Source organism: Mya arenaria, chromosome 3, assembly GCF_026914265.1.
Source record: "Mya arenaria isolate MELC-2E11 chromosome 3, ASM2691426v1".
Taxonomy (NCBI): Eukaryota; Metazoa; Mollusca; class Bivalvia; order Myida; family Myidae; genus Mya; species Mya arenaria.
In genome coordinates this window covers 16,870,532-16,942,620 of record NC_069124.1, presented here as the reverse complement: position 1 = coordinate 16,942,620, position 72,089 = coordinate 16,870,532, and the positions used below count along the sequence as shown (strand labels likewise).

The window sequence follows — 72,089 nt, the reverse complement described above, 5'->3', positions numbered from 1 at the left end:
TTTCCAGTGGTTTATATAGATTTATCAGTGAAATTAAATTGATATTTCACTGTTTGTAACAGTGAAAATATCACTTTGATATTGTTCACTGTTTTGAAATCTAAGCTCGCTCTCTGTTCCAAATCAAACGCCAGCGCACACAGGGCCCACAGACCCCAACAGCTGTCCCTGGCTTACTTAAATAGTTGCCTGTGGCCTCAGCTAGGTAAAATCAGTCTTGATAATAATAGTTGGCTATTATATAACCCTAGTGAAATTTAGCTTTGATAATATGTTGTAATATCGTCGATAATTCATGATTTATAGTATTATGTCCCATGACGTGATCAGCAACCCATAAAAGTAGTATTATTTATTACTTTTTCAGTAAGCCATGGGCAGCTATTGGGACCTGCATCATACATGTACACGACTCTGTGAGCTATATATGTCATGTATGTGTGTGTGTATAGAGATTTGGCATTATACGGTGCAACACTCCACCAGAACCGATAATCTAAAACGTGTAAAAATGGATTGGGGGTCGCCCCCGACGAAATAAATAAGCTAGTTTAGTTTGGAAATGGTACATTCTGGCATTCTTGTGTATTTCTTTAAAAAAAATATATCATTTATGTTGCCAAATTTAAAGCTTACTGCAGAGGAGAGAGGGTGGAGGGGAGGGTAATAGAGCTTTGTGTACATGAAAAAATAACTTATAAGAATCTTATCATGTCAATATGGTGTTTTGTACACTTTTTTCGCGGTCATGTCAAAAACTTATTCATTTAAACCGTGATGTATGTTTATGTATAAAAATTTGTATCAGAATTGTGTGGTGGCATATTATACTAGCTATCTAGTTAATATTCGCGATACTTTTTTGGGGAAGATAAATGTCATAAGACTATTCCACCCATTACCCACTAACAGGTTAACTAGCAAGTTATGGTTTGCGAAATGCACTTAATAAGTAACATAATAACTATTTAACTAGATAAGATTCGTGTAATTTTAATAAATTGGATGTTTCTGAGTGTGGTTACGACTTCTTCAGCCACTTTTAAAAACATTTAGAGTTTTCCTGAAGGATGATGAGAGTGGAAATAGGTGACCTTCACATTGAAGGAGTAGTCGGAAAATAAATACTGTACCAGTATGTTAAATTGATCAATTGATCATATATTATATATATACACCAGTATTGTATTATTATCAATTTTTAAATATGAAACAATTTTAAATCTAAAAGGTCTAATGGTTTATGATTATTTTCAGGCCGAAAAACATTTTTGATCGATGTCTTTGGTGAAAGTGATATTAAAGCGTCAATGAACATTGCGCATACTTGTAAAGTGCAGACGCCACACTGATTAGTCACGTGACGTTGATTTTTATCACACTCCTTGATATTTTACATGTAAGCCCCATTGATTGGCAGCCATTATCAGTCCAAGAAAATAAACAAAGCGAAAATGGATTGACAGGCATAGATCAATTCCTCGAACTTAATTGGTATTTTTTTGTTGGAATCCTTGTAATATTTAAACTTATGCATTTGTATAACAACACTATTTTGCCGTCAACACTAAGATTTCTAAAAAGATTTGGAGTTGTGTCACTGAAATTCGATATTTTTTTGGGTAAAAAAATGAAATTCCAAAAGTTAATTTAATGTAATCCACTTCATTGTTTTATCCAGATAATATTACATGTGTTTGTGAACAAATAAATCTAACAATTGAAGTTAATTAAGAGTATTCGTGTTTAATATAGCTTTCATTAATGTTTGTTATTGCTTTTTTGCCGGTCATTTCGTACTCAGTAAGGTTCGTACCAGTCCTCTTACGAAAACCAATAATATCTGCTTTCACTTTAGCGATAGTTAGCTTGAGAGGTTTTTCTTCCTGGTGCTGGGTAGGATGTTACCTATTCAACACAGACAAATATAATAATGACTGAGTAAAACTAAAAAGCTGGTGAGATTGGTATATCATTGGGTCTTGATTTTCCATTAAACATTTAATTTCATTAGCATCTTCCTCAAGCTGGTAATTTAGTCAGCTTATGGTGAGGCCATGTTGAACCAAATAACATAAATATGGTTACAGTGGTTACCTTACCAAGGATAGTACAGTTTGCTTGTGGGGTAACAAGAGGTCGTACCAGCACGAGCTTGTACCAATACAGAGTCATGCCATATACGTAGTCCTTTTAAACAGCCGCTTCAGAGTCTTTGACGATTTTTTTCATAGTGACTCTACGCATCCATATCCCACTTGTTGTTTTCTTAGCCAAGAATGACAGATCCCAGCGGTTTTGTGTTTTTATTTAACAGTAAAGTGTTTAGTGTTGTGGAGTAACAGTTGATTTTACATTGATATGGATCAGTCGACTTGTGGGGTTTAGGGAACAAAATGAATATCCAAATGTTAAAAAAAGTTCCCTATAGGCGTATTATTGTGGCTAGCCATATATGCTGGAAGTCTTCCCAAATTTAGCTTATATAGTTGATAGATAAGATAAGGTGTGAACAACTGAGATTGTTATCGGGGGTAACACACAAAAAATCTTTTTGCATATGGTATTTAAGGAACATATTGGTTACGGACCAACTTATTTAAAATCAAAGACTGTAACAGAAGATATGTAATTCAGATACTATATACTCCATATTTGGTATGACTTATCCGTATATGGCACGACTTCATTTAAAATTGGTACAAGTTTGTGTTGATACGACTTCACTCGCAATCCATAATCCATTTAAGTACTTGATACTGAAACATTTAGGAAGTATTGTCTCCTGTGTATTGATGTTCATCATATGTCACAATTCATCCTTAATTATCTTTATCGGTAAATATATGAAACTTGCAGGATTAGAACTTGATATGCCCTACAGTACTTATGTGCTGAACATTGTCATGGATGATTTTATAGATAATTGAATGAACTTATAATCATCCATAGATACCAAGTATTTTTTCTTCTTTCAGGCTGTAAAAATGGATGTTGAGGCAGATACTCATAAAGAATGTAGTGAGGGAAGTTTGGAGGTGGCTGAAAGTAAAGATGAAAAAGTTTCTGACAATGCAGAAAATCAGATAAGGTAGAAATTTCTGATTATTATATTATGAAATTCACTATTTGGTTAACATTACAAAAAATGGCTATCTTGGTCAAAGCATAATTAAATGTGGTACATTCAAGTATAAAGTTGTTCTTAACACTAAGGATTAGTAAGTAATTCAGTCGTTTGGTTCAAGTAAAATGATTTTAAGTATTGCTGAATGAAGAAACAGATCAATATAGCCTTTACTTCAACCATTGACATATATTTAAAAAAAAAAAAAAATCTATATTCCATTCTTAAGGCAAGTGAGTTCGTAATTGGCGTAATAAGCTTTTATTTTAAATGTTGATCATGGCTTCTTTAAACACTCAAGTAAGACTTCTGATTCTGTACATTACTTATTGATGTGTCAGTGTTTTCCAGTTGAGTCAAGAAAATGATAAAATAGTGATTATTAATAGCAATATCACTGATTGTTTTTCAGTGATGTTGGTGTGAAACGACCACATGATGATGCTGATGAAGCAGAACAAGAGGAAGATGGTCCACCGGAGAAAAGGTGGGGTATATGTTTCAAATGAGTTTAAAGTTAGAGCAAGCCTGAATCAAGCCAGGTTATATTAAAATTCTAAATTTCAATGACAGATATGCCATGACAATTGTTAAAAAATAAAAATATTAATTATTTAGCAGTTGAAGGTATTTTCTGTCCAATTGATTATGGCTTGTTTTTATCTGTGAGCCTTCTTCAATTGTATTTTTAACTAGTAATCTGTTATTTTTTGCCTACCCAACAGTTCATGTACGTGTACGTCTTTATTGCCTACCCAACAGTTCATGTACGTGTACGTCTTTATTGCCTACCCAACAGTTCATGTACGTGTACGTCTTTATTGCCTACTCAACAGTTCATGTACGTGTACGTCTTTATTGCCTACCCAACAGTTCATGTACGTGTACGTCTTTATTGCCTGCCCAACAGTTCATGTACGTGTACGTCTTTATTGCCTACCCAACAGTTCATGTACGTGTACGTCTTTATTGCCTACTCAACAGTTCATGTACGTGTACGTCTTTATTGCCTGCTCAACAGTTCACGCTACCCAACAGTTCACGTACGTGTACGTCTTTATTGCCTGCCCAACAGTTCATGTACGTGTACGTCTTTATTGCCTACCCAACAGTTCATGTACGTGTACGTCTTTATTGCCTACTCAACAGTTCATGTACGTGTACGTCTTTATTGCCTACTCAACAGTTCATGCACGTGTACGTCTTTATTGCCTGCCCAACAGTTCACGTACGTGTACGTCTTTATTGCCTGCTCAACAGTTCATGTACGTGTACGTCTTTATTGCCTGCTCAACAGTTCATGAACGTGTACGTTTTTATTGCCTGCTCAACAGTTCACGTACGTGTACGTCTTTATTGCCTGCTCAACAGTTCACGTACGTGTACGTCTTTATTGCCTGCTCAACAGTTCATGTACGTGTACGTTTTTATCGCCTGCGCACCAGTTAATGCACGTATTTGTTCTTGATCACCTGCACAACGACACATGTATGATTGCGTCTATATCGCATGTGCAACGGCAACGTTGACGTTTAGTTTCAGTTTTGTTTAAGGGTCTTCCACAGTACAAAAGTGGGTGGGCAAGGCTTAACGTAGAAATGTTTCAATCTTTTTCATGTGTAGAACCTACATCTTTCAAACATGTTTTGTGTTATTAAGGAGTTGAGAATATTTTACGAAAACATATTTCGGATAAAAAAAAGAACATTTGCATTTTTTCGGTAAAGTTTGTCGACAATATAAATATGTTTTTGTGTGATAATACTCCAGACTACAAAATGATCGTGTCGTCTTGAATGATTTGACACAAAAACGTGTTTATTTTGTTTAAAGAAATTTTCGGAAAAAAATGTACCTCTTTTTATTGAAAATCTGATAAAGCCTTATTTAATATATGTAGCTTAATTCCTCATTACAGCTACACATGTTGCAACGGATGTATGTATTCAATGGTGGTGTACTTGTCAGTTTGGCTTTGTACACTAAAAAATGAATTTCACTAATATCAACTGAAATAGCAACACATTAACTTTAAAAAAAAACCCATAAATAACAGAAAGATCAAATAAAGATTCCTCAATCAGCGTTTTCTAATGGCAAAATTAGATGTAACAACAAACAGTTTAGCATTTCAGACACACGGTTTTCTGACATAAAAAAATGAAAAGACAATTTTCTTGCAATGAAATGTCCGACAACAATATTAACGCAAAAATGTTTTTGTAGAAAAATATGTAAGAAAAACATGCATGTAAATCACCCCAAACAGTTATTATTTACTTCAATGATAACATGTTAATTTAGTATACATATGATCGAATTACATTATTGTTGATAATACTGTAACAATTGTATTTGTTTTCGTGAACACACTTTAAATTACTGTTATTGAGTCAATTGAACGGGGATAAAAGGGACTATTTCTTGTTTCCATTTCTCACTTCCAATTGGGGTGATTGTGGTTTGGATTTTCGCGTACCCCAACTAATTTCATGTAGATTGCAAATAAAAAAAACACAGTGAGAAAAATAAATGTAGAAGACATAGAATCGTAATACAGCAAGCCAGAAAACAAACATTTGAACATTTGATGGTGAAGCAAAGCGTATATCAGGAACACTAGACCATCCAGTATCATGAAAGAACATTCTCGCGTACAATTCGCTTAAAAGCATGCCTAGTTACGTTGCAATAACCATTCTTCATGACGTTTTCGTCAAATATGGCAGATGCCCGAAATATCGAAAAAGCACTCGGAGAAACAGTGCACAGAACCAAAGATGTGTTTATAAGGCTAGTGTCCGGCAGTACACTCATTTTTGCAATACCAGAACAATGGACTTGAAGTCAATATTTGTTTAATGTATTGTGCATAGAAATGAAATATTGTAACTAAATGCATACGGGTATATTGTTGAACATTATTATTTTATGGTAGGAAATATAAAGACGCTAAAAAAGCAAACTCGGTCTTCTTTTCTGTCTTCCCCACTTACTCTCAGAGTAATGCGTTTGTTGTCGCCCAGGATACGATAAACAAACTGTCAAATCGACTTTTAGTCTTACCAGCCATGATTTCTCTTCATTTCTATTACATCTCTCACACCTTCCCTCCAATTATCTTCCTCTTTCGCTCTTACCATATTATCTTTACCCCTGTTCTAATCCCTTTCCACCACTTTCTATCTCGCCCCACCCTCCCTCGCCACTCCCTCACTCATTCCATCCTTATTTTCCCTTCTTCTCTGACCTCTTTCCATCATCCAGTTTCTATTCCTCTCCTCTACTCCTTCTCTGACTTCTATCATCTTCCTCCCGTTTCTGCTCGCTTCTTTTCTACTTCCCTGACCTCTTTCCAATTCCTCCCGTTTCCCCTCTTCTTTTTCCTTCATCTCTGACCTCTTTCCCAATTTTCCCTTTTCCACTCTCTACTTTCCATCTTCTCTGACCACTCTCCACATCCTCCCGTTTCTGCTCTCTATTTTCCTTCTTCTCTGACCTCTCTCTCCGTTCTCAAGTTTCCGCTCTCTCTGTTCCTTCTTCTCTGACCTCTCTCCATCCTCTCTTTGCCAGTCCTCTATCTCCTCTCCTTCTCCTCTGACCTCTCTACCCATCCTTCCGTTGCCAGTCCTGTATCTCTTTTCCTTCTCCTCTGACCTCTCTACCCATCCTTCCGTTGCCAGTCCTCTCTCTCATTTCCTTCTCCTCTGACTTATCTCCCAGTCCTTCCGTTGCCAGTCCTCTCTTTCATTTCCTTCTCCTCTGACCTCTCCCCCCATACTTCCGTTGCCAGTCCTCTCTCTCATTTCCTTCTCCTCTGACTTATCTCTCCATCTGTTGCCAGTCCTCTCTCTCATTTCCTTCTCCTCTGACCTCACTCCCCATACTTCCGTTGCCAGTCCCCTCTGTCATTTCCTTCTCCTCTGACCTCCCTCCCATCCTTCCGTTGCCAGTCCTCTTTGTCATTTCCTTCTCCTTTGACCTCTCTACCATCCTTCCGTTGCCAGTCCTCTCTGTCATTTCCTTCTTCTCTGACCTCTCTACCATCCTTCCGTTGCCAGTCCTCTCTGTCATTTCCTTCTTCTCGGACCTCTCTCCCCATCCTTCCGTTGCCAGTCCTCCCTCTCATTTCCTTCTTCTCGGACGTATCTCCCCATCCGTTGCCAGTCCTCTTTGTCATTTCCTTATCCTCTGACCTCTCTCCCCGTCCTTCCGGTTCCAGTCCTCCCTCTCATTTCCTTCTTCTCGGACTTATCTCCCCATTCTCCCTGTCCGCTCCTCCCTTTTCACACGAAAGCTCTCATATAGTATAATATAAGAAAACCGCGTCAATCAACACATTTTATATCCTACACATGCGTTAGGAAAATGATGATTCTTTCTCACTTTTACAAACAAACAATATTAAAATAAGTGTGACATGAAATTGAAGAAAATGATTGGAACTTGAAACAAAGAAAGAAAAATACACTACGCCTTCTAAACCTTCGCTCCACAACCAAAAAGAGAACATAGCAAAACGAGCGAAAGCCACTTCCGGGCTAGAGCGGACGCGAAGTTTGATCATCCTTACACGGCACTTCTTTCTCCGATGTTTTAAAAGATCCCTAATTATTTTTATAAAGAGAAATATGAGTTGTTCATACTCACATTTGCCAACAGACCAGCGCGTCCGCTCTAGCCCAGAAGTGACTTTCGCTCGTTTTGCTATGTTCTCTTTTTGGTTGTGGAGCGAATGTTTAGTGGGCGTGGTATATACTAATGTGAATTGAATGAGGAAAAGAAAAAGTCTGATCGTTCTTTGGGTTTTAGCAAATCCCTCGCAAATTGTTCTCTTTTATTGACAAACAGTTGCCGTGTTTCAATTTAAGCAGTTTATTTGCTATACTCTGTACACTAGGCTGAGTTTGTGAAAGTTGTGGTGCCAATGAATAGGTCAGTTGTGGTGCCAATCATCGAAACCGCTGTGGTGCTCATGCCAGCCGTAATGTATGAACAGTTTTACGGTGTTGTTTAAACGATTTCATCGTCTTGTTTTGTTTTTTCCAGAAACACTACCCACAACGGCACCAAGATGAAGTTTAAGTCACACTTCTGACAAATCTCCTGATGGCGTTTGGCGACCAACAAGAAGTCTTATAGCTGCACTCTCACAGATTGAACGTTTTGACATCTTTTTTTTTATTTTTTGTCTTGGAACGAGCCATTTTTGGCGAAAATCCATGGAAACCGGTGATATAAGACTGCTGACAAAAAATAGATCGCAGATTTATATATTTAAGTAAAAAAAAAAAAGTTTTATGCATTTTTCTTAAACCGTTAGTAGCCATAAAACATTAATTTTCTAACAGAAATACGCAAATCTGCGCTCTGATTTTTTGTCAGCAATCTTTTATCATTGGTTTGTAGAGATTTACGCAAAAATTTGCTCTTTCCAGGACTAAAAATAAAAAAAAAGTTGTCAAAACGGTAAATCTGTGAGAGTGCAGCTTTAAACAAGAGTTTATTTACTTGGTTTCAAGAGATGTATGAACAACAACAAAGCATACAAGATGATCAAGACAGATATTTGAAAGGAAAAGAGCATGGTGTTAATGAAATGACTGGCAAATGTGTCGTAAAGATTTGGAGTATCCATGAGTACTAAATAGAAAAATAACTGAAAATCCTTCCAAAGTGATTTCTTTTTTAAATGCACGGATTATGTTGTAATACATGTACACAATATGAGCACTATCCATTTGTTTTGTCTTTGTGCCTCTGATCCTAACCCGTACCGTGACCAGTCGTTACATGGTGATGAGGTGAAAGTAACGTTTGTCAGTGGTGGAATATCGCTGCATGATATGAACGGCAATTTCAGACGACAAATATAGCAAACAATATCAAAATACATCATATGCTTTCCAGTGGTTTATATAGATTTATCAGTGAAATTAAATTGATATTTCACTGTTTGTAACAGTGAAAATATCACTTTGATATTGTTCACTGTTTTGAAATCTAAGCTCGCTCTCTGTTCCAAATCAAACGCCAGCGCACACAGGGCCCACAGACCCCAACAGCTGTCCCTGGCTTACTTAAATAGTTGCCTGTGGCCTCAGCTAGGTAAAATCAGTCTTGATAATAATAGTTGGCTATTATATAACCCTAGTGAAATTTAGCTTTGATAATATGTTGTAATATCGTCGATAATTCATGATTTATAGTATTATGTCCCATGACGTGATCAGCAACCCATAAAAGTAGTATTATTTATTACTTTTTCAGTAAGCCATGGGCAGCTATTGGGACCTGCATCATACATGTACACGACTCTGTGAGCTATATATGTCATGTATGTGTGTGTGTATAGAGATTTGGCATTATACGGTGCAACACTCCACCAGAACCGATAATCTAAAACGTGTAAAAATGGATTGGGGGTCGCCCCCGACGAAATAAATAAGCTAGTTTAGTTTGGAAATGGTACATTCTGGCATTCTTGTGTATTTCTTTAAAAAAAATATATCATTTATGTTGCCAAATTTAAAGCTTACTGCAGAGGAGAGAGGGTGGAGGGGAGGGTAATAGAGCTTTGTGTACATGAAAAAATAACTTATAAGAATCTTATCATGTCAATATGGTGTTTTGTACACTTTTTCGCGGTCATGTCAAAAACTTATTCATTTAAACCGTGATGTATGTTTATGTATAAAAATTTGTATCAGAATTGTGTGGTGGCATATTATACTAGCTATCTAGTTAATATTCGCGATACTTTTTTGGGGAAGATAAATGTCATAAGACTATTCCACCCATTACCCACTAACAGGTTAACTAGCAAGTTATGGTTTGCGAAATGCACTTAATAAGTAACATAATAACTATTTAACTAGATAAGATTCGTGTAATTTTAATAAATTGGATGTTTCTGAGTGTGGTTACGACTTCTTCAGCCACTTTTAAAAACATTTAGAGTTTTCCTGAAGGATGATGAGAGTGGAAATAGGTGACCTTCACATTGAAGGAGTAGTCGGAAAATAAATACTGTACCAGTATGTTAAATTGATCAATTGATCATATATTATATATATACACCAGTATTGTATTATTATCAATTTTTAAATATGAAACAATTTTAAATCTAAAAGGTCTAATGGTTTATGATTATTTTCAGGCCGAAAAACATTTTTGATCGATGTCTTTGGTGAAAGTGATATTAAAGCGTCAATGAACATTGCGCATACTTGTAAAGTGCAGACGCCACACTGATTAGTCACGTGACGTTGATTTTTATCACACTCCTTGATATTTTACATGTAAGCCCCATTGATTGGCAGCCATTATCAGTCCAAGAAAATAAACAAAGCGAAAATGGATTGACAGGCATAGATCAATTCCTCGAACTTAATTGGTATTTTTTTGTTGGAATCCTTGTAATATTTAAACTTATGCATTTGTATAACAACACTATTTTGCCGTCAACACTAAGATTTCTAAAAAGATTTGGAGTTGTGTCACTGAAATTCGATATTTTTTTGGGTAAAAAAATGAAATTCCAAAAGTTAATTTAATGTAATCCACTTCATTGTTTTATCCAGATAATATTACATGTGTTTGTGAACAAATAAATCTAACAATTGAAGTTAATTAAGAGTATTCGTGTTTAATATAGCTTTCATTAATGTTTGTTATTGCTTTTTTGCCGGTCATTTCGTACTCAGTAAGGTTCGTACCAGTCCTCTTACGAAAACCAATAATATCTGCTTTCACTTTAGCGATAGTTAGCTTGAGAGGTTTTTCTTCCTGGTGCTGGGTAGGATGTTACCTATTCAACACAGACAAATATAATAATGACTGAGTAAAACTAAAAAGCTGGTGAGATTGGTATATCATTGGGTCTTGATTTTCCATTAAACATTTAATTTCATTAGCATCTTCCTCAAGCTGGTAATTTAGTCAGCTTATGGTGAGGCCATGTTGAACCAAATAACATAAATATGGTTACAGTGGTTACCTTACCAAGGATAGTACAGTTTGCTTGTGGGGTAACAAGAGGTCGTACCAGCACGAGCTTGTACCAATACAGAGTCATGCCATATACGTAGTCCTTTTAAACAGCCGCTTCAGAGTCTTTGACGATTTTTTTCATAGTGACTCTACGCATCCATATCCCACTTGTTGTTTTCTTAGCCAAGAATGACAGATCCCAGCGGTTTTGTGTTTTTATTTAACAGTAAAGTGTTTAGTGTTGTGGAGTAACAGTTGATTTTACATTGATATGGATCAGTCGACTTGTGGGGTTTAGGGAACAAAATGAATATCCAAATGTTAAAAAAAGTTCCCTATAGGCGTATTATTGTGGCTAGCCATATATGCTGGAAGTCTTCCCAAATTTAGCTTATATAGTTGATAGATAAGATAAGGTGTGAACAACTGAGATTGTTATCGGGGGTAACACACAAAAAATCTTTTTGCATATGGTATTTAAGGAACATATTGGTTACGGACCAACTTATTTAAAATCAAAGACTGTAACAGAAGATATGTAATTCAGATACTATATACTCCATATTTGGTATGACTTATCCGTATATGGCACGACTTCATTTAAAATTGGTACAAGTTTGTGTTGATACGACTTCACTCGCAATCCATAATCCATTTAAGTACTTGATACTGAAACATTTAGGAAGTATTGTCTCCTGTGTATTGATGTTCATCATATGTCACAATTCATCCTTAATTATCTTTATCGGTAAATATATGAAACTTGCAGGATTAGAACTTGATATGCCCTACAGTACTTATGTGCTGAACATTGTCATGGATGATTTTATAGATAATTGAATGAACTTATAATCATCCATAGATACCAAGTATTTTTTCTTCTTTCAGGCTGTAAAAATGGATGTTGAGGCAGATACTCATAAAGAATGTAGTGAGGGAAGTTTGGAGGTGGCTGAAAGTAAAGATGAAAAAGTTTCTGACAATGCAGAAAATCAGATAAGGTAGAAATTTCTGATTATTATATTATGAAATTCACTATTTGGTTAACATTACAAAAAATGGCTATCTTGGTCAAAGCATAATTAAATGTGGTACATTCAAGTATAAAGTTGTTCTTAACACTAAGGATTAGTAAGTAATTCAGTCGTTTGGTTCAAGTAAAATGATTTTAAGTATTGCTGAATGAAGAAACAGATCAATATAGCCTTTACTTCAACCATTGACATATATTTAAAAAAAAAAAAAAAATCTATATTCCATTCTTAAGGCAAGTGAGTTCGTAATTGGCGTAATAAGCTTTTATTTTAAATGTTGATCATGGCTTCTTTAAACACTCAAGTAAGACTTCTGATTCTGTACATTACTTATTGATGTGTCAGTGTTTTCCAGTTGAGTCAAGAAAATGATAAAATAGTGATTATTAATAGCAATATCACTGATTGTTTTTCAGTGATGTTGGTGTGAAACGACCACATGATGATGCTGATGAAGCAGAACAAGAGGAAGATGGTCCACCGGAGAAAAGGTGGGGTATATGTTTCAAATGAGTTTAAAGTTAGAGCAAGCCTGAATCAAGCCAGGTTATATTAAAATTCTAAATTTCAATGACAGATATGCCATGACAATTGTTAAAAAATAAAAATATTAATTATTTAGCAGTTGAAGGTATTTTCTGTCCAATTGATTATGGCTTGTTTTTATCTGTGAGCCTTCTTCAATTGTATTTTTAACTAGTAATCTGTTATTTTTTGCCTACCCAACAGTTCATGTACGTGTACGTCTTTATTGCCTACCCAACAGTTCATGTACGTGTACGTCTTTATTGCCTACCCAACAGTTCATGTACGTGTACGTCTTTATTGCCTACTCAACAGTTCATGTACGTGTACGTCTTTATTGCCTACCCAACAGTTCATGTACGTGTACGTCTTTATTGCCTGCCCAACAGTTCATGTACGTGTACGTCTTTATTGCCTACCCAACAGTTCATGTACGTGTACGTCTTTATTGCCTACTCAACAGTTCATGTACGTGTACGTCTTTATTGCCTGCTCAACAGTTCACGCTACCCAACAGTTCACGTACGTGTACGTCTTTATTGCCTGCCCAACAGTTCATGTACGTGTACGTCTTTATTGCCTACCCAACAGTTCATGTACGTGTACGTCTTTATTGCCTACTCAACAGTTCATGTACGTGTACGTCTTTATTGCCTACTCAACAGTTCATGCACGTGTACGTCTTTATTGCCTGCCCAACAGTTCACGTACGTGTACGTCTTTATTGCCTGCTCAACAGTTCATGTACGTGTACGTCTTTATTGCCTGCTCAACAGTTCATGAACGTGTACGTTTTTATTGCCTGCTCAACAGTTCACGTACGTGTACGTCTTTATTGCCTGCTCAACAGTTCACGTACGTGTACGTCTTTATTGCCTGCTCAACAGTTCATGTACGTGTACGTTTTTATCGCCTGCGCACCAGTTAATGCACGTATTTGTTCTTGATCACCTGCACAACGACACATGTATGATTGCGTCTATATCGCATGTGCAACGGCAACGTTGACGTTTAGTTTCAGTTTTGTTTAAGGGTCTTCCACAGTACAAAAGTGGGTGGGCAAGGCTTAACGTAGAAATGTTTCAATCTTTTTCATGTGTAGAACCTACATCTTTCAAACATGTTTTGTGTTATTAAGGAGTTGAGAATATTTTACGAAAACATATTTCGGATAAAAAAAAGAACATTTGCATTTTTTCGGTAAAGTTTGTCGACAATATAAATATGTTTTTGTGTGATAATACTCCAGACTACAAAATGATCGTGTCGTCTTGAATGATTTGACACAAAAACGTGTTTATTTTGTTTAAAGAAATTTTCGGAAAAAAATGTACCTCTTTTTATTGAAAATCTGATAAAGCCTTATTTAATATATGTAGCTTAATTCCTCATTACAGCTACACATGTTGCAACGGATGTATGTATTCAATGGTGGTGTACTTGTCAGTTTGGCTTTGTACACTAAAAAATGAATTTCACTAATATCAACTGAAATAGCAACACATTAACTTTAAAAAAAAACCCATAAATAACAGAAAGATCAAATAAAGATTCCTCAATCAGCGTTTTCTAATGGCAAAATTAGATGTAACAACAAACAGTTTAGCATTTCAGACACACGGTTTTCTGACATAAAAAAATGAAAAGACAATTTTCTTGCAATGAAATGTCCGACAACAATATTAACGCAAAAATGTTTTTGTAGAAAAATATGTAAGAAAAACATGCATGTAAATCACCCCAAACAGTTATTATTTACTTCAATGATAACATGTTAATTTAGTATACATATGATCGAATTACATTATTGTTGATAATACTGTAACAATTGTATTTGTTTTCGTGAACACACTTTAAATTACTGTTATTGAGTCAATTGAACGGGGATAAAAGGGACTATTTCTTGTTTCCATTTCTCACTTCCAATTGGGGTGATTGTGGTTTGGATTTTCGCGTACCCCAACTAATTTCATGTAGATTGCAAATAAAAAAAACACAGTGAGAAAAATAAATGTAGAAGACATAGAATCGTAATACAGCAAGCCAGAAAACAAACATTTGAACATTTGATGGTGAAGCAAAGCGTATATCAGGAACACTAGACCATCCAGTATCATGAAAGAACATTCTCGCGTACAATTCGCTTAAAAGCATGCCTAGTTACGTTGCAATAACCATTCTTCATGACGTTTTCGTCAAATATGGCAGATGCCCGAAATATCGAAAAAGCACTCGGAGAAACAGTGCACAGAACCAAAGATGTGTTTATAAGGCTAGTGTCCGGCAGTACACTCATTTTTGCAATACCAGAACAATGGACTTGAAGTCAATATTTGTTTAATGTATTGTGCATAGAAATGAAATATTGTAACTAAATGCATACGGGTATATTGTTGAACATTATTATTTTATGGTAGGAAATATAAAGACGCTAAAAAAGCAAACTCGGTCTTCTTTTCTGTCTTCCCCACTTACTCTCAGAGTAATGCGTTTGTTGTCGCCCAGGATACGATAAACAAACTGTCAAATCGACTTTTAGTCTTACCAGCCATGATTTCTCTTCATTTCTATTACATCTCTCACACCTTCCCTCCAATTATCTTCCTCTTTCGCTCTTACCATATTATCTTTACCCCTGTTCTAATCCCTTTCCACCACTTTCTATCTCGCCCCACCCTCCCTCGCCACTCCCTCACTCATTCCATCCTTATTTTCCCTTCTTCTCTGACCTCTTTCCATCATCCAGTTTCTATTCCTCTCCTCTACTCCTTCTCTGACTTCTATCATCTTCCTCCCGTTTCTGCTCGCTTCTTTTCTACTTCCCTGACCTCTTTCCAATTCCTCCCGTTTCCCCTCTTCTTTTTCCTTCATCTCTGACCTCTTTCCCAATTTTCCCTTTTCCACTCTCTACTTTCCATCTTCTCTGACCACTCTCCACATCCTCCCGTTTCTGCTCTCTATTTTCCTTCTTCTCTGACCTCTCTCTCCGTTCTCAAGTTTCCGCTCTCTCTGTTCCTTCTTCTCTGACCTCTCTCCATCCTCTCTTTGCCAGTCCTCTATCTCCTCTCCTTCTCCTCTGACCTCTCTACCCATCCTTCCGTTGCCAGTCCTGTATCTCTTTTCCTTCTCCTCTGACCTCTCTACCCATCCTTCCGTTGCCAGTCCTCTCTCTCATTTCCTTCTCCTCTGACTTATCTCCCAGTCCTTCCGTTGCCAGTCCTCTCTTTCATTTCCTTCTCCTCTGACCTCTCCCCCCATACTTCCGTTGCCAGTCCTCTCTCTCATTTCCTTCTCCTCTGACTTATCTCTCCATCTGTTGCCAGTCCTCTCTCTCATTTCCTTCTCCTCTGACCTCACTCCCCATACTTCCGTTGCCAGTCCCCTCTGTCATTTCCTTCTCCTCTGACCTCCCTCCCATCCTTCCGTTGCCAGTCCTCTTTGTCATTTCCTTCTCCTTTGACCTCTCTACCATCCTTCCGTTGCCAGTCCTCTCTGTCATTTCCTTCTTCTCTGACCTCTCTACCATCCTTCCGTTGCCAGTCCTCTCTGTCATTTCCTTCTTCTCGGACCTCTCTCCCCATCCTTCCGTTGCCAGTCCTCCCTCTCATTTCCTTCTTCTCGGACGTATCTCCCCATCCGTTGCCAGTCCTCTTTGTCATTTCCTTATCCTCTGACCTCTCTCCCCGTCCTTCCGGTTCCAGTCCTCCCTCTCATTTCCTTCTTCTCGGACTTATCTCCCCATTCTCCCTGTCCGCTCCTCCCTTTTCACACGAAAGCTCTCATATAGTATAATATAAGAAAACCGCGTCAATCAACACATTTTATATCCTACACATGCGTTAGGAAAATGATGATTCTTTCTCACTTTTACAAACAAACAATATTAAAATAAGTGTGACATGAAATTGAAGAAAATGATTGGAACTTGAAACAAAGAAAGAAAAATACACTACGCCTTCTAAACCTTCGCTCCACAACCAAAAAGAGAACATAGCAAAACGAGCGAAAGCCACTTCCGGGCTAGAGCGGACGCGAAGTTTGATCATCCTTACACGGCACTTCTTTCTCCGATGTTTTAAAAGATCCCTAATTATTTTTATAAAGAGAAATATGAGTTGTTCATACTCACATTTGCCAACAGACCAGCGCGTCCGCTCTAGCCCAGAAGTGACTTTCGCTCGTTTTGCTATGTTCTCTTTTTGGTTGTGGAGCGAATGTTTAGTGGGCGTGGTATATACTAATGTGAATTGAATGAGGAAAAGAAAAAGTCTGATCGTTCTTTGGGTTTTAGCAAATCCCTCGCAAATTGTTCTCTTTTATTGACAAACAGTTGCCGTGTTTCAATTTAAGCAGTTTATTTGCTATACTCTGTACACTAGGCTGAGTTTGTGAAAGTTGTGGTGCCAATGAATAGGTCAGTTGTGGTGCCAATCATCGAAACCGCTGTGGTGCTCATGCCAGCCGTAATGTATGAACAGTTTTACGGTGTTGTTTAAACGATTTCATCGTCTTGTTTTGTTTTTTCCAGAAACACTACCCACAACGGCACCAAGATGAAGTTTAAGTCACACTTCTGACAAATCTCCTGATGGCGTTTGGCGACCAACAAGAAGTCTTATAGCTGCACTCTCACAGATTGAACGTTTTGACATCTTTTTTTTTATTTTTTGTCTTGGAACGAGCCATTTTTGGCGAAAATCCATGGAAACCGGTGATATAAGACTGCTGACAAAAAATAGATCGCAGATTTATATATTTAAGTAAAAAAAAAATGTTTTATGCATTTTTCTTAAACCGTTAGTAGCCATAAAACATTAATTTTCTAACAGAAATACGCAAATCTGCGCTCTGATTTTTTGTCAGCAATCTTTTATCATTGGTTTGTAGAGATTTACGCAAAAATTTGCTCTTTCCAGGACTAAAAATAAAAAAAAAGTTGTCAAAACGGTAAATCTGTGAGAGTGCAGCTTTAAACAAGAGTTTATTTACTTGGTTTCAAGAGATGTATGAACAACAACAAAGCATACAAGATGATCAAGACAGATATTTGAAAGGAAAAGAGCATGGTGTTAATGAAATGACTGGCAAATGTGTCGTAAAGATTTGGAGTATCCATGAGTACTAAATAGAAAAATAACTGAAAATCCTTCCAAAGTGATTTCTTTTTTAAATGCACGGATTATGTTGTAATACATGTACACAATATGAGCACTATCCATTTGTTTTGTCTTTGTGCCTCTGATCCTAACCCGTACCGTGACCAGTCGTTACATGGTGATGAGGTGAAAGTAACGTTTGTCAGTGGTGGAATATCGCTGCATGATATGAACGGCAATTTCAGACGACAAATATAGCAAACAATATCAAAATACATCATATGCTTTCCAGTGGTTTATATAGATTTATCAGTGAAATTAAATTGATATTTCACTGTTTGTAACAGTGAAAATATCACTTTGATATTGTTCACTGTTTTGAAATCTAAGCTCGCTCTCTGTTCCAAATCAAACGCCAGCGCACACAGGGCCCACAGACCCCAACAGCTGTCCCTGGCTTACTTAAATAGTTGCCTGTGGCCTCAGCTAGGTAAAATCAGTCTTGATAATAATAGTTGGCTATTATATAACCCTAGTGAAATTTAGCTTTGATAATATGTTGTAATATCGTCGATAATTCATGATTTATAGTATTATGTCCCATGACGTGATCAGCAACCCATAAAAGTAGTATTATTTATTACTTTTTCAGTAAGCCATGGGCAGCTATTGGGACCTGCATCATACATGTACACGACTCTGTGAGCTATATATGTCATGTATGTGTGTGTGTATAGAGATTTGGCATTATACGGTGCAACACTCCACCAGAACCGATAATCTAAAACGTGTAAAAATGGATTGGGGGTCGCCCCCGACGAAATAAATAAGCTAGTTTAGTTTGGAAATGGTACATTCTGGCATTCTTGTGTATTTCTTTAAAAAAAATATATCATTTATGTTGCCAAATTTAAAGCTTACTGCAGAGGAGAGAGGGTGGAGGGGAGGGTAATAGAGCTTTGTGTACATGAAAAAATAACTTATAAGAATCTTATCATGTCAATATGGTGTTTTGTACACTTTTTTCGCGGTCATGTCAAAAACTTATTCATTTAAACCGTGATGTATGTTTATGTATAAAAATTTGTATCAGAATTGTGTGGTGGCATATTATACTAGCTATCTAGTTAATATTCGCGATACTTTTTTGGGGAAGATAAATGTCATAAGACTATTCCACCCATTACCCACTAACAGGTTAACTAGCAAGTTATGGTTTGCGAAATGCACTTAATAAGTAACATAATAACTATTTAACTAGATAAGATTCGTGTAATTTTAATAAATTGGATGTTTCTGAGTGTGGTTACGACTTCTTCAGCCACTTTTAAAAACATTTAGAGTTTTCCTGAAGGATGATGAGAGTGGAAATAGGTGACCTTCACATTGAAGGAGTAGTCGGAAAATAAATACTGTACCAGTATGTTAAATTGATCAATTGATCATATATTATATATATACACCAGTATTGTATTATTATCAATTTTTAAATATGAAACAATTTTAAATCTAAAAGGTCTAATGGTTTATGATTATTTTCAGGCCGAAAAACATTTTTGATCGATGTCTTTGGTGAAAGTGATATTAAAGCGTCAATGAACATTGCGCATACTTGTAAAGTGCAGACGCCACACTGATTAGTCACGTGACGTTGATTTTTATCACACTCCTTGATATTTTACATGTAAGCCCCATTGATTGGCAGCCATTATCAGTCCAAGAAAATAAACAAAGCGAAAATGGATTGACAGGCATAGATCAATTCCTCGAACTTAATTGGTATTTTTTTGTTGGAATCCTTGTAATATTTAAACTTATGCATTTGTATAACAACACTATTTTGCCGTCAACACTAAGATTTCTAAAAAGATTTGGAGTTGTGTCACTGAAATTCGATATTTTTTTGGGTAAAAAAATGAAATTCCAAAAGTTAATTTAATGTAATCCACTTCATTGTTTTATCCAGATAATATTACATGTGTTTGTGAACAAATAAATCTAACAATTGAAGTTAATTAAGAGTATTCGTGTTTAATATAGCTTTCATTAATGTTTGTTATTGCTTTTTTGCCGGTCATTTCGTACTCAGTAAGGTTCGTACCAGTCCTCTTACGAAAACCAATAATATCTGCTTTCACTTTAGCGATAGTTAGCTTGAGAGGTTTTTCTTCCTGGTGCTGGGTAGGATGTTACCTATTCAACACAGACAAATATAATAATGACTGAGTAAAACTAAAAAGCTGGTGAGATTGGTATATCATTGGGTCTTGATTTTCCATTAAACATTTAATTTCATTAGCATCTTCCTCAAGCTGGTAATTTAGTCAGCTTATGGTGAGGCCATGTTGAACCAAATAACATAAATATGGTTACAGTGGTTACCTTACCAAGGATAGTACAGTTTGCTTGTGGGGTAACAAGAGGTCGTACCAGCACGAGCTTGTACCAATACAGAGTCATGCCATATACGTAGTCCTTTTAAACAGCCGCTTCAGAGTCTTTGACGATTTTTTTCATAGTGACTCTACGCATCCATATCCCACTTGTTGTTTTCTTAGCCAAGAATGACAGATCCCAGCGGTTTTGTGTTTTTATTTAACAGTAAAGTGTTTAGTGTTGTGGAGTAACAGTTGATTTTACATTGATATGGATCAGTCGACTTGTGGGGTTTAGGGAACAAAATGAATATCCAAATGTTAAAAAAAGTTCCCTATAGGCGTATTATTGTGGCTAGCCATATATGCTGGAAGTCTTCCCAAATTTAGCTTATATAGTTGATAGATAAGATAAGGTGTGAACAACTGAGATTGTTATCGGGGGTAACACACAAAAAATCTTTTTGCATATGGTATTTAAGGAACATATTGGTTACGGACCAACTTATTTAAAATCAAAGACTGTAACAGAAGATATGTAATTCAGATACTATATACTCCATATTTGGTATGACTTATCCGTATATGGCACGACTTCATTTAAAATTGGTACAAGTTTGTGTTGATACGACTTCACTCGCAATCCATAATCCATTTAAGTACTTGATACTGAAACATTTAGGAAGTATTGTCTCCTGTGTATTGATGTTCATCATATGTCACAATTCATCCTTAATTATCTTTATCGGTAAATATATGAAACTTGCAGGATTAGAACTTGATATGCCCTACAGTACTTATGTGCTGAACATTGTCATGGATGATTTTATAGATAATTGAATGAACTTATAATCATCCATAGATACCAAGTATTTTTTCTTCTTTCAGGCTGTAAAAATGGATGTTGAGGCAGATACTCATAAAGAATGTAGTGAGGGAAGTTTGGAGGTGGCTGAAAGTAAAGATGAAAAAGTTTCTGACAATGCAGAAAATCAGATAAGGTAGAAATTTCTGATTATTATATTATGAAATTCACTATTTGGTTAACATTACAAAAAATGGCTATCTTGGTCAAAGCATAATTAAATGTGGTACATTCAAGTATAAAGTTGTTCTTAACACTAAGGATTAGTAAGTAATTCAGTCGTTTGGTTCAAGTAAAATGATTTTAAGTATTGCTGAATGAAGAAACAGATCAATATAGCCTTTACTTCAACCATTGACATATATTTAAAAAAAAAAAAAATCTATATTCCATTCTTAAGGCAAGTGAGTTCGTAATTGGCGTAATAAGCTTTTATTTTAAATGTTGATCATGGCTTCTTTAAACACTCAAGTAAGACTTCTGATTCTGTACATTACTTATTGATGTGTCAGTGTTTTCCAGTTGAGTCAAGAAAATGATAAAATAGTGATTATTAATAGCAATATCACTGATTGTTTTTCAGTGATGTTGGTGTGAAACGACCACATGATGATGCTGATGAAGCAGAACAAGAGGAAGATGGTCCACCGGAGAAAAGGTGGGGTATATGTTTCAAATGAGTTTAAAGTTAGAGCAAGCCTGAATCAAGCCAGGTTATATTAAAATTCTAAATTTCAATGACAGATATGCCATGACAATTGTTAAAAAATAAAAATATTAATTATTTAGCAGTTGAAGGTATTTTCTGTCCAATTGATTATGGCTTGTTTTTATCTGTGAGCCTTCTTCAATTGTATTTTTAACTAGTAATCTGTTATTTTTTGCCTACCCAACAGTTCATGTACGTGTACGTCTTTATTGCCTACCCAACAGTTCATGTACGTGTACGTCTTTATTGCCTACCCAACAGTTCATGTACGTGTACGTCTTTATTGCCTACTCAACAGTTCATGTACGTGTACGTCTTTATTGCCTACCCAACAGTTCATGTACGTGTACGTCTTTATTGCCTGCCCAACAGTTCATGTACGTGTACGTCTTTATTGCCTACCCAACAGTTCATGTACGTGTACGTCTTTATTGCCTACTCAACAGTTCATGTACGTGTACGTCTTTATTGCCTGCTCAACAGTTCACGCTACCCAACAGTTCACGTACGTGTACGTCTTTATTGCCTGCCCAACAGTTCATGTACGTGTACGTCTTTATTGCCTACCCAACAGTTCATGTACGTGTACGTCTTTATTGCCTACTCAACAGTTCATGTACGTGTACGTCTTTATTGCCTACTCAACAGTTCATGCACGTGTACGTCTTTATTGCCTGCCCAACAGTTCACGTACGTGTACGTCTTTATTGCCTGCTCAACAGTTCATGTACGTGTACGTCTTTATTGCCTGCTCAACAGTTCATGAACGTGTACGTTTTTATTGCCTGCTCAACAGTTCACGTACGTGTACGTCTTTATTGCCTGCTCAACAGTTCACGTACGTGTACGTCTTTATTGCCTGCTCAACAGTTCATGTACGTGTACGTTTTTATCGCCTGCGCACCAGTTAATGCACGTATTTGTTCTTGATCACCTGCACAACGACACATGTATGATTGCGTCTATATCGCATGTGCAACGGCAACGTTGACGTTTAGTTTCAGTTTTGTTTAAGGGTCTTCCACAGTACAAAAGTGGGTGGGCAAGGCTTAACGTAGAAATGTTTCAATCTTTTTCATGTGTAGAACCTACATCTTTCAAACATGTTTTGTGTTATTAAGGAGTTGAGAATATTTTACGAAAACATATTTCGGATAAAAAAAAGAACATTTGCATTTTTTCGGTAAAGTTTGTCGACAATATAAATATGTTTTTGTGTGATAATACTCCAGACTACAAAATGATCGTGTCGTCTTGAATGATTTGACACAAAAACGTGTTTATTTTGTTTTAAAGAAATTTTCGGAAAAAAATGTACCTCTTTTTATTGAAAATCTGATAAAGCCTTATTTAATATATGTAGCTTAATTCCTCATTACAGCTACACATGTTGCAACGGATGTATGTATTCAATGGTGGTGTACTTGTCAGTTTGGCTTTGTACACTAAAAAATGAATTTCACTAATATCAACTGAAATAGCAACACATTAATTTTAAAAAAAAACCCATAAATAACAGAAAGATCAAATAAAGATTCCTCAATCAGCGTTTTCTAATGGCAAAATTAGATGTAACAACAAACAGTTTAGCATTTCAGACACACGGTTTTCTGACATAAAAAAATGAAAAGACAATTTTCTTGCAATGAAATGTCCGACAACAATATTAACGCAAAAATGTTTTTGTAGAAAAATATGTAAGAAAAACATGCATGTAAATCACCCCAAACAGTTATTATTTACTTCAATGATAACATGTTAATTTAGTATACATATGATCGAATTACATTATTGTTGATAATACTGTAACAATTGTATTTGTTTTCGTGAACACACTTTAAATTACTGTTATTGAGTCAATTGAACGGGGATAAAAGGGACTATTTCTTGTTTCCATTTCTCACTTCCAATTGGGGTGATTGTGGTTTGGATTTTCGCGTACCCCAACTAATTTCATGTAGATTGCAAATAAAAAAAACACAGTGAGAAAAATAAATGTAGAAGACATAGAATCGTAATACAGCAAGCCAGAAAACAAACATTTGAACATTTGATGGTGAAGCAAAGCGTATATCAGGAACACTAGACCATCCAGTATCATGAAAGAACATTCTCGCGTACAATTCGCTTAAAAGCATGCCTAGTTACGTTGCAATAACCATTCTTCATGACGTTTTCGTCAAATATGGCAGATGCCCGAAATATCGAAAAAGCACTCGGAGAAACAGTGCACAGAACCAAAGATGTGTTTATAAGGCTAGTGTCCGGCAGTACACTCATTTTTGCAATACCAGAACAATGGACTTGAAGTCAATATTTGTTTAATGTATTGTGCATAGAAATGAAATATTGTAACTAAATGCATACGGGTATATTGTTGAACATTATTATTTTATGGTAGGAAATATAAAGACGCTAAAAAAGCAAACTCGGTCTTCTTTTCTGTCTTCCCCACTTACTCTCAGAGTAATGCGTTTGTTGTCGCCCAGGATACGATAAACAAACTGTCAAATCGACTTTTAGTCTTACCAGCCATGATTTCTCTTCATTTCTATTACATCTCTCACACCTTCCCTCCAATTATCTTCCTCTTTCGCTCTTACCATATTATCTTTACCCCTGTTCTAATCCCTTTCCACCACTTTCTATCTCGCCCCACCCTCCCTCGCCACTCCCTCACTCATTCCATCCTTATTTTCCCTTCTTCTCTGACCTCTTTCCATCATCCAGTTTCTATTCCTCTCCTCTACTCCTTCTCTGACTTCTATCATCTTCCTCCCGTTTCTGCTCGCTTCTTTTCTACTTCCCTGACCTCTTTCCAATTCCTCCCGTTTCCCCTCTTCTTTTTCCTTCATCTCTGACCTCTTTCCCAATTTTCCCTTTTCCACTCTCTACTTTCCATCTTCTCTGACCACTCTCCACATCCTCCCGTTTCTGCTCTCTATTTTCCTTCTTCTCTGACCTCTCTCTCCGTTCTCAAGTTTCCGCTCTCTCTGTTCCTTCTTCTCTGACCTCTCTCCATCCTCTCTTTGCCAGTCCTCTATCTCCTCTCCTTCTCCTCTGACCTCTCTACCCATCCTTCCGTTGCCAGTCCTGTATCTCTTTTCCTTCTCCTCTGACCTCTCTACCCATCCTTCCGTTGCCAGTCCTCTCTCTCATTTCCTTCTCCTCTGACTTATCTCCCAGTCCTTCCGTTGCCAGTCCTCTCTTTCATTTCCTTCTCCTCTGACCTCTCCCCCCATACTTCCGTTGCCAGTCCTCTCTCTCATTTCCTTCTCCTCTGACTTATCTCTCCATCTGTTGCCAGTCCTCTCTCTCATTTCCTTCTCCTCTGACCTCACTCCCCATACTTCCGTTGCCAGTCCCCTCTGTCATTTCCTTCTCCTCTGACCTCCCTCCCATCCTTCCGTTGCCAGTCCTCTTTGTCATTTCCTTCTCCTTTGACCTCTCTACCATCCTTCCGTTGCCAGTCCTCTCTGTCATTTCCTTCTTCTCTGACCTCTCTACCATCCTTCCGTTGCCAGTCCTCTCTGTCATTTCCTTCTTCTCGGACCTCTCTCCCCATCCTTCCGTTGCCAGTCCTCCCTCTCATTTCCTTCTTCTCGGACGTATCTCCCCATCCGTTGCCAGTCCTCTTTGTCATTTCCTTATCCTCTGACCTCTCTCCCCGTCCTTCCGGTTCCAGTCCTCCCTCTCATTTCCTTCTTCTCGGACTTATCTCCCCATTCTCCCTGTCCGCTCCTCCCTTTTCACACGAAAGCTCTCATATAGTATAATATAAGAAAACCGCGTCAATCAACACATTTTATATCCTACACATGCGTTAGGAAAATGATGATTCTTTCTCACTTTTACAAACAAACAATATTAAAATAAGTGTGACATGAAATTGAAGAAAATGATTGGAACTTGAAACAAAGAAAGAAAAATACACTACGCCTTCTAAACCTTCGCTCCACAACCAAAAAGAGAACATAGCAAAACGAGCGAAAGCCACTTCCGGGCTAGAGCGGACGCGAAGTTTGATCATCCTTACACGGCACTTCTTTCTCCGATGTTTTAAAAGATCCCTAATTATTTTTATAAAGAGAAATATGAGTTGTTCATACTCACATTTGCCAACAGACCAGCGCGTCCGCTCTAGCCCAGAAGTGACTTTCGCTCGTTTTGCTATGTTCTCTTTTTGGTTGTGGAGCGAATGTTTAGTGGGCGTGGTATATACTAATGTGAATTGAATGAGGAAAAGAAAAAGTCTGATCGTTCTTTGGGTTTTAGCAAATCCCTCGCAAATTGTTCTCTTTTATTGACAAACAGTTGCCGTGTTTCAATTTAAGCAGTTTATTTGCTATACTCTGTACACTAGGCTGAGTTTGTGAAAGTTGTGGTGCCAATGAATAGGTCAGTTGTGGTGCCAATCATCGAAACCGCTGTGGTGCTCATGCCAGCCGTAATGTATGAACAGTTTTACGGTGTTGTTTAAACGATTTCATCGTCTTGTTTTGTTTTTTCCAGAAACACTACCCACAACGGCACCAAGATGAAGTTTAAGTCACACTTCTGACAAATCTCCTGATGGCGTTTTGGCGACCAACAAGAAGTCTTATAGCTGCACTCTCACAGATTGAACGTTTTGACATCTTTTTTTTTATTTTTTGTCTTGGAACGAGCCATTTTTGGCGAAAATCCATGGAAACCGGTGATATAAGACTGCTGACAAAAAATAGATCGCAGATTTATATATTTAAGTAAAAAAAAAATGTTTTATGCATTTTTCTTAAACCGTTAGTAGCCATAAAACATTAATTTTCTAACAGAAATACGCAAATCTGCGCTCTGATTTTTTGTCAGCAATCTTTTATCATTGGTTTGTAGAGATTTACGCAAAAATTTGCTCTTTCCAGGACTAAAAATAAAAAAAAAGTTGTCAAAACGGTAAATCTGTGAGAGTGCAGCTTTAAACAAGAGTTTATTTACTTGGTTTCAAGAGATGTATGAACAACAACAAAGCATACAAGATGATCAAGACAGATATTTGAAAGGAAAAGAGCATGGTGTTAATGAAATGACTGGCAAATGTGTCGTAAAGATTTGGAGTATCCATGAGTACTAAATAGAAAAATAACTGAAAATCCTTCCAAAGTGATTTCTTTTTTAAATGCACGGATTATGTTGTAATACATGTACACAATATGAGCACTATCCATTTGTTTTGTCTTTGTGCCTCTGATCCTAACCCGTACCGTGACCAGTCGTTACATGGTGATGAGGTGAAAGTAACGTTTGTCAGTGGTGGAATATCGCTGCATGATATGAACGGCAATTTCAGACGACAAATATAGCAAACAATATCAAAATACATCATATGCTTTCCAGTGGTTTATATAGATTTATCAGTGAAATTAAATTGATATTTCACTGTTTGTAACAGTGAAAATATCACTTTGATATTGTTCACTGTTTTGAAATCTAAGCTCGCTCTCTGTTCCAAATCAAACGCCAGCGCACACAGGGCCCACAGACCCCAACAGCTGTCCCTGGCTTACTTAAATAGTTGCCTGTGGCCTCAGCTAGGTAAAATCAGTCTTGATAATAATAGTTGGCTATTATATAACCCTAGTGAAATTTAGCTTTGATAATATGTTGTAATATCGTCGATAATTCATGATTTATAGTATTATGTCCCATGACGTGATCAGCAACCCATAAAAGTAGTATTATTTATTACTTTTTCAGTAAGCCATGGGCAGCTATTGGGACCTGCATCATACATGTACACGACTCTGTGAGCTATATATGTCATGTATGTGTGTGTGTATAGAGATTTGGCATTATACGGTGCAACACTCCACCAGAACCGATAATCTAAAACGTGTAAAAATGGATTGGGGGTCGCCCCCGACGAAATAAATAAGCTAGTTTAGTTTGGAAATGGTACATTCTGGCATTCTTGTGTATTTCTTTAAAAAAAATATATCATTTATGTTGCCAAATTTAAAGCTTACTGCAGAGGAGAGAGGGTGGAGGGGAGGGTAATAGAGCTTTGTGTACATGAAAAAATAACTTATAAGAATCTTATCATGTCAATATGGTGTTTTGTACACTTTTTTCGCGGTCATGTCAAAAACTTATTCATTTAAACCGTGATGTATGTTTATGTATAAAAATTTGTATCAGAATTGTGTGGTGGCATATTATACTAGCTATCTAGTTAATATTCGCGATACTTTTTTGGGGAAGATAAATGTCATAAGACTATTCCACCCATTACCCACTAACAGGTTAACTAGCAAGTTATGGTTTGCGAAATGCACTTAATAAGTAACATAATAACTATTTAACTAGATAAGATTCGTGTAATTTTAATAAATTGGATGTTTCTGAGTGTGGTTACGACTTCTTCAGCCACTTTTAAAAACATTTAGAGTTTTCCTGAAGGATGATGAGAGTGGAAATAGGTGACCTTCACATTGAAGGAGTAGTCGGAAAATAAATACTGTACCAGTATGTTAAATTGATCAATTGATCATATATTATATATATACACCAGTATTGTATTATTATCAATTTTTAAATATGAAACAATTTTAAATCTAAAAGGTCTAATGGTTTATGATTATTTTCAGGCCGAAAAACATTTTTGATCGATGTCTTTGGTGAAAGTGATATTAAAGCGTCAATGAACATTGCGCATACTTGTAAAGTGCAGACGCCACACTGATTAGTCACGTGACGTTGATTTTTATCACACTCCTTGATATTTTACATGTAAGCCCCATTGATTGGCAGCCATTATCAGTCCAAGAAAATAAACAAAGCGAAAATGGATTGACAGGCATAGATCAATTCCTCGAACTTAATTGGTATTTTTTTGTTGGAATCCTTGTAATATTTAAACTTATGCATTTGTATAACAACACTATTTTGCCGTCAACACTAAGATTTCTAAAAAGATTTGGAGTTGTGTCACTGAAATTCGATATTTTTTTGGGTAAAAAAATGAAATTCCAAAAGTTAATTTAATGTAATCCACTTCATTGTTTTATCCAGATAATATTACATGTGTTTGTGAACAAATAAATCTAACAATTGAAGTTAATTAAGAGTATTCGTGTTTAATATAGCTTTCATTAATGTTTGTTATTGCTTTTTTGCCGGTCATTTCGTACTCAGTAAGGTTCGTACCAGTCCTCTTACGAAAACCAATAATATCTGCTTTCACTTTAGCGATAGTTAGCTTGAGAGGTTTTTCTTCCTGGTGCTGGGTAGGATGTTACCTATTCAACACAGACAAATATAATAATGACTGAGTAAAACTAAAAAGCTGGTGAGATTGGTATATCATTGGGTCTTGATTTTCCATTAAACATTTAATTTCATTAGCATCTTCCTCAAGCTGGTAATTTAGTCAGCTTATGGTGAGGCCATGTTGAACCAAATAACATAAATATGGTTACAGTGGTTACCTTACCAAGGATAGTACAGTTTGCTTGTGGGGTAACAAGAGGTCGTACCAGCACGAGCTTGTACCAATACAGAGTCATGCCATATACGTAGTCCTTTTAAACAGCCGCTTCAGAGTCTTTGACGATTTTTTTCATAGTGACTCTACGCATCCATATCCCACTTGTTGTTTTCTTAGCCAAGAATGACAGATCCCAGCGGTTTTGTGTTTTTATTTAACAGTAAAGTGTTTAGTGTTGTGGAGTAACAGTTGATTTTACATTGATATGGATCAGTCGACTTGTGGGGTTTAGGGAACAAAATGAATATCCAAATGTTAAAAAAAGTTCCCTATAGGCGTATTATTGTGGCTAGCCATATATGCTGGAAGTCTTCCCAAATTTAGCTTATATAGTTGATAGATAAGATAAGGTGTGAACAACTGAGATTGTTATCGGGGGTAACACACAAAAAATCTTTTTGCATATGGTATTTAAGGAACATATTGGTTACGGACCAACTTATTTAAAATCAAAGACTGTAACAGAAGATATGTAATTCAGATACTATATACTCCATATTTGGTATGACTTATCCGTATATGGCACGACTTCATTTAAAATTGGTACAAGTTTGTGTTGATACGACTTCACTCGCAATCCATAATCCATTTAAGTACTTGATACTGAAACATTTAGGAAGTATTGTCTCCTGTGTATTGATGTTCATCATATGTCACAATTCATCCTTAATTATCTTTATCGGTAAATATATGAAACTTGCAGGATTAGAACTTGATATGCCCTACAGTACTTATGTGCTGAACATTGTCATGGATGATTTTATAGATAATTGAATGAACTTATAATCATCCATAGATACCAAGTATTTTTTCTTCTTTCAGGCTGTAAAAATGGATGTTGAGGCAGATACTCATAAAGAATGTAGTGAGGGAAGTTTGGAGGTGGCTGAAAGTAAAGATGAAAAAGTTTCTGACAATGCAGAAAATCAGATAAGGTAGAAATTTCTGATTATTATATTATGAAATTCACTATTTGGTTAACATTACAAAAAATGGCTATCTTGGTCAAAGCATAATTAAATGTGGTACATTCAAGTATAAAGTTGTTCTTAACACTAAGGATTAGTAAGTAATTCAGTCGTTTGGTTCAAGTAAAATGATTTTAAGTATTGCTGAATGAAGAAACAGATCAATATAGCCTTTACTTCAACCATTGACATATATTTAAAAAAAAAAAAAAATCTATATTCCATTCTTAAGGCAAGTGAGTTCGTAATTGGCGTAATAAGCTTTTATTTTAAATGTTGATCATGGCTTCTTTAAACACTCAAGTAAGACTTCTGATTCTGTACATTACTTATTGATGTGTCAGTGTTTTCCAGTTGAGTCAAGAAAATGATAAAATAGTGATTATTAATAGCAATATCACTGATTGTTTTTCAGTGATGTTGGTGTGAAACGACCACATGATGATGCTGATGAAGCAGAACAAGAGGAAGATGGTCCACCGGAGAAAAGGTGGGGTATATGTTTCAAATGAGTTTAAAGTTAGAGCAAGCCTGAATCAAGCCAGGTTATATTAAAATTCTAAATTTCAATGACAGATATGCCATGACAATTGTTAAAAAATAAAAATATTAATTATTTAGCAGTTGAAGGTATTTTCTGTCCAATTGATTATGGCTTGTTTTTATCTGTGAGCCTTCTTCAATTGTATTTTTAACTAGTAATCTGTTATTTTTTGCCTACCCAACAGTTCATGTACGTGTACGTCTTTATTGCCTACCCAACAGTTCATGTACGTGTACGTCTTTATTGCCTACCCAACAGTTCATGTACGTGTACGTCTTTATTGCCTACTCAACAGTTCATGTACGTGTACGTCTTTATTGCCTACCCAACAGTTCATGTACGTGTACGTCTTTATTGCCTGCCCAACAGTTCATGTACGTGTACGTCTTTATTGCCTACCCAACAGTTCATGTACGTGTACGTCTTTATTGCCTACTCAACAGTTCATGTACGTGTACGTCTTTATTGCCTGCTCAACAGTTCACGCTACCCAACAGTTCACGTACGTGTACGTCTTTATTGCCTGCCCAACAGTTCATGTACGTGTACGTCTTTATTGCCTACCCAACAGTTCATGTACGTGTACGTCTTTATTGCCTACTCAACAGTTCATGTACGTGTACGTCTTTATTGCCTACTCAACAGTTCATGCACGTGTACGTCTTTATTGCCTGCCCAACAGTTCACGTACGTGTACGTCTTTATTGCCTGCTCAACAGTTCATGTACGTGTACGTCTTTATTGCCTGCTCAACAGTTCATGAACGTGTACGTTTTTATTGCCTGCTCAACAGTTCACGTACGTGTACGTCTTTATTGCCTGCTCAACAGTTCACGTACGTGTACGTCTTTATTGCCTGCTCAACAGTTCATGTACGTGTACGTTTTTATCGCCTGCGCACCAGTTAATGCACGTATTTGTTCTTGATCACCTGCACAACGACACATGTATGATTGCGTCTATATCGCATGTGCAACGGCAACGTTGACGTTTAGTTTCAGTTTTGTTTAAGGGTCTTCCACAGTACAAAAGTGGGTGGGCAAGGCTTAACGTAGAAATGTTTCAATCTTTTTCATGTGTAGAACCTACATCTTTCAAACATGTTTTGTGTTATTAAGGAGTTGAGAATATTTTACGAAAACATATTTCGGATAAAAAAAAGAACATTTGCATTTTTTCGGTAAAGTTTGTCGACAATATAAATATGTTTTTGTGTGATAATACTCCAGACTACAAAATGATCGTGTCGTCTTGAATGATTTGACACAAAAACGTGTTTATTTTGTTTAAAGAAATTTTCGGAAAAAAATGTACCTCTTTTTATTGAAAATCTGATAAAGCCTTATTTAATATATGTAGCTTAATTCCTCATTACAGCTACACATGTTGCAACGGATGTATGTATTCAATGGTGGTGTACTTGTCAGTTTGGCTTTGTACACTAAAAAATGAATTTCACTAATATCAACTGAAATAGCAACACATTAACTTTAAAAAAAAACCCATAAATAACAGAAAGATCAAATAAAGATTCCTCAATCAGCGTTTTCTAATGGCAAAATTAGATGTAACAACAAACAGTTTAGCATTTCAGACACACGGTTTTCTGACATAAAAAAATGAAAAGACAATTTTCTTGCAATGAAATGTCCGACAACAATATTAACGCAAAAATGTTTTTGTAGAAAAATATGTAAGAAAAACATGCATGTAAATCACCCCAAACAGTTATTATTTACTTCAATGATAACATGTTAATTTAGTATACATATGATCGAATTACATTATTGTTGATAATACTGTAACAATTGTATTTGTTTTCGTGAACACACTTTAAATTACTGTTATTGAGTCAATTGAACGGGGATAAAAGGGACTATTTCTTGTTTCCATTTCTCACTTCCAATTGGGGTGATTGTGGTTTGGATTTTCGCGTACCCCAACTAATTTCATGTAGATTGCAAATAAAAAAAACACAGTGAGAAAAATAAATGTAGAAGACATAGAATCGTAATACAGCAAGCCAGAAAACAAACATTTGAACATTTGATGGTGAAGCAAAGCGTATATCAGGAACACTAGACCATCCAGTATCATGAAAGAACATTCTCGCGTACAATTCGCTTAAAAGCATGCCTAGTTACGTTGCAATAACCATTCTTCATGACGTTTTCGTCAAATATGGCAGATGCCCGAAATATCGAAAAAGCACTCGGAGAAACAGTGCACAGAACCAAAGATGTGTTTATAAGGCTAGTGTCCGGCAGTACACTCATTTTTGCAATACCAGAACAATGGACTTGAAGTCAATATTTGTTTAATGTATTGTGCATAGAAATGAAATATTGTAACTAAATGCATACGGGTATATTGTTGAACATTATTATTTTATGGTAGGAAATATAAAGACGCTAAAAAAGCAAACTCGGTCTTCTTTTCTGTCTTCCCCACTTACTCTCAGAGTAATGCGTTTGTTGTCGCCCAGGATACGATAAACAAACTGTCAAATCGACTTTTAGTCTTACCAGCCATGATTTCTCTTCATTTCTATTACATCTCTCACACCTTCCCTCCAATTATCTTCCTCTTTCGCTCTTACCATATTATCTTTACCCCTGTTCTAATCCCTTTCCACCACTTTCTATCTCGCCCCACCCTCCCTCGCCACTCCCTCACTCATTCCATCCTTATTTTCCCTTCTTCTCTGACCTCTTTCCATCATCCAGTTTCTATTCCTCTCCTCTACTCCTTCTCTGACTTCTATCATCTTCCTCCCGTTTCTGCTCGCTTCTTTTCTACTTCCCTGACCTCTTTCCAATTCCTCCCGTTTCCCCTCTTCTTTTTCCTTCATCTCTGACCTCTTTCCCAATTTTCCCTTTTCCACTCTCTACTTTCCATCTTCTCTGACCACTCTCCACATCCTCCCGTTTCTGCTCTCTATTTTCCTTCTTCTCTGACCTCTCTCTCCGTTCTCAAGTTTCCGCTCTCTCTGTTCCTTCTTCTCTGACCTCTCTCCATCCTCTCTTTGCCAGTCCTCTATCTCCTCTCCTTCTCCTCTGACCTCTCTACCCATCCTTCCGTTGCCAGTCCTGTATCTCTTTTCCTTCTCCTCTGACCTCTCTACCCATCCTTCCGTTGCCAGTCCTCTCTCTCATTTCCTTCTCCTCTGACTTATCTCCCAGTCCTTCCGTTGCCAGTCCTCTCTTTCATTTCCTTCTCCTCTGACCTCTCCCCCCATACTTCCGTTGCCAGTCCTCTCTCTCATTTCCTTCTCCTCTGACTTATCTCTCCATCTGTTGCCAGTCCTCTCTCTCATTTCCTTCTCCTCTGACCTCACTCCCCATACTTCCGTTGCCAGTCCCCTCTGTCATTTCCTTCTCCTCTGACCTCCCTCCCATCCTTCCGTTGCCAGTCCTCTTTGTCATTTCCTTCTCCTTTGACCTCTCTACCATCCTTCCGTTGCCAGTCCTCTCTGTCATTTCCTTCTTCTCTGACCTCTCTACCATCCTTCCGTTGCCAGTCCTCTCTGTCATTTCCTTCTTCTCGGACCTCTCTCCCCATCCTTCCGTTGCCAGTCCTCCCTCTCATTTCCTTCTTCTCGGACGTATCTCCCCATCCGTTGCCAGTCCTCTTTGTCATTTCCTTATCCTCTGACCTCTCTCCCCGTCCTTCCGGTTCCAGTCCTCCCTCTCATTTCCTTCTTCTCGGACTTATCTCCCCATTCTCCCTGTCCGCTCCTCCCTTTTCACACGAAAGCTCTCATATAGTATAATATAAGAAAACCGCGTCAATCAACACATTTTATATCCTACACATGCGTTAGGAAAATGATGATTCTTTCTCACTTTTACAAACAAACAATATTAAAATAAGTGTGACATGAAATTGAAGAAAATGATTGGAACTTGAAACAAAGAAAGAAAAATACACTACGCCTTCTAAACCTTCGCTCCACAACCAAAAAGAGAACATAGCAAAACGAGCGAAAGCCACTTCCGGGCTAGAGCGGACGCGAAGTTTGATCATCCTTACACGGCACTTCTTTCTCCGATGTTTTAAAAGATCCCTAATTATTTTTATAAAGAGAAATATGAGTTGTTCATACTCACATTTGCCAACAGACCAGCGCGTCCGCTCTAGCCCAGAAGTGACTTTCGCTCGTTTTGCTATGTTCTCTTTTTGGTTGTGGAGCGAATGTTTAGTGGGCGTGGTATATACTAATGTGAATTGAATGAGGAAAAGAAAAAGTCTGATCGTTCTTTGGGTTTTAGCAAATCCCTCGCAAATTGTTCTCTTTTATTGACAAACAGTTGCCGTGTTTCAATTTAAGCAGTTTATTTGCTATACTCTGTACACTAGGCTGAGTTTGTGAAAGTTGTGGTGCCAATGAATAGGTCAGTTGTGGTGCCAATCATCGAAACCGCTGTGGTGCTCATGCCAGCCGTAATGTATGAACAGTTTTACGGTGTTGTTTAAACGATTTCATCGTCTTGTTTTGTTTTTTCCAGAAACACTACCCACAACGGCACCAAGATGAAGTTTAAGTCACACTTCTGACAAATCTCCTGATGGCGTTTGGCGACCAACAAGAAGTCTTATAGCTGCACTCTCACAGATTGAACGTTTTGACATCTTTTTTTTTATTTTTTGTCTTGGAACGAGCCATTTTTGGCGAAAATCCATGGAAACCGGTGATATAAGACTGCTGACAAAAAATAGATCGCAGATTTATATATTTAAGTAAAAAAAAAATGTTTTATGCATTTTTCTTAAACCGTTAGTAGCCATAAAACATTAATTTTCTAACAGAAATACGCAAATCTGCGCTCTGATTTTTTGTCAGCAATCTTTTATCATTGGTTTGTAGAGATTTACGCAAAAATTTGCTCTTTCCAGGACTAAAAATAAAAAAAAAGTTGTCAAAACGGTAAATCTGTGAGAGTGCAGCTTTAAACAAGAGTTTATTTACTTGGTTTCAAGAGATGTATGAACAACAACAAAGCATACAAGATGATCAAGACAGATATTTGAAAGGAAAAGAGCATGGTGTTAATGAAATGACTGGCAAATGTGTCGTAAAGATTTGGAGTATCCATGAGTACTAAATAGAAAAATAACTGAAAATCCTTCCAAAGTGATTTCTTTTTTAAATGCACGGATTATGTTGTAATACATGTACACAATATGAGCACTATCCATTTGTTTTGTCTTTGTGCCTCTGATCCTAACCCGTACCGTGACCAGTCGTTACATGGTGATGAGGTGAAAGTAACGTTTGTCAGTGGTGGAATATCGCTGCATGATATGAACGGCAATTTCAGACGACAAATATAGCAAACAATATCAAAATACATCATATGCTTTCCAGTGGTTTATATAGATTTATCAGTGAAATTAAATTGATATTTCACTGTTTGTAACAGTGAAAATATCACTTTGATATTGTTCACTGTTTTGAAATCTAAGCTCGCTCTCTGTTCCAAATCAAACGCCAGCGCACACAGGGCCCACAGACCCCAACAGCTGTCCCTGGCTTACTTAAATAGTTGCCTGTGGCCTCAGCTAGGTAAAATCAGTCTTGATAATAATAGTTGGCTATTATATAACCCTAGTGAAATTTAGCTTTGATAATATGTTGTAATATCGTCGATAATTCATGATTTATAGTATTATGTCCCATGACGTGATCAGCAACCCATAAAAGTAGTATTATTTATTACTTTTTCAGTAAGCCATGGGCAGCTATTGGGACCTGCATCATACATGTACACGACTCTGTGAGCTATATATGTCATGTATGTGTGTGTGTATAGAGATTTGGCATTATACGGTGCAACACTCCACCAGAACCGATAATCTAAAACGTGTAAAAATGGATTGGGGGTCGCCCCCGACGAAATAAATAAGCTAGTTTAGTTTGGAAATGGTACATTCTGGCATTCTTGTGTATTTCTTTAAAAAAAATATATCATTTATGTTGCCAAATTTAAAGCTTACTGCAGAGGAGAGAGGGTGGAGGGGAGGGTAATAGAGCTTTGTGTACATGAAAAAATAACTTATAAGAATCTTATCATGTCAATATGGTGTTTTGTACACTTTTTTCGCGGTCATGTCAAAAACTTATTCATTTAAACCGTGATGTATGTTTATGTATAAAAATTTGTATCAGAATTGTGTGGTGGCATATTATACTAGCTATCTAGTTAATATTCGCGATACTTTTTTGGGGAAGATAAATGTCATAAGACTATTCCACCCATTACCCACTAACAGGTTAACTAGCAAGTTATGGTTTGCGAAATGCACTTAATAAGTAACATAATAACTATTTAACTAGATAAGATTCGTGTAATTTTAATAAATTGGATGTTTCTGAGTGTGGTTACGACTTCTTCAGCCACTTTTAAAAACATTTAGAGTTTTCCTGAAGGATGATGAGAGTGGAAATAGGTGACCTTCACATTGAAGGAGTAGTCGGAAAATAAATACTGTACCAGTATGTTAAATTGATCAATTGATCATATATTATATATATACACCAGTATTGTATTATTATCAATTTTTAAATATGAAACAATTTTAAATCTAAAAGGTCTAATGGTTTATGATTATTTTCAGGCCGAAAAACATTTTTGATCGATGTCTTTGGTGAAAGTGATATTAAAGCGTCAATGAACATTGCGCATACTTGTAAAGTGCAGACGCCACACTGATTAGTCACGTGACGTTGATTTTTATCACACTCCGTGATATTTTACATGTAAGCCCCATTGATTGGCAGCCATTATCAGTCCAAGAAAATAAACAAAGCGAAAATGGATTGACAGGCATAGATCAATTCCTCGAACTTAATTGGTATTTTTTTGTTGGAATCCTTGTAATATTTAAACTTATGCATTTGTATAACAACACTATTTTGCCGTCAACACTAAGATTTCTAAAAAGATTTGGAGTTGTGTCACTGAAATTCGATATTTTTTTGGGTAAAAAAATGAAATTCCAAAAGTTAATTTAATGTAATCCACTTCATTGTTTTATCCAGATAATATTACATGTGTTTGTGAACAAATAAATCTAACAATTGAAGTTAATTAAGAGTATTCGTGTTTAATATAGCTTTCATTAATGTTTGTTATTGCTTTTTTGCCGGTCATTTCGTACTCAGTAAGGTTCGTACCAGTCCTCTTACGAAAACCAATAATATCTGCTTTCACTTTAGCGATAGTTAGCTTGAGAGGTTTTTCTTCCTGGTGCTGGGTAGGATGTTACCTATTCAACACAGACAAATATAATAATGACTGAGTAAAACTAAAAAGCTGGTGAGATTGGTATATCATTGGGTCTTGATTTTCCATTAAACATTTAATTTCATTAGCATCTTCCTCAAGCTGGTAATTTAGTCAGCTTATGGTGAGGCCATGTTGAACCAAATAACATAAATATGGTTACAGTGGTTACCTTACCAAGGATAGTACAGTTTGCTTGTGGGGTAACAAGAGGTCGTACCAGCACGAGCTTGTACCAATACAGAGTCATGCCATATACGTAGTCCTTTTAAACAGCCGCTTCAGAGTCTTTGACGATTTTTTTCATAGTGACTCTACGCATCCATATCCCACTTGTTGTTTTCTTAGCCAAGAATGACAGATCCCAGCGGTTTTGTGTTTTTATTTAACAGTAAAGTGTTTAGTGTTGTGGAGTAACAGTTGATTTTACATTGATATGGATCAGTCGACTTGTGGGGTTTAGGGAACAAAATGAATATCCAAATGTTAAAAAAAGTTCCCTATAGGCGTATTATTGTGGCTAGCCATATATGCTGGAAGTCTTCCCAAATTTAGCTTATATAGTTGATAGATAAGATAAGGTGTGAACAACTGAGATTGTTATCGGGGGTAACACACAAAAAATCTTTTTGCATATGGTATTTAAGGAACATATTGGTTACGGACCAACTTATTTAAAATCAAAGACTGTAACAGAAGATATGTAATTCAGATACTATATACTCCATATTTGGTATGACTTATCCGTATATGGCACGACTTCATTTAAAATTGGTACAAGTTTGTGTTGATACGACTTCACTCGCAATCCATAATCCATTTAAGTACTTGATACTGAAACATTTAGGAAGTATTGTCTCCTGTGTATTGATGTTCATCATATGTCACAATTCATCCTTAATTATCTTTATCGGTAAATATATGAAACTTGCAGGATTAGAACTTGATATGCCCTACAGTACTTATGTGCTGAACATTGTCATGGATGATTTTATAGATAATTGAATGAACTTATAATCATCCATAGATACCAAGTATTTTTTCTTCTTTCAGGCTGTAAAAATGGATGTTGAGGCAGATACTCATAAAGAATGTAGTGAGGGAAGTTTGGAGGTGGCTGAAAGTAAAGATGAAAAAGTTTCTGACAATGCAGAAAATCAGATAAGGTAGAAATTTCTGATTATTATATTATGAAATTCACTATTTGGTTAACATTACAAAAAATGGCTATCTTGGTCAAAGCATAATTAAATGTGGTACATTCAAGTATAAAGTTGTTCTTAACACTAAGGATTAGTAAGTAATTCAGTCGTTTGGTTCAAGTAAAATGATTTTAAGTATTGCTGAATGAAGAAACAGATCAATATAGCCTTTACTTCAACCATTGACATATATTTAAAAAAAAAAAAAAATCTATATTCCATTCTTAAGGCAAGTGAGTTCGTAATTGGCGTAATAAGCTTTTATTTTAAATGTTGATCATGGCTTCTTTAAACACTCAAGTAAGACTTCTGATTCTGTACATTACTTATTGATGTGTCAGTGTTTTCCAGTTGAGTCAAGAAAATGATAAAATAGTGATTATTAATAGCAATATCACTGATTGTTTTTCAGTGATGTTGGTGTGAAACGACCACATGATGATGCTGATGAAGCAGAACAAGAGGAAGATGGTCCACCGGAGAAAAGGTGGGGTATATGTTTCAAATGAGTTTAAAGTTAGAGCAAGCCTGAATCAAGCCAGGTTATATTAAAATTCTAAATTTCAATGACAGATATGCCATGACAATTGTTAAAAAATAAAAATATTAATTATTTAGCAGTTGAAGGTATTTTCTGTCCAATTGATTATGGCTTGTTTTTATCTGTGAGCCTTCTTCAATTGTATTTTTAACTAGTAATCTGTTATTTGGTATACAATTTTTTTTCTTCACTAACAATTGTCTTGCCAGCCATGTTGTTTTCAACAAAAAAGAAAGTCAATATTAATAGTTATTGCATCCTCCATCGGCATAGTTGTAAGTATACACAAGTGTGAGTTATTTTAATTTCAGTCATGAAGATTGGGTACAGTAACTGTTTTTCGCTTGACTATTTTTCAAAGAAAATAAATGAAAGGTCTTATCATTGCCTTGGTTGTCATCAGTGGCATCATTGTCAGCATGCAAAAACTTCACCTAGGCCATGACTTAAACTTTATACACATGTTGCCAGAGACAATTATGTACATGCACAATTAGGCCCATTACTTTTGCTGTAAAAACACAGGAAATATTTTTTAGTTATGCCCCTTTTCGACAAGTAACATACAGGCGTAGGTGTTCACTCCATGGCACTCGAGTTTATCGATCTTACTGTGCAATTAGTAGTGAGCTTCTATTGAAATTCTCCTATCATTGTATTTTATTCGTACACGTTTTTTCATCCAGACTCTTATTCCACCCACAGCATAATATTAAGCTCTGCCTGCTGGAACTGTTTTGATACTTGAGAATTGATGCATAAGTGCAAACACTCCTATATGGTACAAGCTTCTCTGCTATTAATCTTAAAAAAAAAATCACACAAGTTTTTGTGAAATTTAGATAAACTTGTTCAACATCATTTCAACTTTTCAAACTTCGTTTTTTGAAGGAGCAAGTCTGAGAGTGGCGTTGATGAGGAGGAAAAGCCAGTAGCTGACAGTCCTGGGGAGACAATGGAAGTTGATGAAACAGAAGAAAAGACTGAAGATGTCAAGGAGGTGGAGAACTCGAAACCTCTGGAAAATATAGAAGAAAGTGAAACAAAAACTGAAAATGAACCAGAAAATCTTATTAAAGCAGAAGAAAAAGAAGAAAGCGCTGAAACTGCTCCTACTGAGTCAGTAAAGGATATTGCTTGTGCTGAGGAAACAGCCATTGGTGAAGATAGGGATGAAGAACCTAGTATGGAGGAAAAAACTTCAGATGATGATAAACCTAAAGTAAATGGTGTTAGTTCAGACAAAGACTCAGTTCATTCTGAGGACAGTGAGAAAGAAAACATGAATGTTGATGCTCCTATGGATTTGTCTGTGGTTACAAAACCGCCAAATGAGAATGGACAGGATTGTATAATGTTATCGGATGAAGAGGAAGACCCTAAAAGATTCACTGGCAACCAGGAATTGTCATTAGAAGATCTGAAACTTAAGCGTAAAATGATCAAAAAGCTCCAAGCGGAGTTGCGAAATGAAGAGGCTAAACTAGTCTTACTGAAGAAGTTACGGTTCAGTCAGATTTCCCATCAAATGAATGACAACATAGCCAGGAAAACTCCCAACAATCAAACCAGCACAGCCCAGCCACCACCATTGGTACGAGGGAACCAAGTACCAGGCCAGCAGCAGCCAATGAAGCAAGCGCACAGTCAGGCTCCACAGGTGCAGAGGAGCAGCAACAACAACATGGCCCAGAACAAGGGACAGGGCCCACCACCTCTTGTGATGGCTCCAAAACAGATGGACCAACGACAGTTAATTGAGAAACAAATGAAGCTCCTCCAGGAACAACAGCTGCTGCAACAGCAGCGAGGGAGCAACACATCATCCCAACAGGCAAGCCTGGCAGGTTTCAGGGGCACACAAGCTCAGGCTGATGCCATAAGACAGCTTCAGCAGGCTCAGCAAATGGTTGTAGAAGAAACTCCAGCTCAGAGGCAAGCCAAGGCAAAACTGGCTTTGAGGAAGCAATTGGAGAAGACATTGCTACAGATTCCGCCACCCAAGCCCCCTCCGCCAGAGATGAACTTCATTCCAAACCTGGCTAGTCCAGACTTCATCTATCTGCTAGGTCTAGAGGAAGCTGTAAACTACATTATAGATAATAATCTAATCTCAAAGGGCAAGAAGAGCCCTGATGAGAAGATGGTCTGTAACCCATTTACTTGTGTTCAGTGTGGAACGGACTTTACGCCAGTTTGGAAAAGAGAGAAGCCAGGGTCAAAGAATGTCATATGCGAGCAGTGTGTCACGTCGAACCAAAAAAAGGCGCTTAAACAGGAGCATACAAACAGGCTGAAGAGTGCATTTGTGAAAGCCTTACAACAGGAGCAGGAGATTGAGAGGATGCAGTCTCAGGAACTGAAGAGTGGAACATTGTCCACATCTTCCTCCTCCTCCTCACTGAAAGAGAAAGGCGACAGAGAGCGGGACTCCAGAGAGAACTCAGCGGCCAGGAATGCTGCTGCTGCCCAGGCTTACAAGGAGTCGATGGCAGAGACCCTGAGGCAGCAGCACCAGAATCTGGTACAGGCTCACCAGGCTGCTGCGCTACGCATGGGCCAACCCCTTGGACTCCAATTTAATCCACAAGCACCCTTCCCATATCAGCTGCCATTTGCAGCCCGGGCATCAGGCCTACAAAGACAGTATCTATTGGACATGATCCCTAAAGGGGGCTTGCCTTGGAACTCTTAATGAACTGATTGGGGACAATGGAAGGTCATTTGGATCTTAATAAACAATGTCGTGTGTTTTGTACAGTGAACTATTTTGAAAAGCATTCAAGGTTAAAAGTCATTTAAGTGTTTCTTCTCACTAAATAGTGTGATCATGGCTAAAAATATTTTCAACATAAGCGTATCAATTCATTATTTGTTGTGGTGCTGTCATTAAATTTGATTTATCATCCTTATTTATTGATTATTATGTTGCCTGCAAGACAGGGCTCTCATGAGGATTACTTTGTCAAGGGGCGTCACCTCAGTTTTGTTTATGAAAATTAACTTTTAAATGACTGGTTGTAGAGTGTTGACCTAATTGGCATGAACAGTCATTGGTTATGGTCAGTAGATGACCCATATTGATTTTGGGATCAATAGATCGAAGGTCATGGTGACCTTGACTAAAAAAATGGCCATTTCCGACAGTTGACACATCCATTCTTAAACACCATTGCAGTGACATACCAGTAGACCATAAGTTAAGTGGTACATATTTGTTATAACATGCAGTAGTTAAACTTGCTAACTATAGTAAATAGAAAATAAATGGAGTCTTAATGTGTCGGTGATTTGTTCTTGTACATGTCCAGACTAAATTTTGTATTAACAAACGTGTAGGTTCTGGTATTGTTGCCATTCCAACTGTCAGTAAGACTGGCCTACAATATGGCTTTGGACACTCAAGAGTTATGTTTTAACACAGCTGGTCAAATAATATTAAAAATATTCTCAACAATTGAGAGACCATTTACTAACAATTATTTATTGATCAGAATGTACATTGTTAATACTGGATTACTCCATTAGCTATGTTTTTTGTCAAACATGGTCAGAATGTTGAGTAAAGTTCAAATATGAATAATGCCTGGTAAAAAAATGGGATACGAGGGCATATGATCGAAAAAACACTGATATTTTAAACCAGAAATACTCTCTTTTTTCTCAAAATGTTTGTTGTTGGAAGATCCAAAGATTTTATGTGGTTCATGAACTTTTATAATAAGTATGACATAGAACAGCAAAGGTATTGTTGCAGTAGATAACCCCTATTAATTTTGGGGCCAGTAGTTCAAGGTTGTGACCTTTGATAATAAATCGGTGTCCGATCAGTAACTAGTGCATGTCTGGTTTTTGGGGTGGTCAAACTGTGCGCACATTGGTTTTGGGCAGGTCAATTGGTTCAATAGCTGTAGAGTCCTTAACATAGTGTGCAAAAAGGTCATGGTCAGCAGACGACCCCTATTGTTTTTTGGGTGTCAAAGGTCAAGTTCTAATCCATGATGACCTTTAGATGAAAAGCGATTGCTGATCAATAACTTGTGAATGAAGTCATGTAGTGTTCTCAAACTGGATACACATTGATGTGGTCAGTAGATGACCCCTAAATATTTTGGGTCAAAGGTAAAGGTCGTGGTGTGTTAGACTAAGATTAACGATTGCCTGTTTCTATAAACAAGACTCGTGATCCTGAGGTCCTCATAGAAAGATTAATTATCATGATCTGTATATGGCAATGGTTTTGAGCTCAAAGGCCAAGGCGGTAGTATAAAAAACGATCATAACCAGCAGATGACACTTATTAATTTAAAAGGTTAGGGTAACAAAATTGGTGTTACATTAGTTTCGACAGCATTGAGTACAACACATCAAATTTGCGTAATTCTAGTTCCATGAAAAGCAATGCATGACTGGACGCTGGTAATGTTTATGAAAAAAATGGATGATGTTTACTGGCATATTAAGACATCTGTTCATATTTCAAAACCCAATCATTAATTTGAATGTTACTTCACACAGGTTAAGGGCCATCAAACACTTAGGTTATATGACTCATTATGATCCAAAATACAAATCATGATCACTGATTGACCTAGAGTGTTGAGTAAAAGTTTTGCGGCACGTTGCGACTTTTGATCATAGTTCAAAATTCTTTCAAGCAAACGGCATTCTACTTCACCTAAGTGTTCAAATCACAAGACAATATATCAGTAAACTCCATGTTTACTGGGAGTAGGATTTTTGTTATTGATCCCATATATTTATATTCAACAACACAAGTTAAAGTCCTGTTTTTAACATGCTCAAATTACACCAACAAAGCATGCTTTTCAGACTTACATCTCATTTGCCAAGGTGCCTAATTATATAACCGATTGAGCTGGTTTACAACATCCTTCGTTATATATTGTTTTTTTATTCTTTATGTTTGCTTATGGAGTCCGAGTTGCTACTAGCTCTATAAATGGAATCCTGGGTACTTAACCGCACAATCCAGAATATGGGCATGGCGCCGGTGTACCAGAGGGGTTGATACAGCCTAATGATTATACACATGGCATGTAACATTCGCGTGTATACAATGCGTTCGTGTGCTAGTTGTCTTTGAGTGTGTGGGGGTTTGGGTGAGGGTGTAAAAAGTAGTTGCCTGTTTAGCTTATTTCGGGTAGAGCGTCGCCAGTGCTAGTGTTTTGGCAGTCGTGGCTTCACTGAGACCCACACTGGGTGCCTTTTTCCTACCATGTATATATTTCTATGATATAAAGGACAGGGGAGCCTTGATTAGTCTTAGAAATGTTAATGGCGGAGGGGTGTTAGCTCAGTCGGTTAGAGTGCCGTACTAGTGTTCCGGTGGTCGTAGGTTCAAGCCTCACACTGGGTGCACTTTCCCTCACAGGTTTATACTTTAATGGTATTAAGGGCGTGGTGCGCGGCGACTTTGACTTTCGGTCCAGCCAAGCCCGGGTAAAATTCACGTCCTGCGGGAACGAACTGCTCGTAAAATCCCCTATAAATGCCCCCAGCACCCCAGGGACACTAGGTAAGGCCAATTCCCCGCTATTTTGGGCGCGAAGACAAAACTACTGCATTCGCCCGGCACTGCGGGGCCACCTGGAAGATAAAAACACGGCCCATTTCTCCGGCTATCTCCGGTATACCCCGGACTTTGAGGGCCGTGGTTACATTTGACTGGTACATAAGAGCGCCGTGCTAGTGTTCCGGCGGTCTTTGGTTTGAGACCTACACCGGGCGCACGTTTCCTTCGAGGTGTGGATAATATGTTATCCATGTCTTCAATGCAACCAAACGTGAACCTTTGGCTTATGTTTACCATCAAGATTAAAATACAGCATCTTTTAATGACAATTATTAAACTTAGTTATTTTTCTGTTCAGGGAACCGATACATGTGAATTTTCGTGCAAAGGGAAGATACCACTGCATTGGTTTGTTTGTAAGAGTGTAGTGTAGCCTTTGTTTGTACTTTTTATGATAAAGTAATTCAGCAACAACACCGGTCTCAAATTTAACATCCTTTCGCGAATCGGAGTAAAAATGTTTTCAAGGATAAATCGTTTATATTCTGTTTCAAACAAGGTAATTGACATAATATAAACAAATTATAATACGCAACTCTTTCCCTGTCATTTGCTATGAAAATCTATGTGAGTTTAATCGAAAGACAGAAAAAAAACTTTGTTGTGTAACGCAACCCCTTGCCTAAGGGCTTAGGTCTTACATAAACCTGTCAAAAGAAAAACAAAAAAATGTGGGTGTGTGAATTTTGCTGGAAATGCGACACTTGCCATTCCAGCCTAGGAATAAACCTCATTGTCACCATCCGTTTTTATGCTTTGAGCAACAATAATGAGTTTGATAATATTCCATTCCGAACATCCCAGATGCATTGTATTCACAATTACATAACATTCTTAATTTCTAGATATTCACAACATTGATACATTTCATTCACAGCATTCTGGAAATTCACACATTGGGGTCATTAGAGACACTGGCAACATTCGCTAAAATCACAACATTTAACATTTTACAACCTTTACAACAAATGCTTCGTAAGCAACCTTCAAGACATTCAAAACATTTGCGATATTCACAAAATGCATGGCATTCATCATTCAAATATATGTTCAATAAACCGTTATCATGATTTTGATTTTTAGCAACATCTGCAGCATTCACTACACTTGCAACATTCATACCATTCACAGCATTTGCGACATTAACAACATTGTGAATAGCAACAGTAGTACCAATACAAAGCTTTTCTAGAAAAGAAATACAATAAATTAAGTAGCAAAACTTTATTCATTTCCAGTGCGTATTTGTTATCGGTATAACTTATTTAATGGCTTTGCTTGTCAAGAAGATAATAATAAGAGATTTACCATGTAAACAATTGTTAATTTTTTTTAATGGAATTGACCTCTCATTTTTCAGACCTTGCTTCAGAGGTTTAAAAGCACACTGGTGATTGCCGAACACAACAATGAGGCTTTGACCCCAGTAACATTAAACACGGTGACTGCTGCAAGTCAGATAGGAGATGTCACATGTTTGGTAGCAGGGGAGAACTGCGGAAAGGTATTTCTTACTGAGATAATACAATTATGTAACTGCAGTGACTAAACTTGTTTGTTTAAAGTTTGTTCTTAGTTTTGTAAAGTTTCAGTGAGGATATTCTTGCTAAATAGGAGTACTTATATTGATTATATACTGTATAAAAAATGTTCATTATTTATGATTGAATTGTACCTGGGAGTATATTATTGGTCCCAGATTGTACATGATGTTTGAAAAAGATCAGTCAAATTTGTCACATAACATAACATAATAACATGTTTAGTCAACAATGTTAGTTTTTTTTATACTGATTTTTATATAATTATAGGTTGCTGAAGAGCTGAGTAAAGTCGCTGGTGTTACGAAAGTCTTGGTGGCTGACAGTGCTGCATATAAAGGTTTCCTTGCAGGTACATGTAGTTCAGTTTGTACATCTAAAAGGGTTGATACAGTCATAAAGCAGTTGGAATAAGCTGTATGAACTGCCTTCCATCAATTGTGGAAGTCATCTGCCAAACATGGAAGTTCCCTTTAACACAAATTATTTTTTAAGAATTTGCTACTATTTAAAACATGCCAAGTCCACCAAAGTGTATTCAAACAATTTTCTTTATTTCAAGACTTAACATGTGGCCTTCAATGTAACATTGACTGCATTTTTTGATATTTCAAGCACCAGCCTTTAACCTTTGGAAGTTTAATCCAAAATGTTCGAATTTCTGTACTTCTAAGGACTTCATTTTGAAAGTTATACATTGTAGTCCATTATAGTGAGTAATAGGCTGTACTTTCAAACATTCTATATTGAAAGCCCTATACATATAATATAGTGTAATCTATGAGAATGAACATTGTTTATAGCAATAGCTAACACTTGGTAGTTGGTACCCATTTTGAAAGGTGCTCATGTCTCTGCCTGGCTAATGCTGATTGAAATCAGTGATCAATATTGCTTGAATATTTGAACTAATTGTGCATTGACATCTATTTCAAGGTGACTACTTTTTAATTCATTTATTACTATTTATTTTAAAACTGTTTTAACCAGTATTCAGCAATATTACACATTTTGTATTATTTGAAAAGGCTAGATCCATGATTTTTGACGAAAGAACAACATTTTTACATTAGAATTCTTGAACTTTCCCACCTGTTGAAAGAGAACCTATGTTTAATTGACTGTTTTTATCTCCTGCAGAGTCGCTGACACCACTTGTTCTGGCCGTACAGAAACAGTTTAACTTTGAGTACCTTTTTGCACCAGCCAGTGCAGTAGGAAAGGTGAGACCTAGTTTAACTTTGAGTACCTTTTTGCACCAGCCAGTGCAGTAGGAATGGTGAGACCTAGTTTAACTTTGAGTACCTGTTTGGCCCTGCCAGTGCAGTAGGAAAGGAGAAACTTAGTTTAATATTGAGTACCTGTTTGGCTCCGCCAGTGCAGTAGGAAAGAAGAGACTTAGTTTAACATTGAGTACCTGTTTGGCCCCGCCAGTGCAGTAGGAAAGGAGAGACTTAGTTTAACATTGAGTACCTGTTTGGCCCCGCCAGTGCAGTAGGAAAGGAGAGACTTAGTTTAACATTGAGTACCTGTTTGGCCCCACCACTGCAGTAGGAAAGGTGAGACTAAATTAAACTTTTAGTTGGAAAGGTGAGACTTGAAGTGTAGTTTGTACAAACTACATTATAGGTATCAGATCATCCAAATTATAACAAAGTACATGTACACGATCCCGACTTCAGTTCCCTAATAAAGTGGGAAAGAAGGCATGTACAGTGAAGTGTTTCATTAATAAATGTTTAGGTTTTTTACATTAAAAAGAAAAAACTAGTGGCTGTAATATTTTTGTTTATGACATGATTTCACTAAAACTATTTATTACAATTTTTTTAATTCTAGAGTTTGATGCCAAGAGTGGCTGCCAAGCTTGATGTTTCCCCTATATCAGAAATCACCGGAGTTAAGGGGGAGGACACTTTTGTCAGGACCATATATGCCGGTACATTGGGTCACTATCAATATCATGATCATGGTTTCTGGGACCAAATTTGGTTATGCTTAAACATCATTGGACAAACTTTGTATATTTTTGTGGACAAGAAGATCAATATTCTTTAGAAAATTACCAGTCCTTGGGAATTTGCATTGGATTTGTCTTAGGTTCTATGGGATTTTCACTGAGACGGTCATGTTTGGGCAAGTATTAATTTCTACAACAGCCTTATTAAGTTTGTCTGTGGAGAGGAATAAACCATTGCAAGGGAGATTTTCTGATGTTTTTTTTACCTTTGTTTAAAAATCTTGTTGGTCATGTCTTGGAAACTTCAAAAAAATTACATGCAATTTCGATCTCAATGATTTTATAACAATACACATGAAGGTATGTACCAAATTACATCATGTGTAACATGTGTTTCTGCTACTGTACTGAAAAAAAATACCTTTGGCAATAGAATACATCATTAGCCTCCCAAATTTGTTTAAGTTGCAATTACGGTAGTGTTTTTTCCAAACGTGTACAATATGTGCATTTTCTAATAATTATTTGTACACATTTCAGGAAATGCTATTCAGACTTTGAAGACGAGTGATGCAATAAAGGTATTGACTGTAAGAGGCACAGCATTTGAGGCTGCTCAGACATCAGGTGGATCAGGGACCATAGAGCAGGGTATGCTTCATGGTGGGGTTGGGAGGGTGTAACATGCCTGTTTAGTGTAGAACTGTAATATAAAAAAGTATGATTGGGCCAATGGGGCAAAGATGGAAGAAGTTAATCCAGTGAGGGCTAAAATTGTGTTTATATGGACATGGTCTAAAATGCCAAACATTTATTACCTATATAACCATTCTTTGCATATTTTTAGAAGATTTTCAAATGGAGGGTTGCGATTGGTATATTATTGATATCCATCCAGTGCATTATCCAATAAATACCTTGAAATATCAACACATGGACTTATTTGTGGTTAAATGTGTGAGCAAGAGACCTTGACATGGAAAGAAATTAATCCCTTGATTATAAGCATAGACATGGAATCATATTTGCCCCGCATAATCAGATTCGCACATGACACTATAAATGAAACTATGCAACTTAACTTTATACTTTGACTGATTTTAAAAATATGCTTCACAGTGAATTGTTTCTGTGGTAAACTTGCAGCCCCATCAGTAGAGGAAAAGAATAACAAGACAAAGTTCATCAATCAGGAGATCCACAAAAGTGACCGGCCAGACCTCGCCAGCGCCAGGATTGTCATCTCCGGGGGTAAGCACATTGTCACCAGTACTGTATTTATACATCAGACAATTCTCATAACAGCCTGCACAAAATGTAAAAAAATATTAAAAATCAGTGGAACAGGCCAAGGAGCCTGTATATTTTTGGGCCTTGTACAAACCAAACTTTTGTGACATTAAGATTTTCTTTTGGGCATATGATTTATGAATCTTTTACATAGGGCAGAAAATTCTTGTGTTTCAAAAATAATTTTGTGCAAACTCTCATTACTGGGGTCTGTTTAGAGTCTTCTGGTATAAGTTGTTAATAAGTGCTACCTCAGGAGTTAAAAACATTATCTGGTGTGTTTTTTACTTTAAATGTAATTTAGCTGAGTTTGTCTCTTCACTTTTGTCATCAGAAGTTTATACTGCTGCTTAAATTTTCTCTTTGAAAGTTTTGTGATGCGAAATAAGAGGCATAATCACCTGTTCTTTTTAAGAACAATACTGGGACTCGTGTCTTAAACAATATTTAGCTTATTTATTTTAGCAGTTCTTAACTACAAGATCAAGTTAATTCAACCATTTTATTGTTTTGACTTCTTATTTCCTTCATAGGATTATTTTCATATTGTAAGTCAAGTCAAATCAGAGATATTGTTTAATTTAAAAAAAAGGCCATAGACACAAAATACATGACATAAACAATGTAAAAATAAGTTGTGTCAAGGGAATGTATCTTAATATAAAGTATTAAACATGTTATATCTTAAACATGATTACTTCCCTGAAACTATTAATGTTCAATAAAAGAAGATATACAGAATAAGTTAATATCTGTAATTTTTTACCTTTTTTAAATTTGTCGAAACTCGCTATGTAAAACTCTGCTATCTCGAAGTTTTGGTTACCGTGTGTTGAGCAATTTTGAAATATTTTCGGTTAAGTTAGACATGTTCTGTATTTTGGTTACATAGAAAGTAGTTATCTTCAAGTATTTCCCGCAGTCAGAACGATATATTACGCACAATGGTGTGTTTTGACTTTATATGTAAATGGCCCAAGGAAAATTTGCTGATATGCCAATAAAATCTGGACTGATAATCAGTGTTTGTGCTCATGTCTCTGCCTGGCTAGTGCTGAAACAATAGTTAAGTAAGGCAAAAATAAACAATAACTTTACCATTATTGTCTCTTTAAACATGCATTGTAAGTAAAGGGCAGTTAAAATTTCTCATTCTACCCCAGGTCGTGGGATGAAGAACGGTGAGAACTTCGGTATGTTGTATGAGCTAGCTGACAAGATGCACGCAGCTGTTGGAGCCTCGAGGGCTGCGGTGGATGCAGGGTTTGTACCCAATGACATGCAGATCGGACAGACCGGCAAAATTGTGGCTCCAGTAAGTATAATGCAGCTTTTTGAAGTAAAACCAGTATAATGTAATTTGTGGATGTTACTTTTAAATATTTGAAAGAAAATGTTAAGAACAAAAGTAATGCATTGTTACCAATATTCTCAAAATCCACACTGAATAAATAGTTAATACTAGAATTATGGTTTAGTTAAAATTTGATGGATTCATGGAAGTACTACATGTGTTTTGTTCTACAACATTTTTCTTTTGTAAAGCACCCATTTTAACTTTAAGATCTGAATGTTATTTACTGAAATATATAGATCATAATAAATTAATTCTGCCCCAGGATTTGTTGTTCACAAATGTTCTTTGCCATCCTCTGCAGATTACTTGCTACAATTTGTTTTATGAACAATGTTCACTCTATAAGGGTTTCATCCAGGTTTTCAAAAGTACAGTGTGCTGCAGAAAAAGGACAGGGTGCTAAGGGAGAAAAGAGCACACTGTGTCTGGAAGCGAAGAATTAATTGCACACAAAAAAATAATTAGAATTATGCTTTTATGAAGTAATAGTAGGTTTCAACTACCAAATATGTCAAGTTTGTATGACTAATTAATGATATTTTCATCTTAAATAAAAAAAGAAAGTTTTGATTATCTTGATTCTTGAGCATTTACTTCTATTATGGCTGGAGGGAACACATGCTGGTCTCCATTAGGCCGAAGGGTGCTTCCAAAAAAGGACAGGGTGCAGCACCCTTTCATAACTATTTAGCTACTCTATCATAAGAATGAACTGATACCCTATGTTTCTCCTGCAGGACCTGTACATTGCTGTAGGCATCTCCGGAGCCATCCAGCATCTGGCAGGCATGAAGGACAGCAAGGTGATTGTCGCCATCAACAAAGACCCAGAGGCCCCTATCTTCCAGGTTTCTGACTACGGTCTTGTTCAAGATCTCTTTAAGGTACAGTGGGTTTATATTTGGGATTGTGATAATTGCTTCCACATGGATAACATACTAATAGCATATAAATGGAGCACTCTGCGAAGTTTTGTCTAGCCGTGTCTGCCATAGGCAATTTGGCACTGACACCCAAGTACAGTTAACAAATGAGCGACGCACATGACATTGGTTCCTATTTTAAAGGGAAAAGTCACATTGAGACATCAACATTATATGATTTCCTGTATACTGGATAACATGTCATGCCCTGCTGAAGGGAGATATGCAATGCTTTTCTTGGGAAGTGTGAAATGATACCAATCCTCAGGGCTTCCATTAAAGAAAGTTTGGAAGTATATCACTCCCTAGAAATGGGTTTAAACTTCCAAAGTTGATTCCTTGGAAGTACAAAAACTTCAATTTGTTTTGAAGAAAACATCCAAAGTTATAATATAAACGTGTGAATTTGGCAAGTTACAGTTGCAAATTATTTTATTTTTAACATACTAGTTGAAAAAAGGTGGAACCAATTATTGTATTCGGGAGACCTAAACTTCCAAATTTCAGTGAAACACTTACAATAGTGATGGACATTAAGGTCATACTACCAGTTTCAAATACTTAATGGTAGCCCAGTTTCAAATCATTGTTACAGACTCCAGAGGTCAGGTCACACTGCTTATGATTTTATCTACATTAGATTTTGCTTTCATGATATAATTTACATATCACCAGTTGTAAAGCACTCATTTAGCGGAACGTTTTATGTGGATCATATTTTGTGAGTAGATGATATTAAATAATAAGATACTACAAATCCATTAACTTTAAAACCCCTGGGGATTGTTTCATTAAGGATCATGGTTGATTTTAGCTGTACATTGGAATTATGATAGTGCCTTAGTTTCATTATTTTGCTAGTTTGTGTGAATTAAACTTAAGCCAGCATTGAATTTGAACACAAAGTCTGGGAAAATTTTATGGATTTCCATTTGTGACGCTTATAGTATATACACTAACAGTCTAACAGATTTAAGATAATTGAAGAAATGATTAAATCCTTTATTGAACTGGCCCCAAGACGTGGTATTAGAGAAGGTGTCTGCCCTTTCCCACCAGAGGACTCGGGTTTCACAGCTTACGGGTGGATCTGTTGTTATCATTGCCGCAAGAACATTAAATAGATCTATAATTGGTTTCTACCCTGTAAAAGACTCATGAGTGATTCATATCAGACTATAGCTGTCTTTACAATCTGACGTAAATTAATGAGTATAAACTCAACAGAAAAAAGGGTTGTAGCCAGTTTTCTAAAAGGACAGGTTGCTGCAGAAAAGGGACTGGGTGCTATGGGTAAAGGGGGCACATTGTATTGGGCCGGGAAGAACTTGGACAGAAAAGGGACCGGGTGCTATGGGTAAAGGGGGCACATTGTATTGGGCTGGGAAGAACTTGGACAGAAAAGGGACCGGGTGCTATGGGTAAAAGGGGGCACATTGTATTGGGCTGGGAAGAACTTGGACATTATGAATTGGACAGTAATAGTTAGGAATAGTATTTATTTGAAGTAATATAAGGTTTTTAGTTTTCACTGCCAAATTTGTATATATTGTTTATTTCCACTTTTCAGTGACATATTGAACAAAAACAGACATACATATTAACAAATATTGGATAATATATACAATTTAAAGAAATGGTATGAAATAAAGAGAAATTCAATCATGTGTAATAACAACATATTGGCAACTATAAACGAGACCATTGTTTGAATACATTTATAATCTTATTATAATTTTCAGTCAGAACAAAAGAAGTATTTGACAGCCTTAAGCCTTTTATTCTTTGAAAGTAAAAGGGTGCATATGCAGGACTCGCTGAGGGCAGAAGGGTGCTACTAAAAAGTACCGAGTGCAGCACCCTTCCATTACTCTTGAGCTAGAACCCTATGAGATTTAAAATGTTTTATACATGTAAATTAGTATGATGCTTATATTGGTTCATCTTATATGTTTCAGGCCATACCCGAGATGTCAGAACAAGTGTAACTTCCATTGAAATATGAACAAAAGTGATATTTGGCAATGAGGCGCTAGTTTGAACTTCATTTTATAACTACTGGCCAGTTTTCGGGTACTTAGAGGATTGTGTCATGCAGTGTGTTATGGACTTATAATTAAATAGCACTGAAGAAATTTTAATAAGTCAGGTTTTTAGTTAATTTTAATATGTGATATATAATTCTGCATGTAATCTGTTCAAAACATTGAAATAAATATATGAAATTAAATACAAGTGTTCTTGATTGGATTCTTATACAGAGGGCAATTCCAATATTATCAGTAAACTCAAAGTGTGCATTTGAGTGCACAAAGTGAGGTGACCAGTGGATGCCATCTCCATGAATTATTGCACTGAATGTAATAATTGCTTTGTTATGACTTAAGCTTGTCTGATTCTTAAAGAACAAAAAACGTCATAGCATTGCATTTCCGTCGGCGGGGTTGTGTAAAACTTTTATCTTAGTTTTATTTTAAAAACAGTTTTAGATATTCTCATCAAACTTGGAAGTTCAGGCTAACCAGGGGCGGATTCAGGATTGAATGTTAGTGGGTGTGTAACTTAAGGTCGTAACCTTTTTAATTGCACCACTTCCCCGGAACCGTAATGCATTTGGTTTAAAGAGTCGTTAGGGGTGGGGGTCGGGGGTACTCCCCCTAGAAAAAAATACGTCCGAAATGGTCCACTTTGGGTGTATTCATTACTTTTTTCTCCTTTATTGAAAAAAAGCAAACTTGGACGATTGTTTGGGCCCTCCCCCCACCCCCTTAGATCCGCTAGTGGTAATACATACATGTGTGGCAAGGTCTATAATACTGACGTCAATAATTGTTGAGTCATGCCTCTTAATCCACTAAAAAAACGAACAAGAGTTGGCATACCATTACTATAATAATATTTAGATCCTTGTTATTTTCTAATCTGGACTGCAAGGGAAAATACCCTTGTATGTATGAATGTTTAAAATCAATTTTCATTTCCGAATCTCCGATTCATGGAAGACCAAGTTCCATTGTCTACAGACGCCATTCTGGATTGTTTTCAGTGTAATTGGGTCACAATTATAGTCACTTAACGTGATCAAAAGCTATATCAGCAATCTTCATTATATTTCAGTATTTGGTTTTTGTAGGGACTTTTTTCTCAAAAGACGCTATTGATTTAAACTTCTGATAACCCCGATGTAGCACCCTCAAATGTCTCTCATGTCCTATATTTCATAACTTACACCAGATTATATATACGGCCGATATGTGGTGACATTTGGAGGGGCGGATCCAGGATTTGACATAAGAGGGGGCGCAACTTAAGGGTGTAACTTTTTGACTAGAGCATTTTCTTCAGAATCGAAATTTAATTGGTTTAAAGTGTTGACAAGGAGGGTTGGGGTTATTCCCTCTAAGACTTTTGTCATCTTCTATATTGAATTAAAAAGAAAACTTGGACGATATAGTGTGGGGGTGCGCTTACTTCACGCCGCTAGGCCGCTGAAGTGCTCGATCGACTTTTTTGGAAAAAAAGTTGAAAAACGCTTCAGAGTGATAATGTAAGCATAAAAACAGTAAAAATATCATTGTTTTAGAAGAACAGGCATGTTTAATGCTTTGAAATAGCTGACTGCATATCGGTGTTTTTGAAAAAAAATGTTGCTAATCGCTTCAAAGTGTTAATTTGTGCATAAAAACAGTTAATATGTCATTGTTTTAGAAGAAAATGCATGTATACATGCTTTGAAAAGGATACCATTTTAGGCCGCTAGGCCGCTAGGCCGCCAGGCCGCTTACTTCACGCCGCTAGGCCGCTGTAGTGCTCGATCGACTTTTTTGAAAAAAAAGCTAAAAAACGCTTCAGAGTGATAATTTGTGCATAAAAACAGTAAATATATCATTGTTTTAGAAGAACAGGCATGTTTAATGCTTCGAATTAGCTGACTGTGTTGATAATCGCTTCAATGTGTTAATGTGCGCATAAAAACAGTTAATATGTCATCGTTTTAGGAGGCTAGGCCGCTAATTTCACGCCGCTAGGCCGCTGAAGTGCTTGATCGACTTTTTTTGAAAAAAAAGTTAAAAACGCTTCAGAGTGATAACATGTGCATAAAACAGTTAATTATAATTGTTTTCAATTAAAACGTATAGAAAAATGTTCTGAATAGAAAACAATTTAAGGTTGCTATGTAACTGTATGAATAAAAACTTTGATTTATCATTGTTTTAAAAAAAACGCATCAACAATTGCTTGGAAATAGAGAAACAAATTAGGCCGCCAGGCCGCTATGCCGCCAGCTTCACGCCGCTAGACCGCCAGGCCGCTAACTTCACGCCGCTAGGCCGCTAACTTCACGGCGCTAGGCCGCTAGGCCGCTAACTTCACGTACATTATTTATGATCGTTTAACACTATGGAAAAATTTGCATTTACCTTATCTAGTAATCATTCAAGGACTATCAGGAACCTAGCGAAATTTGTTTTTTTTGCCATGTCCAAACGAAACGATGTACTTGCTGCCGGTGTCTCTTGATTTGTTTAGATGTTACATACAGAAGCATTTTTGATTGTATTAATATATGTATGTATCTTATATGTGTGATTGTGAGCATGTGTGAGTAACCATGTGTAGCCTAAAATTATAGTTAGCAAATACTTATATGTTTGTATGTTGATAATTTTCTCATTTTTTTTTTGTGGCCATCTATGTGATATTTGATGTTAATTTTGGCCAAAAGCATGTATTTGCTGATATTGCCAATAAACTGAAACAAACTGAAACAAACATTTATGTCCACTGGGACTGGAAAAACAATTACCTTTCTATTTTTTTTCTTTTATAACGCTCAACACATTATACATGTGAACAGAGGAAGACATGACACTTACGTAAGATACACTTACCCATTACTAATTATAGCAGAACCATTCATCAATTTAAAAGGTTATATAGCCAGGCGGGTTTCGCAATGTTTTAAATACAAATTATATGAATTTGCTTGTGTCAGTTAGCTTTTTTGCGACCATTCTCACACGTTATCCTTTGGAAGTATATAATATTGACATCATTCTATGTATAGCTGGTAAATAGTACCGACCCCGACCGGTACTGCCACCTATGATATGGGTATTGGACAGTGTTGATGGCGATGATATGTTCTTTAACATTCAAACGTCTCGTGCTAAAATGGTGATTCATTTAGTTTACAATCTACCCCAAACGAGTTATGACATAATGCCAGACACGCCGTATCCAAACAATCATAGATGTCATTGTCAACGAACTGTTTTCACGGTTGAAATTTTGAAATCATTTTGATGTTTAAATGTTACTGTATTGTTTTACAAACAACTTTTTCAATACGATACTCTCTATTAACGATTATGCCTCACATCGAGACATTTGTTTGGTGTGTGTGTGGGGGGGGGGGGGGGGCGGGGTAGTCGGGTTAGGTGATCACGGGGTATAGAGACGGGGTCGGGCTAAGAGAGAGTGAGTGGTGAGGAATACGAGGTCGACGGTTCTCCGACTTTATCAAGCTTTGCGCCTTCGATTGACTTTTACAACACCGTGACTACAGTGTAGTTTTTTATTAACTTTAATTATCGCTGTATCTTAAAAGTGACACTCTTATTCAAAACCAATGCATATACATGTATAACAAACATAAATTTTAAGTGATAAACCATTAATTATTTACTAAATAATTCATTTATGGAAAATATGAATAACTGATAACAAAATTGTAACCGTGTATTTTATAGCTGAAAAAAAATAAAATAAATGATTGGTGATTGCTAAAAGATGTTCTTTGATCTTGTATACCGTAGTCTCATAAGGTAGAAATACCATGTTTTCTGCACCTAATTTCTTTCAAATTAAACTCGGTACCCTTCACAAGAAACAGTGTTTTTGACATTTATGTATACGCTTTGGTATATCAAAATAATAGTATTGATTGTGGTAAATCTTAAGAGTGCATGTGGTTAAAAACATAATAACAAATGTCATATCTATAAATTAAGTATATCTATCCAATCCTTTTACTACATGCTTTATCGGAAAGCGGAAGTTTATGATATTCATGAATGCTCTAGATATTAATAAATCTTGCACTAAATGCAAGTTTGAATTGACAAATGTATTTAGTTCGCACCCACCACGACGACCCGGGGTTTTTGATATCTCGGCATGATCATGATATGCACCAGTTTCAGACTAGTTCTTTTATAGCATTGTCACTTCCTTGTGAATACGAATCGTATGACTAATTAATGAATTTTCGGTGTTCTGATAATGACATGTACCTTTCGTAGAATTTATGACGGTCTATTTGCACCTATTGGCTGGATAATGTTTGTTTGACTGTTTATGAGAGTTTATCAAGATCTGCCCGCGCCCATTGGCTGTATATGGTTTTACTCCGCCGTGACGCTATCGCGAGTTAAATTATGTTTAAATGCCATATTAAAGCTGCAGTCTCACAGATATACCATTTTTACAACTTTTTTATTTCTTTGTCTTGGAAAGAGCAAATGTTTGCGTGAATATCTGCAAACCAATGATAAAAGATCAGATCGCAGATTTTCATATTTCCGTTCGAAAATTAATGTTTTATGGCTTAAACCGTTACTAACGGCTTAAACCGTTACTAACGGCTTAAAACGTTACTAACGGTTTAAGAAAAATGCATGTAACATCAATTTTTGAACTAGGCCTAAAAAATTGTTTGGTTAGGGTTACAACCTTTTCAAAAATAGGTAGGGTAGGTAGGCTTTTTTTTGTTTATTTTTTATTAGGCTTTATATAAGAATGTCATTTTCATCATTGGCGAATGGTGTTAAAGTTATCTCCTGTATAAGCATTTAAGGTTTTAAACTCCATATTCAAAAACTATATTATTATTTTTTTAAGTTTTTCATTTTTTTTTTCAAACTGACTAAAAAACGGTAGGGTCGGGTAACCGAACCAAACGTATTTTTTTAGGCCCTATAAAAATCTGCGATCTTTTTTGTCAGCAGTCTAATATAACTGGTTTCTTTGGATTTTCGCAAAAAATGGCTCGTTCTTAGACAAATAATAAAAAAAGTTGTCAAAGTGATATATCTGTGAGAGTGCAGCTTTAAAGTAACATGAGATAGAAGTGACAGCAATTCGCAGTCAAATCCAGACAATGGAAGACTAGAAGCAACAGAGTAAGATACGAGTGATCCGGATGCGAGATACCCTAGCTCTTTGTGAATGGCTTGATAATGCTGGTGGTGTTAGTAGTTTATACTCCGGGTCCCGGCGTGAGCACATTGAAGGGTCCCAGAGTGACAGTTCAACCACCGCACACCTATCCTGGGCAGAACCGGTAATAGGAACCTTCACCTCTGCAAGGAACTGACAACTTCTGTACATGCCAGGGGCAGTGGTACAGTGCGAATGGTCGTAGAAAGGATTCCAAAACCAATCACAACAGAAATGACCTGGTCCGCCCGGGAGTCGAACCCGTGTTGTCCGATTCAGAGTTTAACGCTTTACCGACTGAGCAAATCGGGCGGACCACGGCTGGATAATGGTGGTGTGTAAGCTTTTTATACCAACACTCGAATCTTGCCCATTCGACGAGTGCTCCGTTAAGATTTTTAGTCATTTTAGATCTTTTAGGAGCAAAGTGCACAAACAGACTGTAACCCTAGTTAGAGATACCCTGGTTCTTTAACGTGCACCAGTGTATAGCACTGTCACACGGGACCCCCATTTAACGACCCTCCCGGAAGACGATTAGTACTTTTAGTGATGCGACGGTGAATCGAACCTGCGACCCCTGGATTGATAGTCAAGTGTGTTACCAATAGACCACGGATCCGCCGCTGGAAATTGACCAAACAAGTCCATTTATATCCGCTGTTCAAGTCAGTTGTTTTCATTGCGACACATTGACCATTTCAATCCATTAAAGTGACACTCTTATTCAAAATCAATACATACACATGTATAACAAACGTACATTTTGAGTGATAAACCTTTCACAACTTACTAAGTAATGCATTTATGGAAAATACTAATTACTGATAACAAGATTGTAACCGCGTATTTTAAAAGCTGAAAACGCAAAAATAATAAAGATTGGTGAGTGCTAAAAGATTTACTGTGATCCAATATCGTTTCATAAGTTAGAAATACCGTGTTTTTCTGCACCTTTCTTCCAAATGAAACCATTGTTTTTGAAATTTATTCACGCCTTTTCGGTAAATTATATATAACAACTGTATTTATTGTGGTACAACTTATTTGAGAGTAAGAGTGCATCTTTGAAAATAAGTTTAAAATCATCAGTTTGAAAAGATCATCCTATTAAGACCTTTAAATGTTTCTGTCTATGTTTTTCATTCGAAAAAGGGTAATAACTCGACTATTATTAAAATCAGAGTAATGGGCCTTGTAACACAAGTGCGCACGACCTCCAAAGTAAAAAACAACAACACACATATGCTTGTAACGACACCACGAGAGCAAGTGAGTTGTGGAATGGGTACATTTGAGCTTTAATATGATGGATCTATAGTTCTCAAAGATATCACAACTCAAACAACAATGGTTGGGTGAAAATAAAACATAATCTGCTTTGGCTTTTTATAAATCAATAATGTTTGGCAAAAAAAAACAAGTCAGTAGTATGCAAACAATGAACACAATAAGCGATATGTGCACGAAAACATAAACAACGTGATATATTATATATTACATTATATAACAGCTATTACATTATTATAAACCAACTTTTGCTTTTACTAGTGTTGACGCTCCTGTCTCCACCTATTTAGATCACCGGAAGTAATTGTTCTGTAAATTGGATTTTTTGTTTCAAAATCAGCAAAAAATCTTTTGGTGGGTCAGAGTGAGAAAATAAGCAACACACAAGGCGTTCTTTTAAACATCTGATAAATAACTTCTTCTTGATGGTATATTTCCAGGACCATTGTTGTGCATATGATTACTAAACTGCTTTATTTTATTCATGAGATCTCCTTCTAAACTATTATTTACTGTTCCACCAATGAAAGTTAGTCTGGTCTGGACATCAGACGCCGCGCTGTCAGCAGAATCGGGCCTGATTAGTTTGTGAACATTTATTGTATGAGGTATGTCAGACAAGTTTGGACTTCTATTTTGTTTGAATACTTTCGGGCGAGCACCCTGGGTGCTGTGTGCACCAGTATTTGAGCCCCCGGGCTGATTGCTGTTAACAGCTATGTCTGTGAAATTGTTGCGTGGATTTGGGATTTGATGGGTCCCGTTAGTTTTCTGTTGTGGTCGTTTTTGTTCCTGCTTTTTGGATTTTTAGGAGAAGGCACTGGGCTTCGTTTTATAGGTAACGGTCTTTCCGGTTTTGGAATGTCAAACGGCATGAATGGTTTGCCGTTCCCGTTGCCTTTCTGTGGCATCTCATATCGGACCTTGGACCAGAAGAGGCGGTCGTCAGGGTCAGGCCGCAGCACCGTTTTACCATCAAGCCGGCTCTTCCATGGCTCCTCTTCAAGCTGTTTTGTTAACGTTTCATCGGTGTTGTAAATGATGTATATAAGTTTAGGCGCTTTCTTTAAACTAGCTTCCTCCCGTTCTTGAAACTCAAGCTCGTCAGCGTTGTCGTTATTACCAGCAGCTAGGTCATCAATACAAATTTCCGTTAAATCGTTCATTTTATCCTCTTCCCTATCATCTTTATCTTTGCCTGTATTTGCATTTTTGTTTAAGCGTTTGGTTTGCTTTGCCTTTTTCGAAATTTCGTTATTTTTTATCGTTACAGCTTCAATTTGACGGTGTTCCGCTTCTTCGATTTCATTCATTCGCCATTCGTCGTTGAATATACCTTTCGACAGAAAGATGATCACCCTTCGTGATTTTCCGATATATTTGGAGATATTTCTCGACTCCGGACCCGCCTCCATGAACTGTGCTGGGTTAAGAATCGAGAATAGGGGTTTCTGTTTCCCTAGTCGATGCAAAAAGTATCTGACGTAACCAATGACGTCACCATCTTCGTGGTCAAACACAAGGTAAGCGTCAATCTCTTTTTCTTTGTCATTGTCGACGTCGTATTTCTTGCCGGGGTGAAATTTGAAGAACCGGAATATAATAACTTTAGTTTCGTACGGGCAGCGTTTGGCAAAGATGGCGCCGACAATGATCAGACCCAGAAACACGCCCAAACATACTAGGGCGATTATGAGAGCCTCGTTTGTACAGCCGAGGTCACGTAGGGTCATCTCAATGATGTGTAAAATATCGCCATTATTCGCCGTGCACGTGAGGTCGGGGTCCGCGTTCCTCGTGTCTATATCCATCCACTGCTTCATCCACATGGAATTACAATCGCACTCCAGCGGATTTCCGGTCAACTGCACTGATTCGAACTTCTTGATTTCCTTCGGTAGTGTTGTTATCTGATTATTTCGGAGGTCAAGTTTCTTTGCCGTCATGTCTTTCAGAATTTCCGCGTTTAATGATTTGAGCTCATTATTTCTTAGAGTCAGGTTGAATATGCGCGACAGGTAAGGCACGTTTGATATTTCCGTGATGAAATTATCGTCCATGAACATTTCAATCTTGGATCGGTTGTTTTCCGGTAGAGTGGATGGCAACTCCGAAAGCCCCGCCCCCGTACAGTCAATGTAATAGGTGTCGTTATGGGGACGGTCCTGACAGTGGCAGCCACTCGGACAGCCATCACTCTCTGTGTGGTTGCAGACGAGATTATGTAGCGGCAGATCATGTATAAAATCCCAGCCCTCCAGGTGGGCGGGGCCACCGCAGCGGTAGCGCCACTCCTCAACACGCGTGTACTGGAAAATGCCCCTCTCACTTCCGCCGCAATATCGTACACTTTACAATCGCAGAAGAACGGGTTGTTCGTGATGTTCATATAAAAGGTCAGGAACAGTGCAAACAGGGATTGATCGGAGGGATTAACCGTCTGGTCGTATTGCTGAATAATGTCTAAGCTGATTTCGGGAATTGCATTGTACTGAGCTAAAACATTTACTTGAAAAGCATACTCCAAATCATATTTCCATCCCATTTTGTTTGTTAGTTTCGCGAATTGCGTTATGCTGGACGTCAAATAATCTGTCAACATACCGTTCCCCGGAGTCGTACGTCAAATACATCCACGGATCGAGATTCGGCAAATTATTATAGCTCAAGTTGAAACACGCTTAGATGTATGTTTATCTGTCCCACTATTCCTGGTTCGACGTAGCTGATATTATTATTGTTAAAACGTATTTCACGTAACGTAAGAACGCTTACGAGACCGGCTCGCAGTTCCGTAAGTCCGTTGTGAGAACGTCCAATTCTTCCAATTTACGTAACGACGTAAATGTCTCGTTGTTAAGGTGTTCGATGCTGTTGTTTGCAAGAATTAACACTTTCAAATTGAACAAAGCATTGAAGCTTTCAACGTCAACATCAGTGATACGGTTTCCGGACAAATCAAGCTTTGTGACGTTGTCAACGTTTGTATTTGCTAACGTAAACGTATCATTTTTGATTGAAGTATTCTTGAACGCGCCGTTGGAAAGGTCGAGAACCTCCGTCTACGGGTTGGTAATAAAACGTCGAGTAAGCCCGGACGAGGCAATGGACCAGCAGTATATGCAGAGCATGGAAAAACCACGCCATGACGTCACACTGAAAATACAATCATTCTCCCATATTTACAAATCAGTTTGTGTGATACATGTATTTGAAAAACTCAAACCGCTTTCTTATTCAAAATGATCATTTAAATGCTCCTTTAAAACATTGACAAACATTGACAATCAAATAAATAGAAACTGTAAATCAACTTACGTTGAATGTAAAACAACAGAAGTCTTCTCGTTCTTCTGTGCAGATGTGTAAGCCTCAAATGGTCTTTCAACGATTTGAACTTATAAAATACTCATGTACACTTTTCCCCATTTTTTTATTAATAGCCACCAATGGTGAACTGAATCTATATACTTGTCATGAATAGATTTGTGATGCATTGGAGAGTAAATAACCAATCAAATGCTCTCGTTTCTTCTTGTGATCTGAAATCGATTTTAGACTGATTTTGATTTAGGTTAAACACCGAAGGGAAATTCCCTAAAAATTCATTCAAACGTTTATTGATCAACTTTTATCTAAGTTTACAAACTAAGATATCTTTTGAAATGAATAAGGTCAATAGTGAATATACTGATGAAACGATTTTAAATATTAAACATTTAAATAATGGGATATGAAAGGTATTTGAATCTGTACATTAATGAGTTTTATATAGTTTGCGCGAAATTAGCGATTGAAATTTTATTCAAATGATTGTCGTTTAAGTACAAATTGAAACAATGGTACTGGTTCGCAAATGGCCACACCCTAGGATAGCTCCGATCCGCTTTTGCTACACAGCAGGATAACTCTGAGCCGCTACCTATGATGCAATAAACATAGTTTAAAAATAGTTATTATTACGGGGATATAATCACAACATAAACGCACCACCCGTTCAATACTGACAAGTTTGCATTTCCTGTGATGTGATTCAAAAGGTATGTTTCGCGGCTACGACGTAATGGGATCACGAATTTTGCCAATTATTGAATAATGCCATTAGCGCAGACACCGAGCGTACCAGAGAACGAATCAGAACTGCAGTTCAAAGCGTTTACGCGAAATACTTATACTTTACTTTAGGCAGGATTCCCTGAACGCATTTAAAGTTGTTGTTGTTGTTGTTGTTGTTGTTATATCTGAGTTTGTCTTACGTCACTTATGGAATCCGACCCACAAAAGCTAATTATCTGATATCTGGTGCCTGGTGACCCCTCATTTGAAAGGTATTTGCTAGATAGCTCAATTTACCTTTTGACATTATAAAAAACACGTTCTACAAAGAACAACCCAGAGCGTATTCAACTACATTTTGTCTACAGCAAACTCTAATCTGCCAAATAAGCAAATAAGCATCAAATACTGGCTCTGTTCAAATCAACTTTGTATTCAATAAACATTTTGTCACTTCGTTTGGTGTCAAACACGACATGAAGAGGTTCTATGAAGCCAAAACAATGTTGACTAAACCATACTTTGTTTAAATAGGAAACTAGTTTATGTCAAACAAATCACATGTAGGCTTTACTCAAGCGAATTCAGTGCCTTATAAATCACCTTGTAGCTCATATAAAACTCACCTATTGCCAAACATACCTCTGAAGGACTCTACAATTCCCTTCCTTGTACCAAATAAAACATGAACAGTTCTAATCAAGCAAACTAAGTGCCACAAGGACCACATGTTGGGTATCATTAAGTCCATTCAGGGTCAAACAAAAACATGTACAACTCTAATTTAGATTAGTCAGTGCCAAATACATGTAGACCACGTCTTCGGAACCGTAAAGCCTATTTAGAGCCAAACAATCACATTTTGGACTAAATCGTTACAAAAACACACACACAAAAAACACCCTCACAACCATAAAGCCATTTGCAGCCAAACAAACCCATGTGTACCTCTACTTTAGACTTCTAAGCGCTAAACATACCATATGTTGGCAACTATAAAGCCATTTACAGCCAAACAAACCCATGTGTACCTCTACTTTAGACTTCTAAGCGCTAAACATACCATATGTTGGCAACCATAAAGCCATTTACAGCCAAACAAACCCATGTGTACCTCTACTTTAGACTTCTAAGCGCTAAACATACCATATGTTGGCAACTATAAAGCCATTTACAGCCAAACAAACCCATGTGTACCTCTACTTTAGACTTCTAAGCGCTAAACATACCATATGTTGGCAACTATAAAGCCATTTACAGCCAAACAAACCCATGTGTACCTCTACTTTAGACTTCTAAGCGCTAAACATACCATATGTTGGCAACTATAAAGCCATTTACAGCCAAACAACCCATGTGTACCTCTACTTTAGACTTCTAAGCGCTAAACATACCATATGTTGGCAACTATAAAGCCATTTACAGCCAAACAAACCCATGTGTACCTCTACTTTAGACTTCTAAGCGCTAAACATACCATATGTTGGCAACTATAAAGCCATCTGAGAGCCAAAACAAACACTTGTGCCATTCTAATTTAGACTGAACAATGTCCCAAGGGCCAAGCAGACTACATGTTGGCAACCGCAAACCCCATAGAGAGCCAAACAAACCATTGTGTCACTCAGATTTAGACTACAAAATGTATACTAAGTGCCAAATATACCTTATTTTAGCAACCATAAAACCCATTTAGAGCGAAACAAACACAAGTGCAACTCTGCTTTAAACTACTCAGTGCCAAATATACCACATTTTGGCAACAATTAAACAAACCACACATAGTCATTGGCTCAGAAAACGGCGGTCATCTTTGCTGTTGTCTTGGTTACCATGGTAACTTGCAGGATGCCTGCTGACCATTTTTCGCTTTAAATTAGCTTCGGACATGCCCCAACCAAGATATACCAAGGAATGCTCCGAACAAAGATGCAGACAAAAACCTCTAGGGACTACTTTGAGCATGACTTTTTAAAGCGCTTTTTAAATTCAAATCTCGACTTTTTGCACCGCAAATCAATGAACGTTGATGTCAGAGCGTTTCTTCCCGTTTGATCACATACAATCTGCCCACATTCAAAAACTACATCAGCAATGTTTGCGACACTTAAATGCTGTTTTTATCGAATGTTTTTCAGAAATAAATATATATATGGAGACAATCCTTCACGTGCGACGAGCAATTGGATATCAAGAGATTAAATTATAATAGTTATTTTGTAGAAGATTATAACTTTTATCTTTGCACTTCCTTATTTAGAGTTTTAATTTCCTTGTGAAGTACAAAGAACATGGCAAAGAAGGTAAAAACAGATCTAAAAAGATTGCGTTGTTTTGTCGGAAATTCATTCTATTGAATTGTTATCCTTTTTTTAATTCACGCTCACAAGAGACCTGAAAATAATCTATCGTCCAAAAGCGGTCTCTAATGCAAATAATATGTGCCCGGAAAAGTCTGTGTTAGATATATTGTTCTCCCAATCCTCATAAACTCGAAATATATAGTTATGTTGTTCGTGTTGCTGTTGTGTTGTTATTATCCCCTACACAGCTACAACGTTAAAGGTCATATGAGAGGGTATATCCCCCCCCTTGAGATCTGTGCTCCTGAATACCGTATTGCAAAAATGGAAGATTTCACCCTCATATGGCGATCGCGAAAACAACACAATCATTCACATTTGAAAGATAATCGAATCTTACTATGGTTGCTTATTCTCGAACGTAGCTCAGTTGTTCTCCGAGGAAGCGAGACAAATAAACTCTATTAGTTCGTCACCTAGCAAGCTCTGGAGTTGTGTGATTTCTGTCTTTCGAACCGCTATAATTGAGGACAATCACAGAAAATATTGTTCTGATTGTACTGTCATTCTTCAATCGAAATATGTAAAATGTATTTCTGTTGTACGTGTTGATGATGTGATGAATTTTTCCCCTAGACAACTACACCGTAAAATGTCATATGAGAGGGAGTATCCTCACCCCCTCCCACACACACACACACAACCACCATCACCCCCCCCCCCCCCACACACACACACACACACACACAACCACCACTACCATCCCCCACCATTCTTTCGTACCGAATATTCTTTCATTTTATGCCCCCCCCCCCCCCAATAAAAAAACAACAACAATAAACAATTTTTAGAGTCTGCGTACATAAAAATACCAAATCCTAAGATTTTTTGGTACCACGTGCCAGCACTCCTTTAAAGGTTCCTGAATACCGCTTTCTTAAAACGGAGATTTCACCCTCATATGGCGATTTCGAAAACAACACAATCATTCACATTTGAAAGACATTTCAAGTCTTAGTATTACTAAGGTTTCTTTTTTTCGAACGTAGCTCTTCTTCGAGATAGCGAGACAAAAACTCAATTATTTCGTCACCTAGCAAACTCTGGGGTTGTGTGATTTCTGTCTTGCCAACCGCTATAATTAAGAATCGCAGGAATGATTTCAAACTATTGAGAAATGCAAACAAACTCATCTGGGGACTATACTATGTGCTTGACTCATTAAAGCAACTGTGCACCAGATGATCAATTTGCAAGAAAAAAAGAAAATTGTCGAAAACTGTCGAAAACTTGGTATTAATGTGTACAATGCATTGAAACTTACTAACTTAAGTACCACATAGTTTACAATTTATTTAAGTTTAGCAGTTAATTCGTATTTTTCCAATATAAAAGATTACTTGATATGTCTACCTAGTAGAATTCATTCCTTATGCGTGATTAGCTAGTCGGTGTTATCACGTGGTGTATAGCTTAATTATGTCACCGGATAAGAAAAAGCCGTCGTTGCTCAGTTGATACCGCGCTGGATTGCAATTTTGGCGACACAGGTTCAAACGTTTTGGTTTTTTTACATTTTGGTACTTTTTTTTACAATTATGATATCAAAGCGTAACACATTCTATTAAATAATTGTCCTGAGATTCAATACAGAAAAAAAACCTTCTTTGGTGCCAATCTGGTGTACAGTCCCTTTAAAACGCCTTTTTAAAATTCAAATCTCGACTACTTGCACCGCAAATCATTGAACGTTGATGAGAAATTCATCCGATTCAACCACATACAATCTGCCCCCATGCAAAAACATCATTGGCAGTGTTTTCTTCACTTAAATGAAGTTTTCATCGAACGGTTTTCAGAAATAAAAAAAAAATCAATTTGAAGACCATCCTTCGCATGCAACGAGCAATTGAATATCAAGAGATTAAATTATAATAGTTATTTTGTAGAAGATCTGAACGTTTATCTTCGCACTTCCTTATTCAGAGTTGAAGTATAAAGAACATGGCAAACAAATAGAAGATAAAAACAATTCAAAATAGATTGCGTTGTTTTGTCAGAAAATCATTTCATCAGCCAAAAAGAGTCTCTTATGTAATTAGTATGTGCCCGGAAAGGTCTGTGTTAGATATATTGTTCTCCCATTCCTCATAAACTCGAAATATATAGTTATGTTGTTGTTTTGATATTATCTCCTACACAGCTACAACGTAAAAGTTCATATGAGAGGGTATATCACCCCCTTGAGATCTGTGCTCCTGAATACCGTATTGCAAAAAAAGGAAGATTTCACCCTCATATGGCGATTGCGAAAACAACACAATCATTCACATTTGAAAGACATTTCGAGTCTTACTAAGGTTTCTTATTTTCGAACGTAGCTCAGTTCTTCTCCGAGAAAGCGAGACAAATAAACGCAATTATTTCGTCACCTAGCAAGCTCTGGAGTTGTGTGATTTCTCTCTTGCCAACCGCTTTAATTGAGAAATTTCTCAGGAAAATGATTGTTAGTTGATTCTATCAGCAGACAAGGAATCTTTTTATAATGAAGGTAGAGTAAAAAAAGTCAGCTATTTCGTGATATTTTATTCATTCATTTATTTTTTACGGGCCTTAAGTGGTTATCAAAGGAAAACAGGCCCAGTCAGATTTTGCTTTAAAAACCAAACCCTACATAGCCATTCTTATATTTATATCATTTTATTTCATTCTTAACTACTCGGCTATATCCGGCAAGCTCGGGTTATAGTGTATTTTGGTAAAATAGCCGACCCTCTTCGTGGAAAAGGAACTTTATTGTGTGAAATTAGAGGTTATTTATATTCCCCGTTTATTATACCAATTAATATAATCCTAAGACGATCAGCTAATTTAAAACTATATTGAAACCGGTCTGTACGCATCTGGCTACCTGATATTTGAACTAGTATGACAGACAAACAGAAGTGTTTATTTTCGACCTGTACATAAAGAACATCGTCAAATTACATCATTTACATTAAAACACATTATTAACAGCACAATTTAACAATAAATTTAGTAATCCGAGCAACAATTAACAAAGCAAGTTCTCTGATAGCTTGAATAACCTTTATTTACAAAATCAATCATTTCTCTTATTAATCTTATAATTCCAAACTAAAAATTACAATACCAAAAATATGAAGAACAAAAATGAAAACGTTTTCTTAAATAGGCACTTTGTACTGTATATTTGCACATTGTTTTTCACAATTATTGGTATTATAAATTTTAGTTTGGAAATGTAAGAATTTTTTTATTTTTAAGTTTTTATACATTCTTTTTGATTTACTTTTTTCTTCACAATATACTAATATGCAGTCACTTTCATCCAAACTTTTCATAGTGTGGATCGAATTCTTTAAATATTTTTTTATAAAAGTCTCTCCTTAGAAATGGATGACGTCGAGATATCGGCGAAACAACATTTGTTTTGAATTTGACTATTCCAAAGTGCTAAAGTATTACATACTGGTACAGAAATAACACTAAATAGTGCTATTAATATTACATTTTGACGCTGTCATGTACAACTCATCTCTCTCTCTCTTCTCTCTCTCTCTCTCTCTCTCTCTCTCTCTCTCTATCTCTCAAAAGTAATGATGATGAATCAAGAGTTGGTCAAAATGTGATGAATGTGTTAACAAGTTCATTTACTATACTCAACATTGATCATGTTCATATATATTGATCATGTTCTTATATATTTATAATTGTACCCGCCGTAACTGATCCGATAATCAATGATAGTGCTGAAAGCGTTCAAAGGCTGTAGGCTTGATGAGCGTTTTTAAAAATTCTGGAAGATTCTTCGGCTTTCTTTTTAACTCACATTTACGTTGCAATCTTATGAACGTATTTAAATAAAAGTGTTCTTTCAATGTCTTTATATTCTAATATATAGACAGTACAGAGTGCATATTTATGGGGGAGAAATCACATTTCCGGCATTGTAATTTTTAGTTAGGATTTTTTTTTCTTAGAAAGATTTATTTAATAATTTGATTTAAAAAAGATAACTGAGTTTGAAAATCCGGTGCCAGTGGGCCGCTATTAGTATTATGCTCATCCAATAGAACGGTTTATTTTTTTCTCGCAAAAGTCCTAGATCACTCTTTCTCTATGTTTTAACAAAGCCGAGCTGGGTTATCCACACTACATGTACACTATGTCTTAAAGTAGAAACGATTCAGGTGTTCTCCGGATAGATGCGTACAATAATCACCATGAGCACGTGCTGCATGATGCGTCGTACATGGAATGAATACATAAACTATATCGATAAAAACGCACCCAATATATCTTGTTTAGTCCTGCATGAGACGCCTTCGGCCCCCACAGCTCCGAACATACATATTGTTGACATAACGTAAATCATATTTTTTTAGAAGTCAACTACGAATAATTTTAAATCAATGAACCTTGTATCGTTTCCTTTTTGGATGAGTTAAGATGTAATTGTTCCTTACATACACGCTTGCAATATAAAGAAACGTATAGAAGCATAAACAAACGCGCCGAGCGCGGATGCCAACTCTCGTCGTTTGTTTAATTGTTCAACAGGCTCATAAATGAACAGTGTTTTAGTCAAAGTAATGTCAGTGTGCACGTGTGTACCAAGTTTCATATTAATATCTTGGATTTTTGCATGATGTTATGGCCACTTGCTTATATAATGTATAGTAAATGGTTAAACATTGGTCATATGTATTGACAAATTAACTGGTTTGATGCAACGCACTCGC

At 36.7% G+C, this 72,089-nt stretch overlaps 3 protein-coding genes and 1 long non-coding RNA gene across 4 annotated transcripts; 3 read left to right on the top strand and 1 right to left on the bottom strand.

Moving 5' to 3' along the window:
- The first annotated feature begins 19,462 nt into the window (after nucleotides 1-19,462).
- LOC128226937 (uncharacterized) lies at nucleotides 19,463-21,747 on the top strand. The gene is made up of 3 exons (XR_008259742.1): nucleotides 19,463-19,553; nucleotides 21,038-21,150; nucleotides 21,598-21,747. It is a non-coding gene; the product is annotated as an uncharacterized LOC128226937 (long non-coding RNA).
- Nucleotides 21,748-37,510: 15,763 nt separating this feature from the next.
- Nucleotides 37,511-43,069, top strand: LOC128227909 (transcriptional repressor p66-beta-like). Its single transcript, XM_052938844.1, has 4 exons — nucleotides 37,511-37,612; nucleotides 39,097-39,209; nucleotides 39,658-39,732; nucleotides 40,678-43,069. Exons 2-4 carry the CDS (start codon nucleotides 39,106-39,108, stop codon nucleotides 42,479-42,481), a joined length of 1,983 nt encoding a protein of 660 aa, XP_052794804.1. The 5' UTR covers nucleotides 37,511-37,612; nucleotides 39,097-39,105; the 3' UTR covers nucleotides 42,482-43,069.
- A 2,682-nt stretch (nucleotides 43,070-45,751) lies between these two features.
- On the top strand, nucleotides 45,752-54,491 carry LOC128227910 (electron transfer flavoprotein subunit alpha, mitochondrial-like). The gene is made up of 10 exons (XM_052938845.1): nucleotides 45,752-45,881; nucleotides 46,743-46,886; nucleotides 47,194-47,275; nucleotides 48,064-48,146; nucleotides 48,763-48,862; nucleotides 49,424-49,534; nucleotides 50,030-50,134; nucleotides 51,337-51,488; nucleotides 52,268-52,414; nucleotides 54,412-54,491. The coding sequence occupies exons 1-10, from the start codon at nucleotides 45,840-45,842 to the stop codon at nucleotides 54,439-54,441; spliced, it is 996 nt and encodes a 331-aa protein (XP_052794805.1). The 5' UTR covers nucleotides 45,752-45,839; the 3' UTR covers nucleotides 54,442-54,491.
- Nucleotides 54,492-61,049: 6,558 nt separating this feature from the next.
- Nucleotides 61,050-64,398, bottom strand: LOC128226729 (protein toll-like). The gene is made up of 2 exons (XM_052936729.1): nucleotides 64,283-64,398; nucleotides 61,050-64,120 (listed from the first exon to the last, which is right to left on the bottom strand). Exon 2 carries the CDS (start codon nucleotides 63,028-63,030, stop codon nucleotides 61,681-61,683), a length of 1,350 nt encoding a protein of 449 aa, XP_052792689.1. The 5' UTR covers nucleotides 63,031-64,120; nucleotides 64,283-64,398; the 3' UTR covers nucleotides 61,050-61,680.
- Between the last annotated feature and the right edge of the window lie 7,691 nt (nucleotides 64,399-72,089).

Coding starts and splice junctions, on each gene's coding strand:
- LOC128227909 (XM_052938844.1), top strand. CDS start 39,106: ATGGATGTTGAGGCAGATACTCATAAAGAATGTAGTGAGGGAAGTTTG. Junction 39,210..39,657: donor AATGCAGAAAATCAGATAAG/GTAGAAATTTCT, acceptor ATTGTTTTTCAG/TGATGTTGGTGTGAAACGAC. Junction 39,733..40,677: donor GATGGTCCACCGGAGAAAAG/GTGGGGTATATG, acceptor CGTTTTTTGAAG/GAGCAAGTCTGAGAGTGGCG.
- LOC128227910 (XM_052938845.1), top strand. CDS start 45,840: ATGTTTTCAAGGATAAATCGTTTATATTCTGTTTCAAACAAG. Junction 48,863..49,423: donor TGTCAGGACCATATATGCCG/GTACATTGGGTC, acceptor TACACATTTCAG/GAAATGCTATTCAGACTTTG. Junction 49,535..50,029: donor ATCAGGGACCATAGAGCAGG/GTATGCTTCATG, acceptor GTAAACTTGCAG/CCCCATCAGTAGAGGAAAAG.
- LOC128226729 (XM_052936729.1), bottom strand. CDS start 63,030: ATGTTCATGGACGATAATTTCATCACGGAAATATCAAACGTGCCTTAC.